The 72089-nt window shown below is 43.8% G+C and overlaps 1 protein-coding gene across 1 annotated transcript in view; it reads right to left on the minus strand.

The window, feature by feature from the left end:
• Positions 1-921, minus strand: part of LOC146863369 (uncharacterized) — a 179959-nt gene extending 179038 nt beyond the window's left edge. The window contains exon 1 of the mRNA XM_085642800.1: positions 786-921. Within this exon, the coding sequence (XP_085498926.1) occupies positions 786-798 (13 nt within the window). The 5' untranslated portion in view covers positions 799-921. The remainder of the gene's footprint in view (positions 1-785) is intronic.
• Between the last annotated feature and the right edge of the window lie 71168 nt (positions 922-72089).

Genomic DNA, 72089 nt, shown 5'->3' on the forward strand with positions numbered 1-72089 from the left:
GGGTGCAACAGTAGGGTAAGTGTTGGATAGTATAGGGGTAAAAATTACTATTCTAACTCCAGGGGGTGCAACAGTAGGGTAAGTGTTGGATAGTATAGGGGTAAAAATTACTATTCTAACTCCAGGGGGTGCAACAGTAGGGTAAGTTTTGGATAGTATAGGGGTAAAAATTACTATTCTAACTCCAGGGGGTGCAACAGTAGGGTAAGTGTTGGATAGTATAGGGGTAAAAATTACTATTCTAACTCCAGGGGGTGCAACAGAAGGGTAAGTGTTGGATAGTATAGGGGTAAAAATTACTATTCTAACTCCAGGGGGTGCAACAGAAGGGTAAGTGTTGGATAGTATAGGGGTAAAAATTACTATTCTAACTCCAGGGGGTGCAACAGTAGGGTAAGTGTTGGATAGTATAGGGGTAAAAATTACTATATTATGCATTGTAATGGTATGCGTTGTAATGGTAGTATGCGTTGTAATGGAATGCGTTGTAAAGGTAGTTTTTAAAAATGCGTTGTAGTGTCCTGCGTTGTAATGTCATGCGTTGTAAGTGTAGTGCGTTGTAAAAGTTGCGTTGTAAAGGTTGTTCCCCTTTACAAACTGTGTAGAGCAAAGGTACTTTTTGATTTTCATCGTTGTTGCAAGAAAATTTCTGACAAAATGTAATATGAATTAATAAATTCTAATGCATATCACAGCACATGATAGGATGCAAAATTGATCACACAAAGGCTTAAATGAGTAGAAACATGTAATGCAAGAAAAGAATTAGGGATATGTTGACATACCTGCTTTAGACATAGTGATGGTTCAGTCACAGCCCCTAGTCTCTTCACTGTAGGTAGAGCGGTAGGCTGCAGACAGAGGCAGGTAGGTGCAGGCAGGTAGATGCAACAGCACTGGTTGGCAGGAGCCACTACTGAGGAGCTCAGATGAGCCAATATTTATACTAAGGTTCAAGCAGAAAAAAAAAAAATCTGTCTTAGGAAAACAATTCTAATGAACATCATTGTTGACACAAAGCTTCATCTCAACAGCCTACGAGAACACCTATTTTCTGCCACGTCGAAGTTGGCTCTAATACTAACCCATTGGGGATTTTTGAACACCTTTACAGGCTGTGGACATTTAATATAGCACCAAGAATAGAACAGATGGCACTTTTATTCTCATCAAATTTCCAATCGATAAGTACGAAAGTCGTACATGAATGTTGGGAGGTGGTTTATTAGTAGGTGCAGGTAAGTACCTACAGCTAATACCAACACCACAATCACAAATAGGGTACAGTCAAGTTCTCAATAAATGTATCCTTGCTCAATCCTTGGTAGTTTTGTTGCGAGTAGACAGGCTTAATCCAGGATACAGGTGTGTTACGCATTTAAAACACCAATACAGCAAATAAGTAAGAAACAACACACAATAAAAATCCAACTCCAATTTATCAAAATAATGAATATTTGTAGGACTGAAATGACACCAAAACAACAAAAATATAATGTAGGAAACAGAAGAATTATTATTTGTTTTAAATTAAAAGTAACACTAGTGTCAAAAATAAGGTCACACTGGATCAGGACAAAGTCAATAGTTCCGGTCACCCATAATGTAACATTTTACACTTATTTACAAAAGTGTTTCTTGATGCAAGATAGTGGTCCACAGCACCAGCCAAGGGTTCAGAAGCTCTGGTTTGTCTCTTGGGGTATAGGACTACAACTCCTACAATGTTCCTGGTCAATCCAAGAAACATCCAGGTGAAGCTTGACAGCTGGAGTTGTCCTTGTTGTTCATGTTTCAGGTAGCCTTTCCAGGACTTTTCTACCTTTTGCTGATCAGAGGTCCACGTCCTATCCTTTAAGACAGGCAAAGTCCTTTTGTTGTGAAGCCTTGTGAGTGCAGCAGATGCAGACCTTATGAGTGCAGTACTCTCTTGTGCAGTACAAAGGTCCAGGTTTCCTGATGTTTCTTTTGGGTCTTTGTGGGTCCACCACACCAGCCAATGGTCCAGAAGCTCTGCCTTGCTCCTTAAACAGTTGGGACTATAATTCCCACATTGCACCCGGTCAAATCTTTAAAAGTGCACTGGACGCTGGTCAGCTGGCCTTTTCTTGGTTGAGACGATGCAGGTGACTGCTTAAAGCTCTTTTGTACCTGGAAGTCCACTCTTAAACTTTAAACTTTAGGGCAAAGTCCTCTTTTGTGAAGACCAGAGTGTGCGCAGGTGTAGTCCTTATGAGTGGCGTCCTTCTTATTGTACACCAGGGGTTTGATAGGGCAGTCCTTCCCTTGTTGTTTCCAAGCAGGGATCTGAGTTACTGGGCAGTTATATAATATTTATCCAGGCTTCTGAGTTGTAAATATGGGGGGCAGCCCTGACCAGTGAGGGGCAGGGTGCCACCCTCTGTGATCACCAGTTCCTCTGAAGAGTGGCATATTCTTGTCCCAGAAAGTACTGTTGACAAAAATTCAAAATGGAGAAAATCTCTCCAGGAGCTTTAGATTCTTTTAACGCAGCATACAGGTGTGGGTAACCTTCCGTAATACTCCCCTTACAGCCCCTCTCCTAATTCAATTACAGGGGCTCCCATCTGGCTGGGGGAGCAAGAAGTGGGGGTGGACCTGGTTTCTGTCCAAACTGTATTTCTCTATTTGAACACCAGTTTGACTACCCAGCCACCTTCTTGTCTTGTGCTAGTAAGCAGCAGATTTTCTCCCACCAGATGTCTCTTTGTTTCCATTCAGGCCACTTCACACCTCATCAGAGCAGCTTGGCTCAGCCTGTCAATGGCTGGCTAATAAAGAGAGGCTGCTCCAGAGCTGGATTCAGGCTTATCCTAAAAGCAAGTTCTAGAACTTCTTTTCTGATATAGTTACAATAAATCTTACCCTGGAATGTTGCTGGATTTATTTGAACTATTACTGTGCCACTTTGAATTATTATTTTAGCTCACTCCTGTCAATAGTTAGCTTTAGTAATGTGAAATAAAGCCTCCCTATGTTAGCCTGTGGAGCTAATGCACTACAATGGGAAAAGCGATATTGTCAGTTTTGCCCTCACCAGGGCATAAAAAGCATCTTTCATAATGCCCCACTTATTTCAACATGGCACCCAACACCGGGGTCCAAGGACAAACCTTTGGGGTAAGTTATTTGTAAAAATAAGGTAGTTCAAGTCTGTGGAAGTATCTTTAATTCGATTTTGAACATAGTTTTATTGCATAGCAGAGCTGCCTTTAACATGACAGTGGGCACCACAGCAGTGCGCACTTAAGTGCATTAAATCTACTGGGCCTCTAAACCTAAATGCCCTACCATATACTGGGGGCTTACACGTAGGCTGTCATACCAATAGTAAATACATCTAAGTACCATATATCTTTTAACAGAGCACTGGCCCTGGCCTGGTTAGCAGGGCCCAGGGCACAATCAGAGTCAGTAAACACTTGTATCTAGTAACAAATGGGGGCCAAAAGTGGGGGGACACGGAACATGGCCCAGTTTTCTCACAATTAACTTATCAATCAATTCTACTGTAATAGTTAACTTTATCTTATAATGCCATTACACTTGATTTGCACTTGTTATTGCCTATTCAGGCCCACACCAATGTATCTGCACGGATGTTGACATATCAGGGCCAAAAACCTGAAAATGAATTTGTGGTATGGATGGGATCATCATGCTGGAGAGCTTCATCTTCTGTGACTGGGCTAAATAATGAATTAGGAAGCCCCCTGATCACTGCGGTGAACTTTCATGGGTTATCATTAATACTCAATAGATCATGGCCCAACAAATGTCAGAGGGAGGGAACATGGGCTTCTTTCACCAGACAGTGATCAGGAAGATTTGTAGATATGGTGGCAAAATGAAAACAATAGGCTATGCCAGCAGGGATTACCAAGTAATGACAAATATTTATGAAAAGTCTGTAGAGTTTTACAAAGGATGAGATCAGGAGGATGGGCGTTCTCTTACATTCCTCCTATGGTTGGAACAGTTGTCAACTCCACAGCAGAGCCTCCTCATTCTTTCTTGAATCCCTCAAGGAGCTGAAGAACTGGCTATTTAACTGACCAGTCTACCCTAGGCAGAGCTAGGCACGCCCACCTGCTCAGCACCAGGATTCCCTTGTGGGGGATAGTGATGGAGCAGGTAAAACAACATTTTGTATACTTCTTCTATTTTGCATGAGAATATTAATCACTTAACCAACTAATATAATAACTTGAAAATAACCATGTGCTGTGTTATATTAATTGAACTATTTGCACCCTTTTTAAACACCAATTACACGTGGGACTTATCGTTATTTTGCATGGCAGAATAACTTTAATAACTAACTATGGTACGCATATTAACTGTAGTATGTGTGCTAATAGAATATCGCATGATTTATGTTGCTTTTGTGATGTTTGCATTCCCGTTTTGGACTGAAGGGTGAGTTTTATTGCCTTAAATGTCTCTAAAAGCTAGGAAATTACTAATACATAAAGGGATCAGTGAGGGTTTAACATTAGAATCTTCATTTCTGTCTATTAATTGTTCTTTTGTGTTTGTTTTGCTTAAATTGGCATTTGGACCTACCAAAATTTGGAGTCCAAAATGGAGTTTGGAAGTGGCCACCGTCTTGTGAGCGCGATGTCTACTGCTTAGACTCGGATGGCTCCATAGACCTCCAGGCAACCTCTGGTTAGAAGCACAGTGTTCCTGGTCAAGGATAGGAACATGGAGGACTGCCAAACTTCAGTCGGTAAAAACTGGTCTAATTGAACAATGGTCATATACAAGCAAGCAACTACAATGTTGCATGAAGATGTCATACACGGAGGAAGTGAACAAGCAAAATCCATGAGACCCCAAACTGGTGGGAAAATCGAACGATACTGCAAAACCTCATCAAACGAACCAATCACATTCTTCCTTGGTCTAAGAAATGTTTCTTGTTATCCCAAAATTACTAGAAAAAGGGTGGTAGAATAGGGAGGGGTACAGATGCTGCCTTCTTTCTCGATGACTGCAATCCCCTATCGACCCCACAGGCGATGACAGATGCTTGCACGATTTCTGGTCCTTTGGAGATCTTTGGGACTGTAACGTGCTGAGCAAAGGACTTTCCGGACTTTGAGCCTTGGCCTGCTTTATTTGGACAATTTAAACAGCTAAATTTGGTTATGCAGAGCCAATTGAATTAAAAAAGCCAGATAGCAAGATTAGGTAAATATAAAATGTCATGCAATTTGTGCTGATTTATTAAAATTCTAAACTTTGATTGACCAAAATGCTAATATTAATTGCAAAAATTTTTTAGATAAACAAATAATTGATTAACAGAATTTATGAGTTTGTGATTTTTCAATTAAGTGATTAAAGGATTCGAGGCTTAAATGTGTTTTAGCTGGTTCTAGATCACCATTAACCAGTCCAACTAATTGGTCCATCGACCAAGTGGTGGAGTGTCTTGATGTTAAGGTTAGGATCCTGTAGGCGGTGTTTGTAAATGAGTTTGTACTTGTATAGCGCACTGCCACCCCCAACGGGGGCATCCTGGCGCTTTTACTCATACCGCTGTGGAACCTTTCCTGGCCTTTCCCTGTGAAATGTCCACTCCTGGGCACCCCCATGGTGAAGACAGGCATCCCAGCGCTGCTGGGGCCGTTGTGGAGATTAAGCAAGCTATTGCCCAGAGTTGCAGAGTGGGACCCATGATTAGAATAGGCACCGAGGCGAGAATTATCAGGTCCGAGGAAATTGAATCCAAGACCCGCCGAGGCGAGAGATTGAACTCTGGTCCCGGGCCAGAACTCTGCATCAGGGTCTGCCGCTTTAACCATTGAGCCACACTTCTCACTTGTTGCAAATATATATTCTGTAAATAATTTTTCTTCCCTATAGGTAATAAGGTACTCCCCCACATGTCCAGCACTGTATTATCATCCCTCCTGTGTGCAGATTTGTGAAGTGTAACGTATGAGTGTTGGTGTTATGGGCCCCACCAATGAATGCGTGAGTGAATGAGTTAGTGTGCCGGTGGGTCTGCGACGCAAGGAGGATATTTGTAAAGAAAATTTGGGGTTTGTCTTCGGCTTAGCGCTGGATCAGTTTTTCTGGTAGCAGAATGATGGTTATTATTGGCTAGTTTTGTGAATATTGCTTGTTGATTTCCGATTTTTTGATTATTGATTATTGATTACAGATGTTTGGATGAGTATTGATTTATGTACTAACATTCTATGTTGAGTCACCATTGCGTTTTATGTTGTTTTTGAAGACTTCTGGGATGTAGGAAGTCGGATGGCCTGTGGCAAGTGAAGTCACATGGTGAATTGTTTGTTGCCCTGTAGGTACACGGGGAAAACGTGTGATGATTGGAGTTGCACGACGCATTGTCTGGGTTCGATTTGGTAACATCGCCGTGTGTTATCTTTAGGGACATTTATATGTGAAAGAGGTGTATGGGTAGCGAAGGCCACCTGTGAAATTTTGGTCTTAAGTAACAGGAGTCCACGTGAACTCTGATTACGCTTATCACTGGAAAGGTAATAGGTGTTCCCTAAGCTTGTAAGGAGGATAAAGTAGAGGGAAGTGCTAGTTTATTAACAAATGAAATAAGTCTGTAGTAGGGCAGAGGTAAGCACTGCTCTCGGGAAAGACAGGATTCTGTGTGAATGAACTACATTTTCCGTATGAATGTGTGAAAATGAAACAGAATTCGGCTTAATTGTGAAACTCTGATCTTAATTCTCAGGAGCAGTGTGTCTCCAACAGGTGTTTTAGTTCTACAGAAACGGTTAGGTAATGCTTGCTAGAAGGGTAAGGTAGAGGGAAGAGCTACTTTATCGACGAATGTAATAATTCCGTAGTAGAGCAGAGGTAAGCGCTGTTCTCGGGAAACACGGAATTCTTGTGTAAAAGGTCAAGACTATCTCTTTTGTTAGCGAAACAGATAATGGTGGCGTTTTTATGTTGTTACTAACAAAATTTTGAGTAAAGAAATGATAAGAGAAAGTTTGCCGATAAATTTTGTAAAGGAGGGGTCAGCAGAAGCAGGAGTAGCGAGAAAAGCTGACGTCAGAAAGACCGAGCTGGGATTGGCCAGCTGTAGGGTTTCATAGGCGCACAGGATTGCTATGATTACTTACCGGTAATCCCCATTACTCTTAGTCCTACTCGTCCTCTACCCAGTCATCACTAATGAGGTATTCCACAAGACAGGAAACAAAACAGGAAATGCTTTTTAGGCTCCACCCACCCTCCCGTCAGGGGCTATAAGAACCTAGCCATCCATAAGCACATCCTGACATACCAAGCAACAAAGGCCTGACCAGGGAGGGCGGGCGGGAAGCATGACTGGGTCGAGAACGAGTAGGACTAAGAGTAATGAGGATTACCGGTAAGTAATCATAGCATTACCTCTACGTCCCTCGTCCTCGACCCAGACATCACTAATGAGGCATACCAAAGCACCCCCAGCAACAGGCCTTTGGCAAACCACACAGAGAACAGAGACCGAACACAAAGAGGCGTGCAGCAAAATAAAATTTTATTGAAAAACACAGAATCAGGGAGGTGGAACAACCTCCACAGCACGCAACACACCACTACCAACATTGGTCCGGTCAGACAGAGCACAATTCAGGCGATAGTGCATCACAAAAGCAGACTCAGAGGCCCACGTCCCAGCCTGACAGATTTCATCAAGGGAAACCCCATGAAAAGCAGCCAAAGAAGCAGAAACACCCCAAGTGGAATGGGCCTGAACACCAGAAGGGCAAGGCAAACCAGAGCCCTGATACGCCAAAGAAATAACAGACTTGATCCAGCGACCCAGAGTAAGACAAGACGCAGCCTTACCCCGACCAGCCAAACCAAAAGTCACGAAGAGGGAGTCCGAAGAAAGGAGCTCCGCAGACCGGGCAACATAAAGGCACAAAGCACGCCGCACATCCAGAGAGTGAAGCAACAACTCCGAGCAAGGAACAACAAGTAAATCAGCAAGACCTACACGGCAGCAGAGAAGCAGAGAAATGACCAACCCCCTTCCTTATGAAGAAAAAGGACCAAGACAAACCCCGCCCCCCCACCCAGCAAAACCCGAAAGTGAGGCAACGCGCGGCCGCCGAAGGCAGAACAGTCCTGCAGCGCAACCGGAGCCTACACGGGCACCGCGACCACTGCCGACAGAAAGAAGGGGCACTCGGCCCCCAACCCGAGTGCCCCAAAGAATATAGAACACGGAGCGCCCGGACCCCATCCCGGGCGCTCCAACTGAAATCGGGCCAAGGAATTCAACGAGTGCCCGGACCCCATCCCGGGCGCCCTAACGGAATGCCGGCCCAGGAACCATCGAGCGCCCTGACCCCATCCCGGGCGCTCCAACGGAAGGCGCCAAGAACTTCACCGAGCGCCCAGACTCCATCCCGGGCACTCCAACTTAAGGACAAGCAAGTAAACGAGCGCCCGGATCCCAACCCGGGTGCTACAAAGGAAGTCGGGCAAATAAAACACTCGAGCGCCCAGACTGTCGGGCGTTCAGCGTGCAGCCGAAACGAGAACCGTGAAGAACAACCAAACCTGCCAAGGAGAGTCGTGAAGAAGCAGCAGGAGCAGGAACCACAGGAAGCCAGCACAGCCCAGCAGGACCAGGAACCAGGAACCTGAAGAGTCCAGGAAGCCCAGCAACCCGACTCAAAGAAGTCCCACGGAGGTCCAGCAGCGCCCCCAAAGCCCAGCAGAGGAGGACACCACAGGACAACAGCAACTTGAAGCAAGTAAGTGCCTGGCACCTACCCCAGCGTCCCCGTCAGGTTTTCCACCGACAGGAAACAAAACAGGTTGTGCTTTTGGTTGGCTAGGATCTTATAGCACCTGACGGGAGGGTGGGTGGAGCCTAAAAAGCGTTTCGTGTTTTGTTTCCTGTCTTGTGGAATACCTCATTAGTGATGACTGGGTCGAGGACGAGGGACGTAGAGGTAATGGTGCGTTAGTGTACGCCGCGCTAGGAGTGGAGAAGTAACAAGGTGACGCAGACGCTCCGGATTGGTGCGTTAGTGTGAGTCGCGCTGAGATTGGAGAGTTTCAAAAGTGACATAGACGCGCTAGATTGGTGCGTTAGTGTGAGTCGCGCTACGATTGGATAAGACAACAGAATAGTCTTAAGAGAAATCTAGCGATAACTAAGAAGAGAAAATTATGTATTACGATCCACCAGAAAAGGAGAAAACGTCCTGGTTTGGAAAAATTAAGAGCTTGTTCAAAAAGGACAAACCGATTGTGACTAGAGAGGGACAGTTGCTTCCTCCACCGAAATCGCCCGCATCCTTCATGGTTGCAAAATATGGGTATCATACATGTATTTGGCTAGACAATTGGGCAAAGTATACAAAAGGTGATGGAGTTTTAGCATTTCCAGAACATGGTTCATTTAATTTAGCGGTATTAAGGAATTTGAGAGAAAGAATGATGAGAATAGAACCGAGACCTAGACCTACTCAGTTTGAAGCATTGACAGAATGGGAGGATGAGATGTATGACAGAGAGCGACAGCGGAGTGGCAGAAGGTATAAATATATGTTTGGTAGACCGTGTGGACAAGAGAATCATTATGACAGGATGAGGAGATGGCGAAGTGCAAATATGGCTGATGGGATGTTCCCTATTAGAAATGTTGAAGATACTAGTAGTAGAAAATGTACAGAGAAGAAAAAAAATACAGGATCAGAAGGTTACAAGTATGGGGTGCATGACTCGGAGAATGATGTACTTGAGGACATGTTTTATAAAAATCCACGCCCGTATCAACCAAATTCCACGTTATTGACACCAAGTGCCCCAGTAAAAGAGTCACCACAAAATATAAAATTTGAGTCAATGCCACTTGATGTAGGGAGGAATAATCCTTTTAGAGAGACAGAAAAAATAGAACCTGTTAAAATGACAAATGAAAACTCAGCTGAATTAGCCAGAACGACTTTGGAGTTAACTGAAAAAATTTGAGAATTGACTAAAAATATGGAAGCTGTAACTGTTCCTGTAACAATAGGACCCGTAATGCCTATTTTTGATAAGCAGAAGGATAGTGAGCATTGTCTGACGATTCCTTTCAACAGTAATAAGCAAGCTGAATCAGAAAAAAAGAGACTCAGGAGAGAATCCATGGAGACCAGTGACAGGAACTTCTGGGTTAAGTACTCCTAAAAATTTGACAGTGAATCAGAGCCTAGCGAATAAAGCATTATTGACGAGAGAGTCAGTGCCAGGATCACCGAGGAGTGAATTAATTCCTGTAGGACCCACTTCTGATGAATTAAGCGAATGGTTAAGGAGCTTACAGCAAAAACATGCTGAACCTCGACCTTTAGATGTGGCAAAATTAAAAATAGTCTTAGAAGAATTAATAGTAGGAACTATTCCAAGAGAAAAATTAAAAGCATATCAGGACGAAGAGCTAATGTTTTTTTTATGTAAAAGTATAACCTGGAGAGCAAGGAATTTACATGAAAGGTTGGAAGAAGTGGCGAGTGAGATGGGTATCGAATTTGAAAAAATAAAATCATTGCAAACACCATACAGAGTAGATTTTGCTGAGAAAGACATTGAGAATTTGAATACAGCAGGAAGCATAACTAAAATTAAAGATTTAATTATTTTCCTGAGAAAATGGGGCGATGTAGATAAATGGGAAAGTAGGTGGTTTCGAAAACGAGATGAAGCAACAGATAAAACATTTGCAGCTTTCCCAGTAAGAGAAAAAGAAAAGGTGGTAACTGAGTATCCCATGAGGGAGATTCCAGGAGGAGGCTATGTGCATGTCCCCTGGACTAGACAGGACATTCTATCATTCACCAATGACTTTCCTCGTTTGCGCGAGAAGCCGGTTGAGAGGTATAGGCAGGTAGACAGGTTTGTAAAGTTATCAAAAGTATTATGGATTGATTTGAATACTTTATTTGACATAATTGTGCCAGCAGACCTATGGGCAGAATGTAAAATTACAATAGGTTGGCCTACTCAAGAATACCCTAGGGATCCAAAAACAGGTGCTCCTGATCCAGAAGTAATGGGAAAATATGAACAAGTAGTTACCTTTCTGAAAAATAAAGTGCCTCCTAAAGAAACTGATTGGGTAAAAATTGATAGAACACACCAAGAAGTAAAAGAGCCTGTACATGCCTACTACAAGAGATTATTGCTGGCTTTTAAACAATACAGTGGTGATGAAAATTTGAGTGAGAAGGACTTGAGTCATTTTGTATATTGATTTGTGTATGGGTTGCGTCCTGAAGTAAGTGAAATGATTAAGCAGCATACAGTGGATTGGCAAAATAAAAAGATAGATGAAGTACTGAGACATGCAAAATACTTTAGTGATGAGATTGAAGCCAAGCAGCATAAATTAAAGGAAAATGCCATGTGGGCTCAAGTAAAAGTGGCAGAAAGACAGGAAGCCCAACTGATTGAACAAGCAAACAGTACGAATATGAAACAAAGACCCAGTATTGGGAAAGGGAAAGGACAGATTAGTATAGAAGAAGCCAAAAAGAAGTGGCCATGTCATAATTGCGGAAGAATAGGGCATTGGAGAACCGAGTGTATATTTCCCCAAGTGCTAATGGTGATAATGCATCATTGAATCCACAGGTGCAGAATGAGGTGAGTTGTCAACCGCAGCGACAGCAGCAGGTTGTTGCCCAACAGTGTCAGGTGCCAAAACCACCTTTTCCGCAGAGCGTAAATCCTCAGAATTACAGGAATGGGAAAGGATTCTACAACGAAGAACAGGTAACTAAGCTGCCGCACGCTAGTGCTGTTTCGCAGTATTGGCTACAATGCGATGAGAGTGAGTCAGAAGAAAGCTATTGACGGTGCAGAGGGGAGGAAGAAGAGTGCGTACTTGGCGCAAATCTAGAAGTAGACCAGACAGGCCCTTTTGTGGATAGAAAGATAAATGACGAAAACATTACTTTCCTAGTAGATACGGGTGCTACTCGTTCAACTGTTAGGTCAGCTGATGTCAAAAATCTTCCTCTCTCGGATGAAACAATCCAAGTAGTTGGAGTATCCAACAGACAGATAAAAACATATATTACTAAACCAGTTATGGTTAAAATATGGAAATTTTCTGAAATGCACCGTTTTCTCGTGTGCGATTCAAGCCCTGTAAATTTGTTAGGGAGAGACTTACTGTGCAAGATGAACTGCACAATTTTCTGTACTCCTGATGGAAGAGCTTTTGAGACTCCTGATGAGGATGTATTGTACAAAATGACTATAGCTAATATGGAACCTGAAATTACTGAGGCATTTGCTGTATTTGATCCAGAGGGATTGCCTCACGAATTGAAGAAAACAGTGAAAATGGAAGTATGGGATTTCACAGGAGACGATGTCGGATTCATGAAAAATGTAGATCCCGTAAAAATTTCTGTAAAAGAAGTAGTAAGTTACCCAAATATTCCACAATATAAATTGTCACCCGAGATAATTGCAGGAGTTAATCCTATAATAGACAGGATGATTGAACAAGGTAATTTGAGGGAAATAATGAGCAGTCCATGTAATTCACCAATTATGGGTCTGAAAAAGCCTAACGGAACTTTCAGGATAGTACACGACCTGAGAAAAGTAAATACAATCGTTGTATCATGTTGTCCCATTGTACCAAATCCTTCTGTGATATTACATCAGATTCCTCATGATGCAGAATGGTACAGAGTGATTGATTTGTGTCATGCTTTCTTTTCCATTCCTTTGCACCCTGACAGCCAACAGATTTGTGCGTTCCGATTTGGCGAACGTACTTTGGCATGGTGCCGAATCCCACAGGGGTATACATAGAGTCCCTCGATATTTAATCAGATCCTGAAAAAGTCCCTAGAAGATTTAAAAATGCCCGAAAGTTCGGTACTAGTCCAATATATCGATGACCTGCTTGTGGCATCGAGAACTTGAGAAGCTTGTGTAGTGGATACTGTTGCATTGCTGAATCATTTGGCAGATGGAGGACTTAAGGTATCCCCATCAAAATTACAATTTTGTCATAAAGAAGTACAATATCTAGGCCATAAAATTGAAAAAGGGCTAAGAAAAGTGACTGCCGAAAGAATCAGAATAATATAAGGAATGAGATCCCCAATGACTCAGAGAGAAGTAAGAATGTTTCTTGGAATGGTTGGATATTGCCGCCAGTGGATTAGTAATTTCTCATTGATTGCAAAACCTTTAGTACGCTTAACAAAGAGTGATGTAAAAGACCCCATTGAGTTAAATAAAGAAGAGTCGACGGCTTTTAAACAATTGAGAGATGGTTTGTGTGAAGCACCAGCTCTTGGCATGCCTGACTATGAGAAAGAGTTTGAACTCTATTGCAGCGAAAGAAATGGATGCGCACTTTCTGTATTAATACAGAAACACGGAAAACTGAGAAGACCAATTGCATATTTTTCAGCTATGTTAGACCCTGTAGCTGTAGCATTGCCTGGTTGTTTGAAAGCAGTAGCAGCAACATGTAAGAGTCTGGAACAGAGCGAAGAAATTGTGATGGGATATCCTGCGAGAGTGTTTGTATCTCATGATGTGGCAATCCTTTTAACTAGGAGCCGCACCCAGTTTATGACACACAGTCATCTAAGTAAATATGAGAAAGTCATATTAGGTGCAACAAATGTGAGCCTTGTGAGATGTCTGAATGTGAACCCTTCAACACTGTTGCCTGATGCTGAGAATGTGGAAGTCAGAGATGATGTGGATCATGACTGTTTGGAAGTGCTTGACTTTTGTACCAAGCCACGTCCAGATATAAAAGATGTACCATTGACAGAAAGTGACTGTGTGATGTTTGTGGATGAATCATGCCTGAGAACAGACGAGGGAATTGTGAGTGCCGCATATCCAGTATGTACGGTCGTGGCTGTACTGGAAGCATCTTGTCTGAAAGGAGTGAAATCAGCCCAGTTTGCTGAACTTTTTGCATTAACTAGAGCATGCAAGTTGGTAAAGAATCTGAGAGTGACTGTGATGACAGATAGTCAGTATGGCTTTGGTGTTGTGCATGACTTTGGGCAAATTGTGGAACTCCCATAAGGAATGCAGATGTGATTGGAAAGTTGCTTGAGGCGATACAGCTGCCTAAGCAATTAGCAGTGATGAAATGTGCTGCACATTCAAAGTCTGCTGATTACATTTCAGCAGGAAATCGGTTCGCCAATGATATGGCTCAATATTGTGCACGCAATCAGAATTTGGTCAATCGTTCAAGGGAAAAAGAAATCAATTCATGTCCCTTGCTGTTTACTAACACTTTGAATACATGGGAAGAAGTGAGGCAGTTACAAGAAGAAGCAGATGAGGAAAGGACACAGATGGGTAAAAGCAGGATGTGCACCACGAGAGACAGATCATGTGTGGGTTTATTGAGATGGAAGACCAGTCATGCCTGATAGCATGGTTTCTACCATGGCACGAATGTATCATGGACAAGCACATGTAGGAAGAGATGCTATGATCAGACTTTTCAAACAGACATGGTATAATGCAAAATTCAGACTTGTAGCTGTAAGCCTTTGTCAAAGATGCCTTATATGTCAGCAATACAATCCCGGAAGGAAAACAGTGGTAAGTCTAGGAACGATAGGACGAGAAGGAGGGCCTTTCACAAGAATGCAGATTGACTTCATTGAAATGCCTCCCTGCAATAGGTTGAGGTACGTTCTAGTGATAGTCTGTTTGTTTTCTCGATGGGTGGAAGCATACCCAACAAGAAGAAGTGATGGAATTACGGTAGCTAAACTACTATTGAGAGAGTTAATTCCCAGGTTTGGTTTTCCAGTCACGATTGAGTCAGATAGAGGAAAACATTTCCATAATGAAATCATGAAATTAATTTGTGAAGCCATGAATGTACAGCAGAAGTTACATTGTGCCTATCGCCCAGAGGCTTCTGGTGTGGTGGAACAAGTAAATGGCAACATTAAAAACAGATTGGGAAAAATGTGTTTAGCCACAGGTTTGAAATGGCCAGATGTCTTGCCTCTAGTACTCATGACTATTAGGTCTATTCCAGATAGGAATACTGGCTTGAATCCTCACGAAATAGTGATGGGGAGAGCAATGAGACATGTTTTCATTCCTGTCAACAAACTATTGCCTATATCTGATGACTTGGTTTTGGATTATTGCAAGGGGTTGGCTGATTCCGTTCATTCTGTGTTTCATCAGGTTGGATCAGATGCAACAACTCTTGAAAAGAAGCCAGCTCATGATCTGAGCCCAGGTGACTTGGTAAGAATCAAAGTGCATAGAAGAAGAAATTGTCTGGTCCCAAGGTGGGGTAAACCACGTCAGGTGATTCTGACCACGACGACAGCTGTAAAATGTGCAGGAGTAAAGAATTGGATTCATTCTAGTCATACCTTGCGAATTCCAAATCCAGTGGATAACAGAGAAGATGAATACTTTGAAGAATCTGATACAAGTTCTGAATCAGATACGGAAGAAACAAGAGCAAGACCAACTCCTGAAAGGGGAGAGTCAGAAGCAAGTCCAGTTATAGCACAAGAGAATCTACCATTAAAAAGAAAATTGCTAATTTCTGACACTAGCTCAGAGTCAGACACTGAACCGGTACAAGTACATAAGAGAATAAACGAAAACAGTGAAGAGACTGTCAAAGAAATTCTTGCTAAAGAAGCTCCGCATGAAATTCCACCTGAATAACAGAAGTAGATGGTGAGGTGCAAGATACAGAGAGAGAGGGAGAGATTGTTGTGGAAGGTCCCCGAAGAGGAGTAGGGAAACCATACATTTAGGTAGAAGAAGGGGCAAGTAGTCAGCAGGCAGATTGTGTGGAAGAAACACGAGGAGGGACAGAAGTAGACAGGGAAAAGGAAGTGGTGGAAAGCAAGACTATTGAAAGTAAAAGTCAAGTTGGAACTGAATCTGAGAACAGTGACGAAGAAGTACCAGAAGGTTGAGTCTTGATAAAGAGAGCCTGGAGAACTGAAAGAAATGAAAAGGGAAATAAGTTAAAAAGGCCAGCAAAGGATGAAGCTTGGCCAAACAAGATAAAGAGATTGAGATACAGATTGACACAAGTAAAATCATCCAGAGCTGAACAAGTGAATGAGGTGTCTAGCCAAGAGAAATCAAAAGACGTTGAACAGACACCATTAGATTTAAGCAAACGAACAAGATAGCCTAACCAGAAGTATAAGTCACCAGAATGGTCGTATGTGGCACGTCCTGAAGTACAAGAGGGGGCAGACAGTCAAGGAGATCCAGAGGTGACTATACCGGAAGTGGTTGAGGACGACGAAGAATCGGAAATCCTGAGAGTTATCTTGTCCGACATCGGGGAAGAGACGGATGTTCAGGAAATTCTGAATCAAGGTTGCGAGAAAAGAATGAAAGAAGATCTGAAGAGACAAAAGTGCTCCAGTAGAGAAACTTGAAAATTACCGAATAATAGACGTAACCGAAAAGAACCAAGTAGGTGCTTAGAGCCTTGGGTTAGACAAAACTAGTTGTGAAGTAAGTCAAAGGACACTGATCACTTTCCGAAATGGCAAACACAGAAAATAGAAAATTTACATGTGTGTTTCTTCGAAGATGGTGCAAAATGTGTTGTTGTTGTACAGATTTACTAATGCTTTTGTGGAGTGCGTTAGCTTTAATGGTTTCATTTAAAGTAACACTTGGACTAATAGAAGGTCATAGTGAGAATAAGACTAATATAGAGAAAATTCATGAGATTCATCCGACTAAAGGAATAGATAGAAATTATTTACATAAAGACAACGTTTTCTCAAAATTATTGTATGAATATGTGAGAACAATGGATGTGAGAGATTGCTACGTATGCATCCAGTTGGCTGCATCAGTGTCTGAGGGAGTGACATACCATCACCTTCCAGTGACATATGGAATAACATGTAGTGTATTAGCAAGTTTGTTTTACAAAACAGGGAAACTAGAATATTATTTTTCAGATCTAGATAACATATTTTCACAAGTACCTGTAGTGCATAAATTAAATAAAGTAAAACCTGGAAAAGTGTTAGGTGAATTCTTCTTAGAAACTAGAGAATTAACATTAGAATCCGTATTCAAAAATAATCTCACTTGTAGTCTGAAAAGAGAAGAAAAGACTTTCCTAAATATGGTAGAAGAAAGGAGAATGAAAATGCAAAAGAAGGTACCTGAGGGAAAAGAAGAAAAGACTGTTTGGGATGTTGAAAGAGAAAAACATTTGAAAGGAGAAACAAGTCCAGCAATGGCTTTAGATTGGCCTCAGAAAGGGAAATTGTGTATTAGAAGAAATCAAACTGTGTATGATAACTATTTTGTAGGTGCAAGTGATTGCCATGATACTTATAGAATCATGGGTGGATGGGGATTTAAAGGAGGAAATGATCCGGTATTCCATGGATTATATTTTATCTGCGGGAACAAGGCTTATAATCGATTACCCGACCATTGGTATGGCACATGGTACCTAGGCCTGGCCTTTACAAGGATATTTCATGTGAGAAGAGGAAAAGATGGTGCACATGAGATAGACAACTAACACGTAGGAGAAGAGAATCTTGGGCAGAAATTGTAGGAGACATTTTTGGAGCATTGATACCAGCAGTTGGAATATCTCTGAATGCACATAAAATTAGAAAATTATCAACAGTAGTGGATCGCTTGTCAACAAGCACTGCTGGAGGATTTTTATTGGTAAACACAGAAATGCTTGCAATGTGAGCAATGGTGATGCAAAATCGACTTGCCCTTGATATAATTTTGGCAAAAGAGGGTGGAGTCTGTGGAATGCTGAAGGTCCAACATTGTTGTACGTACATTCCTGACGAAAGTCAAGATTTAAAGACATACATAAAGAATATAACTGATTTGCATGAGGAGATTGTTCCACTGGAGGTTGAAGGTATTTGGGAGAAGATTGGAAAAAAGTTTGCTACTATTAAGGACTTTCTACTAAATTTAGATAGTACCTTTATTGGTAAGATTTTAATTCCAGTAACGTGTGTCATATTTTTAGTATTAATTCTGAGACTAGGATGTTTAGGATGTTTATGTAGTAAGAGAAGAAAATTACACAAACACATAAAAAGAGATAAAAAGAGAAACTGCAAAGAGAAAAGAGAAAGAAAGAAAAGAAAAGAAAGAGAAATGGGAGAGTTAGAATTAGAAGAATGGAAAGAGAATGTGTATAAGAAGACAAGAGAAGAAGAGACAGGGGAAACAATTATGTGACTCAACAAAACTTAAGAGAAATGAATTCATTTCTATTATACATTTTATCAAAATTTAAGGGATTTTGTGGTGATATTAAAAATCACCAAAGGGGGAATTGATGGAGCAGGTAAAACAACATTTTATATACCTCCTCGATTTTGCATGAGAATATTAATCACTTAACCAACTAATATGATAGCTTGAATTAACTGTGTGCTGTGTTATATTAATTCAACTATTTTCACCCTTTTTAAACACCAATTACACGTGGGACTTATCGCTAATTTGCATGGCAGAATAACTTTAATAACTAACTATGGTACGCATATTAACTGTAGTACGTGTGGTAATAGAATATCGCATGATTTATGTTGCTTTTCTGATGTTTGCGTTCCCATTTTGGACCGAAGGGTGAGTTCTATTGTTTTAAATGTCGCTAAAAGCTAGGAAAATACTAATACATAAAAGGATTAGGGAGGGTTTTCTTCATTTCTGTCTATTAATTGTTCTTTTGTGTTTGTTTTGCTTAAGTTGGCACTTGGGCCCACCAAAATATGGCGTCCAAAATGGAGTTCAGAAGTGGTCACCGTCTCGTGAGCGCGGTGTCTACTGCGCAGACTCGGATGGCTCCATAGACCTCCAGGCAACCTCTGGTTAGAAGCACAGTGTTCCTGGTCAAGGATAGGAACACGGAGGACTGGCAAACTTCAGTCGGTAAAAACTGGTCTAATCGAACAATGGTCATATACAAGCAAGCAACTACAATGTTGCATGAAGGTGCCATACACGGAGGAAGTGAACCAGCAAAATCCGTGAGACCCCAAACGAGTGGGAAAATTGGACGATATTGCAGAACCTCATCAAACAAACCAATCACACTCTTCCTTGGTCAAAGAAATGTTTCTTGTTATCCCAAATTTACTATTAAAAGGGTAGCAGAATAGGGAGGGGTACAGATGCTGCCTTCTTTCTCGATGACCGCAAACCCCTATCAACCCCACAGGCGATGACAAATGCTTGCACGATTTCCGGTCCTTTGGAGATCTTTGGGACTGTAACGTGCTGAGCAAAGGACTTTCCGGACTTTGAGCCTTGGCCTGCCTTATTTGGACAAGTTAAACAGCTAAATTCGGTAATGCAGAGCCAATTGAATTAGAAAAAGCCAGATAGCAAAATTAGGTAACTATAAAATGTCATGCAATTTGTGCTGATTTATTAAAATTCTAAACTTTCATTGACCAAAATGCTAATATTAATTGCAAACAAATTTTAGATAAACAAATAATTGATTAACAGAATTTATGAGTTTGTGGTTTTTCAATTAAGTGATTAAAGGATTCTGAGGCTTAAATGTGTTTTAGCTGGTTCTAGATCACCATCAACCAGTCCAACTAATTTGTCCATCGACCAAGTGGTGGAGTGTCTTGATGTTAAGGTTAGGATCCTATAGGTGGTGTTGCAAACGTATATTCTGTAAATAATTTTTCTTCCCTATAGGTAATAAGGTACTCCCCCACGTATCCAGCGCTGTATTATCATCCCTCCTGCGTGCAGATTTGTGAAGTGTAACGTATGAGTGTTGGTGTAATGGGCCCCACCAATGAATGCGTGAGTGAATGAGTTAGTGTGCCGGTGGGTCTGCGACGCAAGGAGGATATTTGTAAAGAAAATTTGGGGTTTGTCTTCGGTTTAGCGCTGAATCAATAGTGTGTTTTGTGAATTCACATAACATAACATAACAAAAGGGAAAGGCCGAAATTTGGGCGGTGAAGACTGCTAGGTGAGGTGGTTGTCCCCGATTGAACGTCTTCCCTGTTATATTTTGCCTCCAATTTATGTATCTGTTTTCTTCTCCTTATTTGTGTTTGTTATATCAATACTGGACCTCTTTAGTGAGAGCATGCATGTTTGAGGCCAATGGATACTTCAGTTCTCAAAATGTAGGCAGGGGGTGATTGGAGGGTGTGTGTTATTGTTTTTTATGTGTTTAGCTATTTACAAAAACAGCACTGCATATGTCAAAACATTATCTCCCTTATCTAATCCCGTTCTGTTGGATGACTCATGCACATATATAAATAAGCAGTATCACTCTCTCTCCAGGTGAGTGAGCAGGCTCAATGATGAATTCAAAGGAGCAGCCGTCCTCATTTATGTTAAGTCAAATGACTCTGATGTCCTCTTACTTCAGGTAATAATTGCAATCTCCTCAACAAATATGGTTACTTCTGGAATCACCATGCTGGGTATTTATGGGGGGCAAGAACAATAGCAACCCTTATTTAATGTTCCTTTCTTACGATCATTTCCAGCTCATATGCTGCCTTCTTGGGACACCTCGTTACAACAACGGGCATTAGGAGGGCTATCCATGTTTGTAGTCAGAATATAAACACCACTCATGTTAAAAGTACATTACAAAGCTAAAGCATTGTAAAGCCAACCATAAGGAAAGCTTGTGATAGTCAGGTACCACATAAGACCACAGCTGTGCAACAGTACAGGGGAGCTAAAGTGCAAAGACGTGCAAATGAGCAACAAACTGCAACCGTGATGAATTTAAAAGTAATATTAAGAGATCTGTCTGCTTGTACCACGCACCCTGCAAGTACTTCACTATGGCACATACAGCGAGTGGGTCTTGTCCTTTCTTAAAAGATAACAGCACAAATGTCTGATTGAATAGACCCAATGTGCGGCATGCCAAGATTATCCATTTGGAAAGAATGGCTGAATACACTGGACAAAAGAAAAGAAAATGTTCCTCGGTCCCATTGTAATAGGAACAGACGCTGCATGCTATGGAACTCCCGGCATTAGATAGCCAAGTACTTGAAAATGCTGTGAGGGGAAGAATGCTTTCTAAAGGATTTCAGAAGAAGGGAGCTCTTTAAAAGTTAAGCAAAATTGATTCAACGCACCTGCAGCTCCAGAGGTCATAAGTTTAGCATAGTGCTTTTCCCACAATTTCACTTTCACCAATTCCAAGGATTCCTAGCCAATCTATTCAGGAGATCTCCCAAAAACTTCCAGGTCAAGCTCCCTTAAAATCCCCTTAATTGATCTTTGCCAAGGGATCTTCCTCAAAGCTCTGAGAGTCCTTTCCTGTACAGCTAGAGCACAATTGATTTCCAGATATGCACACAAAAACCTAATGGGTGCAATTTGGCCACCAGGCCCAAAGTCGTTAATCAAAGATCAAATCATACAGGAAGCAAGTGGCAACTCTGGGGGATTGCTAATAATAATCACAGGAATTTGTTTTCATTGCAACCCAGATTGGTCAAGTCTGAATGGGCCCATGATTCACTTCCTTACAACACTGCAGTTAGAACCTGTGCCCTATATATTTTAAGGAGGGATTCATTGGGTGTGACTTGGCTGTTTCCACAGATCTAAGTGAGGCTCTGCCCTGTGTTTTATGTAGCAACGCTCTTTTTTAACAGGGGCTCAGATGAATTAGAGTCTGATATTCTAATGTCAAGATAATGAAAATCCCTCACTCTGTGAAGGGAGACACCTTGCAACGACAATCTCCCCATGTGGTTTTTACATGGGTTAAAGACCATATACTTGGTCTCAGCTGTATTTAGCTCAAGGTCACGCTGGTCACAAAAGAAAAAAAATCACTGTAGCAAAGTTGGCAGCACCCTAGCGGTGTTGACGGCAAGTGGGTGTCATCAGTGTACAACAAGAGAGGGACCTTGATTCCCTCTAATATAGGGGACTCATTCTGACAATCAGTTAGGAACTCCACACACCCATTAATAAATGATAAAAACAGGGTGGGGCCAGGATGCAGCCCTGACAGACCCTGCTTTCTATAGGAATATGTATAGTCAATTTCTCATTAGGGCCTCATCTAACTTGAGCGTATATGCCCTCATGCAGTCTAATTAAAATTTCAAAATGCTCACAGGGCAACCCCTGCTACCTCAGTTCGCCCCACAATTCCTCCCTTTGAACCAGGTTGAAAGTAGAACGGAGGTCAACAAAGGAGACAAACATGTTGCCGTCGCTGATCTCCACCGTCTTCTACTTGGTTACCAGAAACCTAAAAATGTTACCAACAGCACCCACGTTATCTTGGAGGCCAGCTTGAAAGTGAGTTATCACTTGCCCATTGGCAATTCACCCATTGAGATTATCGAGGATTTGTCTGCAAACATTTTTTGAAGGGAGTCTATCAGAATATTTGGGTGACAGTTCTGCGGCATATCCCTGGAACCCCTTTTCATATATGGGAACAATCTTTAAGCCTTTCCAGATTTGGGGTATTGGAGTAGCTGGAAGAATGTCATTCGAGATAGTATTTATATACAGGACCCAGATATCCAGATGTGATCAAAAAGATATACAGGGTTCATCTCTAGGCCAGCAGCCTTACCCTTCTTTTATGCGGTCACAGCCCTCTTAGTATCTATAAAAGAAAAATGTAGAAAGTGTTCAGGGTGGCGATTGCCACACTCTAACAAGAGGCTGGGGGTAGCTTCATCTAGGCATGGCTCGCAGGTCAAAGGGGCACTATTCGTGTACAGAATTTTAAAATGATTCTTTCAAGCTTCACCCTGAATATGATTTTCTGCCCACATTGCCTCATTGAAAGAGCCATGTATGATTATCTGGAAACATGTGTTAAAATCTTTATTAGTAGCTGCACTTAAAAGTTCGACCCATAAGTCATCATTCCAGTTTGCCTGGGTTGTCCTGAGTACAGTTTATATTGCACTCTGGCTAATGGAACCATACTTCTGTTCTCTTCTTTGACTGCATTCAGCATGGCTTCCATGCATGGAGAATTAAACCAAGATTTGGTTTTAGCTGATATCCAGGCAGGCTTAAAATCCTTCTCAAAAACCTCCTTGAACTTTGTAAAGCAGTCATTATGACTGGCGAAAAGAAGTTCATTATTATCTCGCTTTTCAACTCTTGGGTTTAGTGTAGAAGATAGGATTTCATAGATTTTGACTAGGGCATCTTCTGAATGAGCAACACTCTTCCAATGTAGGGCCCTCCTAGAGTTAGCGAGTCCAGTGCAGCACAACCTGGTCTACTTCTTTCAATATCTCTGTATATACAAATGACTGGATTTTCACAGTGAAAAAGAATTGCTTCTGAAGAGCTGGTATTTATTTTACACGTTTAAGTCTCGTTTAGGGCTCAACTGACTGAGTTACTGAATAGTAAAATCTCCTTGGGTTTTCAAAATGATCAAGAGAGATCAATTACTTTGAGTTAATACTCATCATATGCAAAATTGACTTTTACAAACTCATTGTGGATAGTCCTGCCGGCTCAATAAGCCAGCCCGAGCCGGGGCTGCAGCTAACACTCAGTGCTCGCTGTGCAACAAGGCCTTGCGAGAGACCGTTCCTTACGCAGCTTTATGTGGAAAAGGTGCTTTATGGAAAGCACAGAGGGCTCACCATTTCTACAAATGATCAGCTTTGCCACACACTTTTAACATAACAACATCACAAACATGGATACCTATACCCACACCCCACCCCTAAACATGTCCCACCCCTACTGTATTTAAAGCCCCCTGCCTCACCCTTCTTATCGTTTCATCTCTTAATGTATTAATAGAAAAAACTGCTATTCCTGCAATTTGAAGTTGACTTTCCCCACCTTCCTTTGGTTCCTCATTACAACATCTCTAGGGCGCCCCCTTCTTCATCTTCAATCATGTCTTTCCATTGTGTGATCCTTCATACTCCTCTTCCCCTACGCACTCTTGATCATTTTTAACAATTCCAGACCTATAAGGGGTACCAGGTAATTTCCCCTAAGTGAATTAATGACATGTCCAGCCATAGTCTGCTACCACTCAGTTCCCATAACTTGGATAGGCATTGTCTCCATCTCATCTCTCCCAGTCCATGCCACCTTATGGACACCTTGCCATCCTCCAGCCTCACTTGCTGGCCATAACTCTGCATTCTTGAGCACTCCGTGACTCAATTTACTACAGAGTAGCTGCATTCACACCTCCTTCTTTTTCATGATGCCTGCCTTCTACCTGAGGCCTTGGATGTACTCAACAATTACTTTTCACGACCCATCCCAAGCAATATGCCGCCTTCACAACCCCGATTTAGAAGTGATAGGTCCCAAACGCCTTCTCATGTCACCCTTTACTCCTCAAACAAATCTGAAACACTGATGGCACTAGAACACTGGGGGTCCCCCACGTCCTGCCTCAAACAAATCTGAAACACCAATAGCACTAGAACACTGGGGGACCCCCACTCCCGCATCAAACAAATCTGAAACCCCGATAGCACTAGAACACTGGGGGTCCCCCACGTCCCGCCTCAAACAAATCTGAAACACCGATAGCACTAGAACACTGGGAGACCCCCACTCCCACCTCAAACAAATCTGAAACACCGATATGCACTAGAACATTGGGGGTCCCTCACGTCACGCCTCAAACAAATCTGAAACACCGATAGCACTAGAACACTGGGGGTCCCCCACGTCCCGCCTCAAACAAACCTGAAACACTGATAGCACTAGAACACTGGGGGTCCCCCAGGTCCCGCCTCAAACAAATCTGAAACACCGATAGCACTAGAACACTGGGGGTCCCCCACGTCCCGCCTCAAACAAATCAGAAACACCAATAGCACTAGAACACTGGGGGTCCCCCCAGGGCCAGACTGGGAACCAATACCGCCCTGACAAAATGCTCGGCCGCCCCACAACCCCCCACGGGGTTGGGGGTGCAGCCGAGCTCTTTTCCAGGGCCGGTTTTCGTCCGTTTTTGTTACAGGGCCGATTTTGCAGCTATGCTGCAAAAACGGCCCTGTTACAAAAACGGCCCCCAGGGGCCCAAAACCGGCCCCCACCTGTGCGGCGCACCGGGGGATTTCCCGGTGCCCACTACGGCCAGTCCGGCCCTGGGTCCCCCACATCCTGCCTTCCTGGAGGGATATCATGAAAGTGAAGTGTCTGTGGGCACCCCTAAAGATGCTGCTTTCTTGGACCTTGTCTTATGGTTCTTATACCCTTGGTGCCGTAGCGGCTGCCCACATTGGCCCCATCACAAGGCCAACCTCCTTTTCATTGATTTGCTGAAAGGGTTTGAATAATACCTTTTGTGTGTGCACACTAAGGAAGTGACGCTGCAGCTAAGTGACCACCAACTTCACCTGTTTCTCTGCCCTACTGTGTATTCCCTCTTCATGACCATGGGCGGAGAGGGCAGTTTCCCAGCCCTCAACATGGGAGCTGCTTTGTGGAGGCAAAACTCGACTGTAATACATTATTTGAATATGGTGCTTAAGACGTTTTCTTAATACAGGTTATGTCAAGATGGCATGATCAAAACATAATTAGGGACGGTTGTAACAGGGCTATCAGGCCTTAAAGCAAGGTATATGAGTGTAATATTTACCATTTTGCCACTGTATCCACTCCTATTTGTTTAACAAATTCGCAACAAATAACTGCTAATGAGGCAAGTTGGGAGTATGGGCCGGTGGCATCATGTGTTGTACTGCATTTCTAGAAAAAACATTTCTCAATAATTAATTAATCAGTTGGCTAAGCTACAGCATTGTTCTATATGTGTTTTCTTACCTTAGCTCCATGTGACTCACGAAAAGATGCTTAGGACAAGCCAAGGCGTACACAAACACTGCTTCTGATGCAAATTCATAAAACAATAAAATAGATCCTTAAATAACCTGAAATAAAACAATATTTAAATTTCATTTTTTTAATAAAACGAAATCTAACTATGCAATGCTACCACAGAGCTCTGGGTTAAGTATATGTAAGAATTTAATATTTTAAAGTTCACACATATAAGATAAAACATTGTAACTATAATACATTAGCAGCATTTGCAGGAAACCACTAGTAGCCACAGAAAATACTGACAAAGAGTTTATGAATTCATCCCAATGTGATAGTGATGTTGCTATATCTTCAAAAGGCTACTACACGTGCCTCAATTGGAAGGCCTTCACTCATAGTGATAGAGATAAAACGAAGTTTGTATGGAGCCTTATAAAGTTTCAACTAAACTGTCACAAATGAGGTGTATGGGAGCTTGAGACATGAAAGAAGCAACTGGCATCCCAAAAGCAAGACAGCAGGGAGAGGAAATAATGTGTTACCGTGGGGGTGTCTAGTGAATTTAGCAACCAGAGGTTTGTGATGCTAGCTAGACTCCGTTGCTGCATCTGAGGTCTTAGCCATAATATATCACTGAAGCTCATAACAGAGAAGAGTAATTATTTTCACAAATTTATTTGAAGAGAAAATGAAGACTGAGAGAGGCTGCAGGAGGCCCACGCCACCAATGCTCTACATAATCTGATCATGCACTTACAGATTTCTCTAATATTGGAAGTCCCAGAATCGATTATCGTTTGGTCCAGAAAAAAAGCAACATTAGTGCTGGCACCCATCTAGAATCAGACCCAGTCTTTCAACTTCAAATTAGGGGGTCATTACGATGACAGACGAGCCTCAGTCTATCCGCCATCGTATCGTATTTGGGACCACCCACCTTCAAGGCGGAGGTCCCACAGGGCAAATTACGTTGAGACCACCACTGTGGCTGTCGCATTGCCCATGTTTTGTTTTGCAGCGGGTGCTGTGCTCCGCAGCACCCGATACAAGACAAAACAGGCTCCCCAAACATTTCCCAGCACTATGTGGCAGACACCATGAGGTGACTACCACTCGGTGTAGGGATATGAAGGGGGCACCTTAGGTGCCCTCAGTGCTCCTGTCCCTGGCCCATGGGGTTAGGGGGGCCTGCTACGGGCCCCCAATTCTGTTTCAGCCTGCCACTTTGCAGCTGGTTGACCACCACAGAACGACCGGCAGAAAGTGATATTGTAATCCCTACGACGGTGCCTGATAGACACCGCTGCCATTCTTGAACTACAGAGAGGTCTGACAAGTGGTTGGGTACAGATTGCCTGTTGGGACCGCAGCAGTCAGAGTTCCCGACCGTCTCCCGTCCAGAAGCCATTCTAATATTGCGAACAGAGATCCCTGTTCCGATGGCGGGGAGACCGCCACCGACAGCCTGTATGTGGCGGTCTCCTCACCTTCGTAATCAGGACCTAACTGTCCCTCTCTGAAATGCTAGCCTTAGGTGGGTCTTCCATTGACAGAGCCTTCAACTAAGACTTAGCCGTCATTGGCCAGACCAATGACTGAACTGAAAAGCAAACAGTGTTCTCCATATCCCTACCTACTCATGTGCTGGGAAGGCACACTGAAAACATTTTGCATAAAATAAAGAGAGCCACTTTGCATTATGATTGATAATAACGTGCTTCAACAAACAAGAATCAAGCACCCACAAGTGCGATGAGCCAGCTTTTCTCTGGCTTCCATGAAGATGATGCACTGTCTGCATCCAACCCAGCCTAATGCTGCATTTCTAAGCCACAATCATACTCTCATGGCCATCTTTGCTTTGCAGCATCAATTTGATCCAGCTGATTTGTGTAAATGACTTGCTGTTTACGATACATGTTTTGCTGTTGGTGGTTAGCCTTTTTTTATATATGCCCATTAGTTATTCTGGGCTGTACATTACAATGTATGAAAATGCGTTAACTCTTTTTACCCCCTCTTGGCATATTTTGCAAACACTAATATCTCAAACTTTAGGGGTGGCCGAAGAATTCTGCTCTGCCGACGAAGTTTGCGGAGTTTTGCCCACTCCCCGCTCTGTGTGGAGTTCACAAAAACTCCACAAAGTTGCGTGGTGCAGAGTTTGTCCTCTTGAGCAGCGCATCAATGTTAAGTTGGCGAGCGTTCGTGAGAAAAAATTGCACGGTAGACCTCCTCCTGGTGAGATTTCACAACGCGGGTGGTCTCAGCAGGTCATGATCACTCGTGTTGAGAAATCTGTCGCTCGCATTGAGGAAGCTGCCGCTTGAGTAGAATGTCTACTTTAGCGGCAGAAAGCAGCAGCGCACTCTAGCGTGGCACATAGTGCCATTCACGCTGATTTTACAGTGCAGAACAAACTCCCGGTGCTAAAAATCAGTGGAAGCAGCACGATTTAACAGACTCCGCCACTGGCGGAACTCCACAGAGCATGGTGGGGGTTTTCCAGCACATCGCGGAGTTCCTCAGAGTAATACTCCGCAAATATCACCCAGGTCTAAGAAACATCTGAAATGCAAGGTGGTGTGTGCTACTTAGTGTGCAGTGCTAAAGCAGGTTTTGTGCCAGAAAAGTGCACTTTTCTCAATGCAAAATCAGCTTTGTGCTGCTTTGCATCATAGGAAGCTCTTATGGGACAGATCGAAGCAAATACCCGTAGCTATAAAGCATAATGTGATTACAAAGTCCAAGCCCAAAGTGGGAGCTTTGCATCAAAAATTACCAACTACTGGAAGAAGGTGTACATAAGGGAAAATGTGTTGATTTCTCTGGACAAATGAGAACTTGCATATGTGCTAAATTACACAGCCCACATCCAAAGCACAGGCTCCTTTTGAGTATGTCTCGGCAGAGGAATTTGTCCTGAAAAGGCATTTTTGTAGTACAAATGATATGGAATACAATGCATTTACAACTCTGTGACATGTTGCAAGGCTATACATTGAACATGGTAACCTGTTTGAATAAATGTGCATGGTATGACATGGCAACTGCTGGCAAACCGAGGTGGGTGCAGGGGAAAAATAAATGTATATATATAAACTTATCGTTCCTGCCGGCTCCACGATCTTCTGCTCCCGCTCCACACCCTGCTGCTCCTCTGCCCCTGTCCTGCACTGCAATGCCCAAGAGCACATACTTCCAGACCCCACACAATGCCAGAACTTCTCTCGTTCTATTACTCCCAGCATGAGAGAAGCGCTGGGATTGGGCAGAGGGGGCCGGTTTTGCTCTCTAGCAGGGACTCTGAATCTGTGCCCTGAGCACTTTGATATCTCCACGGAACAGCTTGGAGATATCCAGGTGCGCATTTCAGTTTGGCCGGTCGCCGGCCAAACCAACATGCACACTTACAGTGCCTACCACTCCTCCTCCCCTTGCTGTGTAAAGCTATGGCATGGCCCCGCCCTTGACTCGGCGGACTGGAAGTAAAAATAAAATGACAATAAACCAGTTTTATTGTCTTTTCATTTTTCTTCTGTCTGCTGTATTTCAGCAGCGGGGCGCCTCTCTTCCACCATAGTGGAAGAGCCACCCCTGGTATGACAGCAGCAGGAAATCAAACTTAATCGAAATTGCTCTGTGCTATCTTTTTCCCTTGCATCAGTGATGTCATCAAGGATGTCATTTGAAATGCCATGAGTAATGTCACCGAAGGCGTCATTTATGTGGTCATGAGTGATATTATCTTTGATGTCACAAGCAGTGCATAGCAGAGGAGATAGCTAGAGTTAGCTAACTTAACCACAGCTGGGGAATTTCAGGGTTTATTAGAGTTTAAAACGTTACTTATTAACAGACATTTTTGTCTAACTATAACATCACTTCAATCTTTATTTTTTTAAGTGAATTTCTGAGGTTTTTTTTAATGCAAACTAAAATATTAATACTATACCTAAGAATAACTACCATTATAAACTTTGGTTTTTTTCGGTGAATTTGTAAGTTTTTTTTAACATACAGTAACAATAAAAAGAGGTGTCATTTTAAGTAAGGATGTTAAAGGATCAGCACCAAAAAATAAAAGGCACATCCATTTGCTTTATTACTGATTAGTCCGCACATCACATACATAAAGCAAACCCTATTGGATTTGTCCAAAAGTTGCTACAATAATTTATCAATAAACATAATCCAATGTAAATGTTATTAATACACACATGGCAAAGCCTGATAACAGTATTTGTCACAGAATTCTTTACAATGAAGCATTTTAATTCAAAACGGCCATAAACGTGTTTGAAACTTTCTTTAATAGTCTCTAGGCCACAAATGCAACCACATTACTAACCACAAGGGGTCCCGGCACTCCAGCTGAGGAGCATGCAACTCCAGCTCGGAGTGGTTCATAAATGATGGTTAACGTCCCTGGGGTCATGCATTCTAAGGGCCAGTAGACATGCAGTTTTGTTAAACAATCCTGGGGGCATGCTGTGCTCCTTTCAGCCCCCCCAGAACAAGAGTGAGACACTTCCAGTTCTGATAAGTCATCTTTCCTCTGGCTTCTTTGAAGACAACGCCCTTGTCCGCATCCACCCCAGCAAATTGGTAACTACCGCATAATGCATTTCCAAGCCACAATCATTACTGTTCTGGACATCTTTGCAGGCATCAATTTGGCACTGCCAGACTACCTCAGAAAAAGGCACTTTCATGACTGCTTTTTGTTAATTACCTGCTGTTTGCAAAACGTAGGTTTGTAGAATTATTAGTAATGTAAAATCCAGAACTGACTTCACTGAAATCTGCTAGGACATGGTCTCCAAATGATGTCAGTTTGCCTTCAGTCCGATTATCAGTAACTCATACCTGCTGCCAAGTGTTGCTGTTGATCGCTTGCCTTTTTTTTAATAAGTGAGCCTTTTTCAGAAGCACTGAGCCTAGAGGTAGGCATGACTTATTCTGTTTTGTACATTGCATAACATAACAGGAGAATTTGAAATACTTATTTTATTTTCAGTGTGCTGACCCATAACTTACGTTTAACTGCTTTTTTAATTGAATTTCTCCTGATTTATTATAATGTATTGTATTCACCTTCCATCTACTCATTTCACACAGCACACCAGCTTCAGCAACGCTCAGCAAGTGCTAGTTGCAAAATGTGGTTGTACCCATCCTTGTACCTTAACATGACCTTCAATGATAGCCTTTATTTAAATAGTATTTACTTTTACACATTTCCATTAAAAATTGTCAATTTCGGTATTTGTGATTTTTCTCATAATCTCAGTTCCTTCAAATGATAATCACATATAGAAATTGTAAATTAACCATGGAAAATGTCAAATTTTTCTTTTTTTAATTCTTTTTTCCACATTTGTGTGCCACTAGCACTAACTTGCTGTGACTCAAAAAAATAAAGGGCGAATCCCTTTAATGCACATTCTATCGCCTGTCTTTGGGCTTCCCAGGCCTATAATGGCACGGGGAGGGGGCAGTGAGTCCCCCTCCCCTTAAGCAATAAATGGGATGGTGTCCCTGGGGCTGAAAATGGTTTGGGTAGGGGAGGCCACATGCCTCCTCTCTCTATTAAGTATATTCCTCCCAAGGTCAAAAACGGCTTGTGGAGCGGGGCTGTGCACACCCGGGGCCCTAAATATATATGATAAAATGGCAGGAGCCATTTTCTTTTAAAGAATGGAGCAATGGGGTTGGTGTTCCCAGGGCTTATAAAGGCTCGGGGGACACTCTTATTTATATATTGGCCTTGGGGAATGGGGACTCCAGGACCTATTTACGCACTGTGATGGATGCTGCATGCCCCCTTAGATTTTGACCTCGGGGATGGCAGCCCCCAACCCTTCTCGGGCCCCAGGGACCCCATCCCCCGTTGACAAATTCTATGTTGAGGGGACATTGAAGTACCCTCCCTGAGTAAAGTTAGGACTCCTAACTTTAGGACTCCTAAACTGAGAAAAATCCTAACTTTAAGACTTTCGGTATTCACAGAAGGCATTTAGGAGTCCTAAAGTTAGGAGTCCTAACTTTACTACTCCTAAACTGAGAAAAATCCTAACTTTAAGACTTTCGGTACTCACAGAAGGCATTTAGGAGTCCCAAAGTTAGGACTCCTAACTTCTGTGAATACCGAAATGAGTAAGTGCCTTCTGTGAATACCAAAATGAATAAGTGACTTCTGTGAATACCAAAATGTTAGTAAGTTTAGGATTTTGTCTTAAGTTAGTTCTGTGAATCGGGCCCACCCTGCCCCCACCATCCCCACCACCCCAGCAGGCTCCCCACATGGTGCGGAAGCCAGGATTGCTCCCACCCGGAGGAAGCAGCTGTTTTCTGCCTGCCCCCGATGAGCAGGAGAAAGTGGGCTGGTAAAACAGAACTGAAGATTGCTCCCAGCAAGCAGGAACATGTTAAAAGTTCCCACCAGCTGGGAGCAGGCTTCCAAGTTTGCTCCCATCTGGCTGTACATTTAAAAAAGGCCTGGAGAAAACACATGTATCCCTACCCACAGTAAGTGAGCCAGCCCTGGGGGATGGGTCACCAGAGCCTTTAAAGGCTCAGTGAGGAGCCGTGCAGTACAAAACCAATTACAGACTCACACAGACACCTTCACACTATGGTGCAAAGGTATGTGCATAGTGGTCGGAAGCATAATTCTGCACGGATAGAGAAAAATAGGGACTTTCCTGCTCTCTCCCTGTCACGCAATGCAGCGCAGCAACTTTGGGTGCCAAGCTGCATTGTGTGACTGGTTTGTAAATCTGGACCTAAGTTTGAAATTAGGAACCGTGACTATGCAAAGGCAGGAAAAGTTTTGACCTTATGTGAGGAATTTGGCAGTCATGAAAGATGGTTTTCTTCCACTCTGAGCTTAATATTAAAACTGCCTCTTCCCCAGCTGCCCCACCTTCACCACCCACAACTGTCACACTCCCTTCCTAATAAAGGTACCCCACAATTTTGTATGTTTTGTAAAAAGAATTTTTATGAGTTGCCTTGGAGGAAGACCTCTGTGAATTGGGTAGAGGGTGGGCTGCTTTTGCAGTAGATGTTTTTCTGGGCACAAGGCTCACCGCCATTGGCAACGGGGGTGGTGGTGCTGTGTTCTCTTGGCTGGCTGGACATTGGAGGCAGTGGCTTGCACTGCCTCCCCCTTGAGAATGACTTGCTGGCAGATGGTCCTTGCTATGGTCTTCATTTTCAAAAGGTACAACGGATCCACTATATCCAGCTGATAATAGTCCTTAGCCTTACCCTGGCAGGACTCAAGGGCTGGGCTTCCGGTGGGACAGCTGAATGCTTTGAGGAAAGAAGAAAAGACCATGCATTGTAGCATCCACTTCAAACAGATGCTTGATTAGTCAGACAGCCATGCGGTCTTGCTTGTTGTCTAGGGCCACTGGAATTTTTTTTATATGATTCTTTCCTTTTTTTTACATAAATTTCACTATTTCATTATGTGGAATTAATTAATGAACATGCATAATTAAAAAAAATAATGACCTAAAAAATGCATAACTTAAACAAAGCCATGGGGTAATACTTTAACCAGATACTTAACAAGCGTTTATTAATAGTGTATAAACTGCGAAGTTATATTGCCATGGAAAAAATGGTAAACTGAATTTTGCTGTACAATTTGATTAAATAGTATATATTATGCTAACTGAGCTAACCTAGTGGGGTGTCATGATTTTGGACACTTATTGGTACATATATCGCTTAACTACAATAATAATTCCAGTGATCCTGCTCTTTCCTATTCCCCACCTCAGAATCCTGCCTGGGTCTCATTTCCAAGATCCATCTCACACCACACACTCCTCCCAAACTCCTCCCAAACTAATTACAGTACACCATAATATTCCTTTGTTAGAAAGCAAGTGAGCGTTACATAACATCTAAAATGTCAGGGTTTGGGCTAGGTTTAGGTGTAGCTATGAACATGTTGTGTTACTTGACTCATACATCACAGGGTTAATATATTGCTAGAAATTGGGTTTTTATTTGGTAGAGGTATGCACCATGTCCAAGCAGGAACCACAATCCTAGACAAGGTAAGTCACAATACACTTAAAATTAACCTGCGCTCACCCTCTGGTAGCTTGACAGAAAGCAGCCGGGGCTTAACTAAAGAGGCAATGTGTACAGTATTTGTGCAAACTTGAAACACTAAAACAGTAAAAACACCACACAGAAAGAATGCATACCGGTTTAGAAATATAGAATTTAATGTGATAAATAAAACAAGAACAAAATAACAAAAATCCAACAAGTTGAAGATGAGATATGAATTTTTAAAGAATAAATCCCAAAATAGTGCTTAGAATCAGTAAGCGCTTAATGGAACATCTGGTCACACTCGACTGAGACTAACTCAAGAGTTCAGGCCAACCATAATAGAGCACAGGTCAGATACAGGGAACCGGTGAGGCCTGCTGAAAAAAACTACATTAATCCTTGGTTTGCATCGACGAAGATGCAGGGTTCAGCCGAGTGTTGCATCAAATTTCCCCACGAACGGCGGTGAAGCAACGGATCTGAGAGTGATGCATTGTTTCCAAGATACGGTGCTTCTGACGGTGATGCGCCGGGTTTCTCCACACTGTAGAGGTAAATGTGTCTATCTACTCCACGCAGTAGTGGCAAACTTTGGTTCCGAAGAGGTGGTCCCCGAAGCGATGCATGAGTTCCAAATGTGATACACCAATCATGTTTCAGCAACAATGGCGATGTTTCGGTTCTGCTCTTGCAGCAGGGGGTGAGCCAGTTCTACTGGAGCAAACACCTAGGCCCACTCCCATGGCTCAGGACTCTGGAGACACCACTTGGCAGAGCAGATGCACAGGCAGCAGTGTCCAAGTGTTTTAAGCAGGTTAATTGGAAGTCTTTTGTGTCCCTGAGACTTCAATCTGGAGGCAAGCCAGCAAGCCATTGGAGTAACTCTGGGTTCAAGTGTTGCAGGTCCAGTCCTTCTCACCCTGGAAAAAGAGAGCAGCAAGCAGCGGGACAACACAGCAAGGCAGGAGTCCAGCAAACATCAGTCCAGCAGAGTGGCAGTCCTTTAGCGGCACAGTGAATCTTCTTCTTCCTAGGAGACTAGTCATAGGTCCAGAAGTGTACTGAAGTCATGGTGTCCAACATCCACTACATATACCCAAATGTGCCTTCGAAGTTGGGGAGACTTCAAAAAAGGGCCTTTGAAGTGCACAGAGGTATACCCTTCCTGCCCTGGCTCCGAATTCACTACAGGGAGGTATTTAGCCCTTTTTGTGTTGACAGGGCACAGCCTATTCAGGTATGTTTCAGGCTGTACCCAGTTCCTCCCTCCCACCCTTCCAGGAAGATCTATAAAATCTGAGCTAAGCTCGCTTTGTAAGTAACTGTCTAGAGGGAATACACAAAGTACAGCTGCTATCACGCCCATGCTGAACAGAGACAGGCAGCTGGCACTAAATTACAAAATTAGGAAAATGCCAACTTTCTAAAAATGGAGTTTTTAGTATTGCATTTTAAAATCTGACTGCACCATAATATTTTGGATTGTGACTCCAGTGACGGCAGACTTGGGGTCTTTTTTCTTCCCAGTTAGATATTACACGTATAAAATGTAATAAGGTAATCCTAATTTTATCCTGTGGGAGTGATGGGCCTTACAATATTGAAAAACAACTTTGGGTGTTTTTCAGTTTGTAGACATGTAAAACTTAAAAGTACATGCCCTGCCTTTTAAATACACTGCAACCCCCCTGTAGGTAATGTAGGGCCAATCTTCGGGGTGACTATATTTATTAAAAAAGGAAGGTCTGTCAAGAGTGTTATCTAGACAGGTGGACATGGCAGTGTAAACTGCACACACAGGCTCTGCCGCGGCAGGCCTCAGACATGGTTAAGAGGCTACTTGAGAGGGTGGCAGAATCAGACCTACCAGTAGAATTTAAATTAAACGCCCTGAGTACAAGTTGTACCACTTTACTAGGGGCTAATATAGTAAATTAAATATGGAAAAAAGGGGGAAAACCCAATTTTACCATGTTTAGGGGAGAGAGCACAAGCACTTTAGTACTGGTTAGCAGTGGGAAAGTGCACTGAGTCCTAATACCAGTAAAATTGAGATACATAATGGAGGGAGGCAGGCAATACCTTGCGGTAAAGACCATCCTGAGGTTGTGAGGTCTAACGTATCTATCTTTATATCTATCTACATATATTTTTATGTTTGCTTTCATTTTAATTGTTTAAATCTCATTTGTACCTGGGCTGGTTGAGTCACTGAATCGTAAAATATCCTTTGATTTTCTGAATGTAGAGACATCAAGTTACTTTGACTTAAAATACATTTTAAGCAAAATGGCCTTTTACAAACTCATTGTGAATACTCTAAAAATCTTTCTGGGCTTTTATTAATTGATGGCTTATAAGGCCAGGCCCAGCCTATGCCTAGAGCTGCAGGTAACATTCTGTGCTGTCTTTGTAAGGATGTCATGGTAGACAGAGCACTCCTGAAGCAGCTTTATGTGGGAAATGCTATTTTATTGAAATCAAGTAGAGATCTCAATTTCTACACACCTTTGGCTTAGTCACTCACTCTTGATGTAACAAAATTACTAACATTGATATCTAAATCCATCCCCCACGTTAAATATTTCCTACCCCCACCCGATCTACTGCCCTCTCAATCAATCAATCAATCAAGGAATTTATATCGCGCACTACTCACCCGGAAGGGTCTCAAGGCGCTTGGGGGGGGGGGTCTGCTACTGCTCGAACAGCCAGGTCTTGAGCTGTTTCCTGAAGGCGAGGTGGTCCTGGGTCAGCCGCAGGTGGACGGGCAGGGAGTTCCATGTCTTAGCCGCCAGGTAGGAGAAGGATCTTCCTCCGGCGGTGGCTCTCTGGATGCGAGGGACGACGGCGAGGGCGAGGTACGCGGATCGTAGCTGTCGGGTGGGCGTGTAGAAGGTCAGGCGGTCGTTGAGGTACCTTGGGCCAAGGTCGTGGAGGGATTTGTGTGCGTGGGTGAGGAGCCTGAACGTGATCCTCTTGTTGACAGGGAGCCAGTGCAGGTCTCTTAGGTGGCTCGAGATGTGGCTGCGTCGGGGGGCGTCCAGGATGAGACGGGCGGAGGCGTTCTGGATACGCTGAAGTCTTTTCTGAAGCTTGGCTGTTGTACCGGCGTAGAGGGTGTTTCCGTAGTCTAGTCTGCTGGTGATGAGGGCCTGGGTGACAGTCTTCCTGGTCTCAGTCGGGATCCATCTGAAGATCTTGCGGAGCATGCGGAGGTTGTGGAAGCAAGATGAGGAGACGGCGTTGACTTGTCTGGTCATCGATAGGGAGGAGTCCAGGATGACGCCCAAGTTGCGTGCGTGGTCCGTTGGCTTGGGTGCGGTGCCCAGGGCCGGGGGCCACCAGGAGTCGTCCCATGCAGAGGGCGATGGTCCCAGGATGAGGACTTCTGTCTTGTCCGTGTTCAACTTCAGGCGGCTGATGTTCATCCATTCGGCGACATCTTTCATCCCTTCGTGTAGGTCGGCTTTGGCGGTGTCGGGGTCTCTGGTCAGGGAGAGAATCAGCTGGGTGTCATCGGCGTAGGAGATGATGTTGAGGTTGTGTTGGCGTGCGATGGCAGCGAGGGGTTTCATGTAGATGTTGAAGAGAGTGGGGCTGAGCGATGATCCTTGCGGGACGCCGCAGATGACTTCGGTGGCCTCAGAGCGGAACGGAGGGAGGCGTACTCTCTGTGTTCTGCCGGAGAGGTATGAGATGATCCATTCCAGAGCAATCCCCTGGATGCCGGTGTCGTTGAGGCGTTGGACTAGGGTGCGGTGGCAGACAGTGTCAAATGCTGCGGAGAGGTCAAGGAGGATGAGTGCCGCTGTTTCACCTTTGTCGAGCAGGGCTCGGATGTCGTCGGTGGCTGCGATGAGGGCGGTCTCTGTGCTGTGGTTGGCTCTGAATCCGGATTGCGATGGGTCGAGGGATCCGTTCGTCTCGAGGAAGGCGGCCAGCTGCTTGTTGACGACCTTCTCGATGACTTTGGCAGGGAAAGGAAGGAGCGAGATAGGGCGGAAGTTCTTGAGGTCAGTCGGGTCCGCAGTTGGTTTCTTCAGTAGTGCGCTGAGCTCGGCGTGCTTCCAGCTCTCTGGGAAGGTGGCTGTGTCGAAGGAGGCGTTGATGATGTCTCGGAGGTGGGGTGCGATGGTAGAGGCGGCCTTGTTGAAGACATGGTGGGGGCATGGGTCGGTCGGAGATCCGGAGTGGATGGTGTTCATCATGCGTGTCGTGTCTTCGAGGGTCACTTTGGTCCATGTCTGGAGGATAGCGGCGGGGTGCGTAGGTTCGGTCGATGGGTGCGGGGGTGGAGCGCCGAAACTGTTGTGGATGTCGGCGATCTTGCGGTGGAAGTACGAGGCGAGGGAGTCGCAGAGGTCCTGCGAGGGAGTGATGTCGTTGTTGCTGGTGCTGGGGTTGGAGAACTCCTTGACGATGTTGAAGAGCTCCTTAATGTCATGGGCGTTCTTGTCCAGTCGTTCCTTCAAAGATTTCTTCTTGGTGGTGCGGATGAGCTGGTGATGTCTGCGGGTGGCGAGTTTGAGGGCGGTCATGTTGTCGGTGGTCTTGTCGAGGAGCCAGGCCTTCTCGAGGGTGCGGCAGGCCTTCTTGGAGTCCTTGAGCTCGTCGGTGAACCAGGGGGCCTTCTTGCTTCTGGGCCTGGTGAGTGGGTTCTTCAGTGGGGCGAGGTCGTTGGCACAGGAGGTCAGCCATTGCGTGAGGTCGAGGGCTGCTGTGTTAGGGTCCGTTGTCCTGACCGGTGGGTTCTGGCTGAGGGAGGTGGTTAGCTGGTCGACGGTGATCTTGCTCCAGTTTCTGTGGGGAACCTGCTTCGGGTGGTGGTGGGCCGTGTTCTTCTTGAAGCTGAAGTGGACGCAGCTGTGGTCAGTCCAGTGGAGTCCGGTGCAGTGGCTGAAGGTGATGTGCTTGCTGGATGAGAAGAGGGGGTCGAGCGTGTGGCCGGCGTAGTGGGTGGGGGTGTTGACCAGTTGCTGGAGTCCGAGGTTGGCGAGGTTGTCCAGCAGGGTGGTCGTGTTGCGGTCGTTGTTGTTCTCCAGGTGGAAGTTGAGGTCTCCGAGGAGGATGTAGTCGGTGGAGGGGAGGGCGTGAGGGCTGATGAAGTCCGTGATTTCTTCGCAGAACTGTGCGCGTGGTCCCGGGGGTCTGTAGATGAGGGTGCCTCTGAGGGTAGTCTTGGGGTCGGTGTGGATCTGGAAGTGCAGGTATTCGGCGGTGTTGAATGCGTCGGTGGAGTCAGTCGAGATGCGAATGGTGCTTTTGTGAACGATGGCGATGCCCCCTCCGGTCTGGTTGTTGCGATCCCTCCTGATGATCTTGTAGCCGTCCGGGATGGCTATGGCGATGTCGGGGGCTGAGGAGTCGTTCATCCAGGTTTCCGTGAGGAAGGCGACGTCTGGAGATGCGGTGTCGAGGAGGTTCCAGAGTTCCACGGCGTGTCTGTGGATGGAGCGGGTGTTGATCAGGATGCACTTGAGGTGGTTGCTGTTGTCCGTCTTGGTGGGCGTGGTGCTTGTTCGGAGGCAGGAGAAGTTGCAGGATCGGCAGTCGAAGGGTCCATGGGTGCGTCGCGGGGACGCTCGGTGGCATCCGGGGGCTCGGGCGGGTTTGAGTGCGATGAGCGTAGCGAAGTCGTAGGTCCTGCGGGGGGGCTGGCGGGCGCGGGGGCCAGGGGGTCTGGCGCTGGGCGCGGTCCAGGCGCGGACGGGCGCAGACGGGCTTACCTTTGGCGCACCTTCGGCGCTCAGTCGGTGCTCCCGCTGCGCGCGTCCGCTGCGCGGTCGCTGGCGGGGCGTCATAAGTAAGGAGCCGGGAGGGAGGGTCCGCTGGGAGGCGGGAGGCTGGGTGGCCAATGGGCAGGGAGGAGAGGCGGGACTGCGGGGTCAGCGGCGGGAAACCAGGAAGGCGAGTGACCGGGGCAGCGGCGGCGGCGAGGAGGCGAGGAGAGTGGCCAGCAGCAGCAGGAGGAGAGCGGCGTGAAGCGGAGGTCAGCGCAGGTGAGGAGGGAGCGGCGTGAGCGGGGTCGGTACCAGCAGGTAGGCGACAGGCGACAAGCAGCAGCAGGCGACAGGCAGCAGCAGGCGACAGGCAGCAGCAGTGAGAGGTGAGCGACCGTCTGTGTGGGGCACAGGGGTCACACTGACCAGCCCGCCGCGGTCACCTTAAGTAAGGAGCCGGGAGGGAGGGTCCGCTGGGAGGCGGGAGGCTGGGTGGCCAATGGGCATGGAGGAGCGGCGGGACTGCGGGGTCAGCGGCGGGAAACCAGGAAGGCGAGTGACCGGGGCAGCGGCGGCGGCGAGGAGGCGAGGAGAGTGGCCAGCAGCAGCAGGAGGAGAGCGGCGTGAAGCGGAGGTCAGCGCAGGTGAGGAGGGAGCGGCGTGAGCGGGGTCGGTACCAGCAGGTAGGCGACAGGCGACAGGCAGCAGCAGGCGACAGGCAGCAGCAGTGAGAGGTGAGCGACCGTCTGTGTGGGGCACAGGGGTCACACTGACCAGCCCGCCGCGGTCACCTTAAGTAAGGAGCCGGGAGGGATGGTCCGCTGGGAGGCGGGAGGCTGGGTGGCCAATGGGCAGGGAGGAGAGGCGGGACTGCGGGGTCAGCGGCGGGAAACCAGGAAGGCGAGTGACCGGGGCAGCGGCGGCGGCGAGGAGGCGAGGAGAGTGGCCAGCAGCAGCAGGAGGAGAGCGGCGTGAAGCGGAGGTCAGCGCAGGTGAGGAGGGAGCGGCGTGAGCGGGGTCGGTACCAGCAGGTAGGCGACAGGCGACAGGCAGCAGCAGGCGACAGGCAGCAGCAGTGAGAGGTGAGCGACCTCTCCCTCCCCCCTTTTAACAATTCTTAATATATTTATTAAACTCAATTCCTGAAAATCGATATTGGCATTCCCCACCTTCCTTTTTGTTCTACCTGACCACACCATGCCCAGGCTGCTTCCTACTTCATCTTCAGTCATGTCCTTCCATTGTTTAATTCTTCATACTACTCTTTCTCCCTGTCCCTGCCTGAGCTCTCATTTCTTGCACCAGAAAAACCCTCCACTGGGGTGTCCTTTCTAAAGCCCCAAATCAGCTCCTTCCCTTCCTCTCTTTTGCTCCAGAATTTTTATCACTTTCATCAAGTAAATCCTGTTTCTTAACAATAACAGCTGTACTCCATCCCATCGAACAAATCTAGGCTGCCACTTAAACGTGATCTCGGTTTACTGCCATAATGATGTGTGCTTACAAAACCCACTATGGGGCTTATTACAATGTCGGTCAGAGTTGGCTCTGGGTTGCTGGCTCGGGACTGACTGACCTCTGGTGGGTGGTTCCGCCTGCCTGATTACGATATGACTGAACTCACAGAGAAAAATGGGTGTGTGTGGAAAACCCTGCACACTGTGGCCGGTACCCCATGGTGCCTGCCACACAGTGCAGGGATTTACAGGTGGTACCCTAGATACCCCCTCGACCACCAACCGTAGGATGCAGAGGCAAGAGTGGGCCTGCTAGGGACCCCAAAAGTCACTTTTTGGCAGCCTTTCAGTGTCAGAAAGACAGGCACAGAAAGGCTGTTGGAAACAGACATCGTAATTCCGAAGCGAGAAACGCCGTCCATATGGGATTATGGTGTGGTTCCGACTGACCGGGAGACTCTGAGAACCGGTCGGAACCGAAACAGAAAGACCGATCTGTTTACGCTCCGACTACCGACATTGTAATTCGCGGTCCGAAAGCAAAGTGACAGACTGACATAGTAATCGGCCCCTTAATCTCTATTTAACTCTTTGTGCAGCTTGTTACTAGTCGAAGCCTTTCATGGTGACCTCCTCACACGCCTGGGTAGCAGCCATATCCATAGGACATCTGTTCCATTCCACCTCTCTTCTACTTTTTGAAGTCTTTATTGATCATTTTCAACAGTTCCAGACCAATAAGCTCTACCAGGCCATCATTTTCCCCTAAGTGAATTAAGGTCATACCTGTCCATGGTCATATCCTTCTCATTTCCCTTAACATTGATAACAATTGGCTCTATCTCATCTTTCCCAGTCTATTTAACATTACTGATGTAGTATATTGAGACTATGTGCGCTAGGGCCCTCACGGTTCTGGGCGGACCCAACAGATGAATTTCGTAACTTGTGGGAGGTATTAAGGTGTGGTAGTTATGGGTTATGACGTAACGAGAACGTAGTGTGTTTTTACGCTGAAGAATAAGGACGTTTGTTACAGAGCTCTGTGTCTGGCATATGCATTTGCATGCTCCCAGGCTGGGAGGACACTACAACGCTACAATGGTCAACGAGTAGGGGATGCGTGCCCTGAAGAAACAAGACTGCTCTCTCTGAGGGTTTGCAATGATACAGAAAACTGCTCGTGTCTGCCCCATGCACCCCAAATCAATTCAAAGCAGCCTGCAGTTGGCATATGCTGAGTCAAAGCTCCACTCCAGCCTTTACATGGCCATTGAAGAAGTTGAAGACCTTGCGGAGCTGCACGGTCGCAAAACCCACCAAAGCCCACTAAAAGAAGAGATACTGAGTTGAGCCGTACCACAAAGTTATCATCCATGCAAGGCAAACGCTACAGGCAGCGATAACCAGACATGAAAGCACAAATGTACTTACCAGCAGAAGCGAGGGAAGTGCCAAAAAAACTCCAATTGAGCGTGAGGACCTGGACCTGGATGAGAGGCCAATGTGTGCAAAGTGGCAAGTGACATCCAGTGCGTTTGTCCTCCAATTGGGCATGAAGACTTGTAAGTAATTCTTTATTTTTTGATTAACAAAAATCATTAAAACATTGATATCATGTAAAAACAGTTCCTCAATCATTTAAAAAAAAATGTATATGTTAATTAACTGGTTCCATTTTGTTCCCCAAATTCGATAATTAATATACAACTGTACACAAATAATGCTTCAAGGGTTACATACCATACTGGGACATTGATACCACATATACACATCTTTATCACAGTCATAGTAAATGTAACATATAATTATAAAGTAGTTCCCAAAACAATACAGTAAAACCGTACACATTATGTACCACTTTTTAAATGGTCAATAAAGTGCCTAGGTGCTTACACGTGGTCTATAAAGTCTAAGCACACAAGTAGCAAAAAAACTGACCATCATAGTACCATAATATAGAAGGCCATGAAAACAATTCAATAAAGCTGTAAACATTATATACCGTTGTGCAAATGAACAATAAAGTCCCTCTGTGCTTTCTCATAGTCTTTAGAGCCTAATTCCAAATGTTGCCAGAAACAGAATCATTGAGTCAAACTGCATAAAAAATCTAATTGCGAGGTGCCTAAAAACAATGAACTTCTATTGTCCAATCCTATAAAATGTCCCTTTAGAAAAGACATAAACAAGTGAATTTAAACAACAGAGGCCAGCATCTTTTCGGCAATTGCTACAAATGTTAGCATTTGAGAAATTAATGGAATCGACTCAACCCATAAACATAAATAAGGGCCTTGAGAGCAGCTCTTACCCCGGCTTTAAGAAAGAAACATTTTAGTAATTCACAGGGTGTTTAGAGCAATCTTGTCCATACACATACAATGTGTAGTAAAGTTTCAGAAGTCCACCCACACAATCTGCATTCACTAGTTGGCCATTTGTGTATACAGGTCGGAGTGTCCTCCTTAATGGGGTATCTGCAATGTCTTACTTTTAAAAATCCCAAACCAAAAGCTAAACAGAGTGATGGACTAGTTGTAGAGCACCTCCCTTTTTGCTGCAAATAAGTCTTTGAGAATGGTGCACAGCTCATCCAGCACCTGTCACCCTTTAGTGCCACTAAGTACAGATTATGCTTTTTGTTGTACCGAGGTGCACCAAAAAAGTAAATTTAGTGCATAGTGATTTCGTCAAAAAAGTTCTTTATTCAATAGTCCATGGTCAATCACAGAAAACCAGCCAACGTGTTTCATGCCCAAAATGAAACTGTGGAACTTCATCAGGGATGTAACAGATAACATAAGGACATAAAATGACTGACAGACATGGCTGATACCATGAAAAATTACAACATTGACATTGACATCACTTACTGACGTATGAGTTTTGATCACTTCCATATTTACTTGTTCACCTTTGGTTCCACATCAAATAATATTGCCAGCTAACAGTGGATTCGGACATCTTTAAGTGGCACCAATAATAACATCAATCAAGAGGACCAGACTTTTTGTTAAACATTGGTCGAATGTGGCACGGTCAGAAATGCCAATATGAACCTTACGAGGAGCTTCATATACTACAAACTACCACATGTTAATATCAATACTCATCCATAGCTCATGAATTATGTAGCAGTTTAACATGGCATGGTTATGCTATAAAACTCATCTTACTAGCCAACCCGTCTAGGGGCTTAAGCCAACTCATGACATATTAGTTCTACAGCCTCACTCCGGTCGCCTCAAATTACCATAGTTTACCATGAATTTTTGAATAAAGAACCTTCCTGAAGAAATCACTATGGACTAAATTTACATTTTTGGTGCACCTCCTTTCATTTTAAAAATGTATCCCTCATAGGGGTCGAAACATAGGCAGTCAAATATGGCTGAATTCACAAAGACTGAAGAAAATTGATCACTGACCAAACGAGTTTTGCCACTAATGCCTCCATATCCACAATGAGTGAATTAATTTCCATTTTTTTATTTAAGAACTGTTTAATGCTGAGCTTTGTAATTTCTGGAAAACCTGACTGTAGATCGAAACTCTGGAAACATGTTGAAGTATGGGACCTCCAGGCGTCCGTTTAAATGTAACAAATTATTTCACACCCGCAATTGTTTGCTAGAGAGTCAGGATCATATAAAAACAAAGAATACATACATTTCAAACTGACCCTTGCACCTCCATGGACTGCCTTTGGAGACCAAACTCCAAACAAATTTTGGCTTGTTCAATTGACCTGGGTATTTCAGACACTGATATACTGGCCCTAATTACTAGAAAATCCATTAGTTTACTATATTTTCCCCTTGCGAGCCATATGCAACTGCTGGATGTAGCTCGGCTCCCAAAACCTTAAGAAGATGTTCGTACGATTGACACCCCAATGATTTATGTAGAGCAGGGGTCTCCAACGAGTAGCTCGGGAGCTACTGGTAGCTCGCCAGTACCTTCAAAGTAGCTCTCAGAGGAGAAGTCAAGCCCAGAATCAAAATTCATAGAGTAGATGCCTATAAAAGAAGGCTGCACTGCTCATCTCAAGACCCTTAGCGTGATAGCCAGCCAAACCTAGGGCAGTAACTCATACTAACACTCAAAAACACACTGTATTGGCCTATAGGGCCTGCCACTTGACAGTCTGTATCCAACCTCAATATAACTAAGCCACAAGGAGATTGACCAGGTTGTAGACCCTGCTTTATCAGTCACAACATGTGTGTGAGCGGTGAACCATAAAAGAGGTATGGCAGTACTAGCCTGAGCAGTAATCAGTGCTGACCCATCAAAGTGTAGGACTGCAGGAGTCAGAGTGAAAATGTGTCAGTTGAATACATGATCGGCTTAAGACCTGAGGAGAACATGGTATGAAGCAGACCATAGAATATTAGGAGACTCGTCAGCATTTAATGTGTGTCCATAATAAACACTATTGCTTCCTGAAAGCTACGCCTGGTGACAAGGACCACCAAATGTGTACGGTAGCCCCCATCATAAGGGTGTTATCTCTGACATAATTGGGCCGGTTCCTGGCATAATAGTGCCAATGACGCGCTCTTTGAGACCTGTTGGTCTAACACTTGAATCACTCACCTGCCGTCCACGTACTACGCCGCCGTGAGGGGAACGGCCAACGCGAACCACAAGAACTACAACTCCCAGCATCCCCAGCTCACGGCGCTTGTCGGTGACGGCGCTTGGTGCGCCGGAACACTCTTAAGGCCGCCAGGTGGCCCCGCAGCGCGGGACGCGTTCTTTGAGACCTGTTGGTCTAACACTTGAATCACTCACCTGCCGTGAGGGGAACGGCCATCGCAGGGGGATCGCACTGTTGTGACACTTGACGAGTGCTATATCTGCTTGAGCCCCCTTGCCTGTGGATTGCTGTTTCCTGGAGTCGTTTTGTTCGTTGTGTAGTGCTAACATCCTCAAGTTGTTTGAGATTTTATGCCCCAGGCCTATTTGTGATATTTCTTTACTTGTGCCAATTGCCTATCTTAGGTACTCGCTGTATACGTAGAACACGTATGATAAAAAGCGAGTTCGTCTGAGGGCCGTCAGAGGGTGAAAGGAGGTGGGGCTGACCCACTCCTTTGGATCTTTAACTTTAATTATTATCTTGGTCACCTAAGTAATACTACACTATCATTTTACATTGGAGGTGTCAATAGAAAGGTTTCAACTATACTGTAAATAATGAATACTAGGCCCAGTATGAGCAGGAAATCGTCGGTGGGGGGATCTGTTAGAGGGACTCTATGATAAAAAGCGAGTTCGTCTGAGGGCCGTCAGAGGGTGAAAGGAGGTGGGGCTGACCCACTCCTTTGGATCTTTAACTTTAATTATTATCTTGGTCACCTAAGTAATACTACACTATCATTTTACATTGGAGGTGTCAATTGAAAGGTTTCAACTATACTGTAAATAATGAATACTAGGCCCAGTATGAGCAGGAAATCGTCGGTGGGGGGATCTGTTAGAGGGACTCTAGATCAGTTCATCACAAGGGCTGCCTCAATGTTAGAACGCGAAATTGTACACACTGAGCGGCGTTTATCCTCTGAATTACAGAGGAAACGCTCCTCTCTGCGGGCTATCCAGTTAGCAACAACCCCATCCCATTATAATAAATATACAGAACAAACAAATGACATAGGTATCCCCCCACAATTGCAAGATCTATCAGATTCGCAATTAAGAACTAAGGAATCTATCACTATAGACGATAGCACAGGATCGCAAACTGAACCCACATTGAGGAGCAGTTACCGACGCCAGTGAGTAAGCCTATCACAAAGAAGAATAGTATAGGAAAAATACAAGGTTCAGGATCCGGCCTTCCAATAAAAAGAAAGCGTGGTGCAAACAAGCAAAAAGGAGGTCGTACTAAAACCCCAAACATTACCACGAGCCCCACGAGAACTAAAGACTCAGTAGAACGTAAGTCTGATTTAGATAGTCTGTCAGCACACTTTCATCAAGACCTAATGAGGAATATAGAACAATTAGTTAAGTCTTAATTATTACCACTTGTTGAAAGGGTAAAGAGAATGGCTGAGCAATTGGGGTCTATTCAAAATACTGGTACGGCTAATACAAATTTATTGAGGGAAATATCAGCTAAAAGGTGTATCTCGAATCCTCCTGGCCCGGCATCGGTGCCAGTGTCGAAATCGATTAATTCTGAAAATGGCGCGAAGCCGTCATCCCCTTCTAATGGAAACAGCTTGGCTACACAGACTAAGAATATGGTCCCTAGGGAGGCAAGAGATAGTGGGGCTCCAAATAGGCAAAATTACAAGCATAGTAAAACTGGTGGGAGAGCCTATATAGATAAAAACCTAAAAGGATCCCCTCAGCATATAGATCTTCCACCAGAGGCAGAACCTTATGTTATTGTACTCACTGGGGTACCAGAGCTATCATTGGAGAATTATGAAGGTCACCAGACTCTCAAGAACAAGGTTATGCACTGGCCAAGAGTGAAAAGGCCATTACCCCCCAATTTAGATGGAGAAATTCTACATGTTAGAAGGCTAGGCTGGGTGGGACGAAGACCAAAGAATGTACAGGGGATATCATTATTATTAATTTTAGGGATTACAGGGGATAAATCACATCAGAGATTGGTACCCAGAGGGCTATGAGGGAGGTATATCCACTCATGATTTAAGTTATTTCTACCCAAAGACCTTAGTAGGAAATCCTGTGAGTTCAACACATTCAAACATCCGGACAATGGTAGGCCCCACGTTTAATATTGCCACCTCCGATCGCTTCGCCTCTCTTTCTGGACTGGAGGGGGTAGATTGACTCTCTACCCTATCTCCCAGCAATCACATTCCTACGGAGAAACAACTGATAGAAGGAATTGGATTAGTGTCCTGAAATATAGCTGGCCTGTCCTCCAAATTTGACAATCATGAATGGAGGGAATACATAACTAGGTTTCATGTTAGTTGCCTACCGGAAACGTGGGCGGTAGACCATGACCCTTTTCAGTTAGAAGGGTACGGGTGTTTTACCGTCCCCGCACAGAAATTAGCATCAGGTAGAGCAAAAGGAGGACCTATTATTTATATGGACCTGCAAATGGAAGGAGTATGTACTAATTTGAATTGGAACTCTAACTACTTTCAAGCTTTAAGACTTCAAATAAATAGATTAAGCATTATTCTTATCAACTTCTATAATGCCATAGCTTCGAGCAGGGAAGGTTCCATATCACGCGATTTATATAGTCACTTGACTGCTGAGATGGAGTAAATCAACAGTGGCCCCCTGTATAGTTCTAGTGGGCGATTTAAATTGCCATTTGTGTCCAAACCTAAAACCTAGTATGGGTGATTGGTCTGGGTGCACTGTGACAAAGGGATTGCACCTTGAACACACCGAGGAGGGGAGGGAACTAGAGAAAATTATGAAAATCCACTCACTAAAACACACACTTGATTTGGTGGGTGTAGAAGAAGGTATTGGGGTTACCCCAACATTCAAGGGGAGAGGGTGTAGCTCCATTATAGACTTCATACTAGTTTCCAACCTATTCCGGGATTGGATAAAAGGGGCTACTATTGATTGGAACATATTTAGTGACCATAATCCAGTCACATTATGGATAAAAAATTGGTCCACCCATAAAGTAACAAGAAGTGTGCAGAAACGTAGTTTAGAAAAGGTAACGGATCAGGGGAGGCGTCTAAGGTGGTCCAGAATTGACGGAGATGCTTTTTATAAGCTCTTAATCGAGAAAGGTGAAAAAGAGATACAGATCTGTACCGATCCCCTGATAGATGGCTTGGCCGTGACTAAAGCATTTGAAATAATGGCCAGCTTAATAGACAGGCTGTTAAAATCTACCCAGCCCTGGAAACAAAATACTGTGCTGAGATGGTTTAACAAAGACTGCTCACGGGCGCAGAAAGATCTTAAAGAAAGTCTGAAATTGAGACCAAGAGACAAGCTACGAATAGCACAGTGTAGGATTGCCTATAAAAAGGCTATCAAATTTGCCCTACAGCTCCAAACTTGGGAAGATTTAAGGGTAGCAGCGGAAAGGAGGGACTTAAGTACCTTCTGGAAAATTATAAATAATCCCTGTTTCCAGGATATTGCAGCCCCGGTAATCGGCACATCTATGCCCCCCCGAGCGCTGGTTTAATCATTTTAAAAGTTTATATAACTATTCAACTGAGAACTCTCAGGCCGAAGAGGAGATGTGTCCTTGGAGGGCAGCGACCGAATTTACTCTTGGAGAAGTTACAGCGGGCATCCAGGGGTTAACACACAATAAGGCACCAGGTCCAGATGGGATTCCCCCAGACCTTTTTTTATATAAAATAGAATTTTGGGCTTCTATACTGACACGTGTAATTAATGTAGCTATTGCCGTAGGCATGCCACGTTCATGGTCATCAGCCACTATAGTGCCAATTTTTAAAAAAGGCAAAAAGGACGACCCGCAGTGTTACCGTCCCAAATCTTTAATTGATGTGACAGCAAAAGTTTTAGGTAGAGTAATATTAAACCGTCTGTTAGACTGGGCTGAAGAACACCATATAATTTCAGATTTTCAATATGGATTTAGGACTGGCAGATCAACTACAGACCAGTGCCTGAATCTTTATTTAGTAGTGGCCAAATATACTATAGCTTGTGATCAAGCAGTATATCTGGGGTTTATCGATCTCTCGGCCGCATTTGATCACGTGAATAGAGAAAAATTATGGGGCCTCATGATTAGATTAGGAGTAGATCCAGGCCTAGTAAACATTATGAGAGCACTCCATTGGAATACCTCCGCCAAAGTACACTTTAATTTGGCTGGAGATACAACTGCATCTTTCTGTTGTACCAGTGGAGTAAGACAGGGCTGTATATTGGCCCCGTTCTTGTTCTCTCTGTATATTAATGAATTGGAACAGACACTGTGCAAGTTGAATGCAGACACTCCAAGGGTGGGTGTTCGTTCAATCCCAGTGCTGTTGTACGCAGACGATGCGGTCCTATTGGCACGTACACCGAAAGGTCTGCAGTGTCTAATAGACGGTTTTGTTGATTTTATGGACACATTAGACCTGTCAGCTAATTTAACCAAGTCCTATGTCTTGCTAGCAGGAACAAAACCCTGTAAAAAATGTACTTACCGAATAGGCACACACATATTAGAACAAGTGAAAACTTTCTCCTACCTGGGTCTTTTATTTGATGGGCTTTCAAATTTAAAATTTTTAATTGAAGAACGGAGCACCAAATTGGTTTTGTCATCAGGGGCTATAATGAATTATGGACTAAGGTTGAGCTGGTGGTCACCAGAGCAGGTCATGCACCTGTATGGCTCCATTTGCTGCTCCAAAGTAATGTACGGAGCAGAAGTTTGGGGCTTCGCCGGGACTCGGCAAATACAGGTTGAGGAAAATACATTTTTGCGTAAAATACTTAAAACCCCTCAGAGTTCCCCGGCCCATATCATTCATGCCGAACTAGGGAGGTCATACATTGAGGACCTGATCAAGGCCAGACCTATTATGGCTTGGCTTAGGATCTGGTCTAACACTGATGCAGATCTGAGCAGGCAAATCATCAGAGACTGCATCAGCAGGGACAAAGGGATGTGTATCCCGTGGCTTAGATATGTAAAAACCACCTTGGAGTGAATAGAATGTATAGACCTTTTCACCAACCCTACTATAATCGTTCCCCAAGATAAGAATAGAATTAAGAGTTTGCTCCTGGCAAAAGCTGCTGAGTGCAGAGCCTATATTGAAGGTAGGAAGCCTATAGTCCGCGCTTATAGCTTGGTAAAAACAATAGAGGGCATGGAACCATACCTTACTCTCATTCATAATGCACAAAACAGGTTTCTGTTCACTCGTTTTAGGTTCAACCTTATACACCATCTACTAGCGGACCCTTCTGGTTACACCACTACAGTTGAGCAGAAAGGTACCTGCGGCTGTGGTAACAAATCTCCGCAGGACACCCTTCATTTTGTATTGTTATGCCCTTTTTACTCTTTCCCCAGGCGTCGCTATCTACTAAAGAATATGAAAAAATGGCAAGTTTAGACAAGTTAAGGTTGCCTTATTACATTTACAAAGGGCTGAGGATCCACTGACCCTTGCATGTATAACAAACTTTTTAAAGGTTGCATTTAGACTAAGAAATACTAGAGGGCAGTTTGGATTAAAAAATGGCTGAAGGTATTTAACTAAAATGTCTTATCCTGCAAATGAACTGAACTGAATGTGGATAATATTGCCTCATTTGCATTTGTGTGGTATTTTTATGTATTTTGTTAAAGATATGGCACCTGCACTTTAGGAATTGTTACGTACCCTTATGTACCAACATTTTTTTTTTTTAGTGTTGGATGCAATATCTCCTGATTATCCTATAATGCCTTGTTGTTTTTAGCCCTCCAATCATGCTAAATGACTACTTTATGGATTTTGAATATTCTATAAATGTATTCTAATTTTTTTTAACTTTTTGTATTTGTATGAACCAGAAATGATAATGTAGTTGTAAGATTGTTTTTAAAAAGTATGTTTTCATGGTGAGATTTATTGCACCGAATAAAGCTGATTAAAATTGAAAATTGAATTAGTGCCAATGACATAATAATGATCATCCTTTACTATTTTGGGTAATTTTGATCTTGTTCTGGTATACTGGCAGCCATCATTTACATACTAGGAACATGACTGGCCTACATTTACCTATTCCTGGCATAATAATGGTCATGACTGATATATGGTCTCTGGGTGTCTTCTGGAAAATTGAGTTTGTTTGCCCACAGTGAAAAGTGGTATTTGATACTAAAATGTGCATTTTAAGAAAATGATGAATTATATATTTCCTGGCTCACCTCCATACTGACCTCAAAGCACAAGTTAGGATTGGGCTGGGTGGTGAGGTATCTGGAGCAGTAAATATCGGTAGGGGGGTTAGGCAGGGGTGCGTTTTAGCACCCCTGCTGTTTATTATCTATATCATTGGCATAGCAAAGGCCCTAAAACAAGTAACTAAAGATGTGCCTAACATTCAGGGGTACCCCTTTGCTGTCCTTTTATATGCAGATGATGCGGTCCTTATGGGCCGCACCCCAAACGCCCTCCGTCTGCTTGTGGAGACTTTTGTAGACCATATGGAGGGCTTGGATCTGCGCGTTAATTTTATAAAATCTTTTATTATGTCCTGTGGGCCAGGGAAACGGAAGCTCAATACCATACATATAGGGTCAGATAAATTAGACTCTGTAAATGTTTTTCCATATTTAGGGTTAGTTTTCGCTGCGAACGGCTCATGGAGTGGGCATTTAGCCCACGCCATGAACAAGTTCTCGAAAGCTACCAATTCAATATTGAGCCTCCCCCGTCCAAAGAAATTAGGCCCTACCAAAGCCATTTTAAAAAATGTTAGATCACAGTGCATACCTGTAGCTACTTATGGGGCCGAGGTCTGGGGCTCAGGAAAAAGTCCCGGCATCAAGCGGGAAGAGAGCCGTTTCTCCAGGAATTACTGGGCGCCCCAATCTCATCCTCTGATTTTATTTGCCATAGAGAGTTAAACCTCCCCCATGTCTGTGACTTTATTAGATCCAGACCAGCTCTATTCTAGTTGAGGATTTGGAGGAATGATTCAGCCTCCTTAACTCAAGACATAATTAAAGATTGTCTCAAATGCGACCACGGCCTATCAATTCCCTGGGTCGTCGGAGTCCAAAAAACACTGAGATCTGTGAATAGGGGCGATCTTTTCTCCGACCCAGCCAGAATCGAACCCAAAGATAAAGTAGAGGTCAAACAAGCACTTTATGCACTTTTTGATACAGAGAGAATGGCAAGGGAAATACTCAAACCCACTATTGTTAGATACATGGAGAATGATTTGTGCAAGCAATCACTCCCACTCTATCCAATTGGTAAAGGTCCTTGCTATTTCGACTAAGGGCAGGTTCCTTAAAACCTTTGCTGGGTTTTCCACTGGGCTACCATCATTCAACAGAATATAATCCATGCCCGTGTGATGGAATCAGCACACGGAACGAATTGCACTTTCTATTTTTTTGTAAATTTTACTTAAAATATATTAATTGGTTTTTAACACCCTATTTTAGGAAACGAAGACCCCTCTCATTAGGGGAGTCCTGTCAAATGTTACTTTCCCTGGATACGGACGAACTAATTTTCCGCACTAGCACTTTTCTGAGACTTATAATACGTGTACGTAAAATGATGGAAAATCCTTGAACAACAGCTGTGTTGCCTTTTTACTAATCTTAAATTGTATTTTGGAATACTGTGTAAATTTGCTTTTTTGTGTGTACTTTTATGGATTTTATGAAATTCGAATAAAGGTCTTTTGAATTGAATTGAATTGAATGATAATTCAAGCTGAGCTGGGGAGACCTACTGCTGTACTTCTGTCCCTTGTCCAGTAGGGCATGTCAAGATTTGATTGTTCGTTCATAAGTCAGATGGAGGCATTTTATATTGATGAACGTTTCCCCGGCATTTCTGCTGGTAACTGCACCAATACTCGGGTTGTAACTACTGATAATCCTACTTAGGATGGTCATAGTGTACTGTAGACACTATTTTATGGTTATAAAATGTGCTATTAGCTAAGGAAGACTTTCCTTGAGCAGAAGTAGCTCTCACTACAGAAAAGGTTGGAGACCCCTGATGTAGAGATTTAAAAGCATAAATTAAAGATGATGTTTTTGCCTCCAGAACATTAAAATTGGCATTTTAACGAGACTTTATTATCAAATGAAATGCCCATGTATTTATAAGTCTTCACTTCAAATGGCCACCTTCAGCTCTCCATGATCTAGTCTTAAACTTCACAGGGCCAATTTCCATGATTTTAGTTTTAACATTCAAATCCAGTCCATTAACTAAAATAAAATCATCAAATGCACTAATTAATCTTTGTAAACCTACCGGAGTTTGCCTCAGCAAAATCGTATTGTCAGCATATTGTAAATAACTATGATCCACATCAGCAAGTTTCGGAAGATAGGCATTAACAGACTCAAAGTGCTGTGGTAGGTCTGACATAAAAAGATAAAAAAGACATGGGGCAAGTAGACATCCATATTTAATACCATTACAAGTTTTGATTTTTCGAGACAAAGTAAACCCATCATCTAACTTAACCTGAACCCAATTATTTGCATACAGAATCATTAAAGCATCCAGCAACTTTTGGGGTATACCCCCATCCTGAAAGTTTTTACCATAATAATACTCGTGGCACTGAATAGAAAGCAGCTTTTAAAACTATAAAACAAATGTACAGATTATGTTTTTTCAAAACAGCCTGCTCGGCTAATAAAGTAAGTGTTAGCAAATAGATTGGCCCTTACGAAATCCAGTCTGGCTAATTTTGTTTTATTTCCTGCAATGCAGCCCAATTTTCAGATCAATCAATAATCGGAAAGTAAAGAGCTTTCTTCTTCATCAGTTAAGGCAATTAACCAATAGTTTGAAGGATTATCCACTGGGCCTCTTTTAAGAATTGGCTGTGCTATGCTTCCTTGCCAGGACTCGGGGGCAATAGTCAATGCTAATACCCCATTAAACACTGGAGTCAACACTTCGGCCCATATATCAGCATTGGCATGGAATAAAGAATTAGGGAGCCCATTTGAGCCAGGAGCCCTGTTCGATCTAAGCCGATGTATAAGAGTAGCTGTTTCAATATTGCTTATAAATTCCAAATCTGGCTGGTTACAGATTGGGACTACTCACTCTCTGTAAAAGACTTGCTAGTTTTCACAGAATAGTGACTCAAATCTGGCCTATTTATAGCAGAAGCACTAGGGCAGGGGTCTCCAACCTTTTCTGTAGTGAGAGCTACTTCTGCTCAAGGAAAGTCTTCCTTAGCTAATAGCACATTTTATAACCATAAAATAGTGTCTACAGTACACTATGACCATCCTAAGTAGGATTATCAGTAGTTACAACCCGAGTATTGGTGCAGTTACCAGCAGAAATGCCGGGGAAACGTTCATCAATATAAAATGCCTCCATCTGACTTATGAACGAACAATCAAATCTTGACATGCCCTACTGGACAAGGAACAGAAGTACAGCAGTAGGTCTCCCCAGCTCAGCTTGAATTATCATTCAATTCAATTCAATTCAAAAGACCTTTATTCGAATTTCATAAAATCCATAAAAGTACACACAAAAAAGCAAATTTACACAGTATTCCAAAATACAATTTAAGATTAGTAAAAAGGCAACACAGCTGTTGTTCAAGGATTTTCCATCATTTTACGTACACGTATTATAAGTCTCAGAAAAGTGCTAGTGCGGAAAATTAGTTCGTCCGTATCCAGGGAAAGTAACATTTGACAGGACTCCCCTAATGAGAGGGGTCTTCGTTTCCTAAAATAGGGTGTTAAAAACCAATTAATATATTTTAAGTAAAATTTACAAAAAAATAGAAAGTGCAATTCGTTCCGTGTGCTGATTCCATCACACGGGCATGGATTATATTCTGTTGAATGATGGTAGCCCAGTGGAAAACCCAGCAAAGGTTTTAAGGAACCTGCCCTTAGTCGAAATAGCAAGGACCTTTCCCAATTGGATAGAGTGGGAGTGATTGCTTGCACAAATCATTCTCCATGTATCTAACAATAGTGGGTTTGAGTATTTCCCTTGCCATTCTCTCTGTATCAAAAAGTGCATAAAGTGCTTGTTTGACCTCTACTTTATCTTTGGGTTCGATTCTGGCTGGGTTGGAGAAAAGATCGCCCCTATTCACAGATCTCAGTGTTTTTTGGACTCCGACGACCCAGGGAATTGATAGGCCGTGGTCGCATTTGAGACAATCTTTAATTATGTCTTGAGTTAAGGAGGCTGAATCATTCCTCCAAATCCTCAACTAGAATAGAGCTGGTCTGGATCTAATAAAGTCACAGACATGGGGGAGGTTTAACTCTCTATGGCAAATAAAATCAGAGGATGAGATTGGGGCGCCCAGTAATTTCCTGGAGAAACGGCTCTCTTCCCGCTTGATGCCGGGACTTTTTCCTGAGCCCCAGACCTCGGCCCCATAAGTAGCTACAGGTATGCACTGTGATCTAACATTTTTTAAAATGGCTTTGGTAGGGCCTAATTTCTTTGGACGGGGGAGGCTCAATATTGAATTGGTAGCTTTCGAGAACTTGTTCATGGCGTGGGCTAAATGCCCACTCCATGAGCCGTTCGCAGCGAAAACTAACCCTAAATATGGAAAAACATTTACAGAGTCTAATTTATCTGACCCTATATGTATGGTATTGAGCTTCCGTTTCCCTGGCCCACAGGACATAATAAAAGATTTTATAAAATTAACGCGCAGATCCAAGCCCTCCATATGGTCTACAAAAGTCTCCACAAGCAGACGAAGGGCGTTTGGGGTGCGGCCCATAAGGACCGCATCATCTGCATATAAAAGGACTGGCAAGGGGTGCCCCTGAATGTTAGGCACATCTTTAGTTACTTGTTTTAGGGCCTTTGCTATGCCAATGATATAGATAATAAACAGCAGGGGTGCTAAAACGCACCCCTGCCTAACCCCCCTACCGATCTTTACTGCTCCAGATACCTCACCACCCAGCCCAATCCTAACTTGTGCTTTGAGGTCAGTATGGAGGTGAGCCAGGAAATATATAATTCAGAATTTTCTTAAAATGCACATTTTAGTATCAAATACCACTTTTCACTGTGGGCAAACAAACTCAATTTTCCAGAAGACACCCAGAGACCATATATCAGTCATGACCATTATTATGCCAGGAATAGGTAAATGTAGGCCAGTCATGTTCCTAGTATGTAAATGATGGCTGCCAGTATACCAGAACAAGATCAAAATTACCCAAAATAGTAAAGGATGATCATTATTATGTCATTGGCACTAATTCAATTTTCAATTTTAATCAGCTTTATTCGGTGCAATAAATCTCACCATAAAAACATACTTTTTAAAAACAATCTTACAACTACATTATCATTTCTGGTTCATACAAATACAAAAAGTTAAAAAAAATTAGAATACATTTATAGAATATTCAAAATCCATAAAGTAGTCATTTAGCATGATTGGAGGGCTAAAAACAACAAGGCATTATATGATAATCAGGAGATATTGCATCCAATACTAAAAAAAAAAAATGTTGGTACATAAGGGTACGTAACAATTCCTAAAGTGCAGGTGCCATATCTTTAACAAAATACATAAAAATACCACACAAATGCAAATGAGGCAATATTATCCACATTCAGTTCAGTTCATTTGCAGGATAAGACATTTTAGTTAAATACCTTCAGCCATTTTTTAATCCAAACTGCCCTCTAGTATTTCTTAGTCTAAATGCAACCTTTAAAAAGTTTGTTATACATGCAAGGGTCAGTGGATCCTCAGCCCTTTGTAAATGTAATAAGGCAACCTTAACTTGTCTAAACTTGCCATTTTTTCATATTCTTTAGTAGATAGCGACGCCTGGGGAAAGAGTAAAAAGGGCATAACAATACAAAATGAAGGGTGTCCTGCGGAGATTTGTTACCACAGCCGCAGGTACCTTTCTGCTCAACTGTAGTGGTGTAACCAGAAGGGTCCGCTAGTAGATGGTGTATAAGGTTGAGCCTAAAACGAGTGAACAGAAACCTGTTTTGTGCATTATGAATGAGAGTAAGGTATGGTTCCATGCCCTCTATTGTTTTTACCAAGCTATAAGCGCGGACTATAGGCTTCCTACCTTCAATATTGGCTCTGCACTCAGCAGCTTTTGCCAGGAGCAAACTCTTAATTCTATTCTTATCTTGGGGAACGATTATAGTAGGGTTGGTGAAAAGGTCTATACATTCTATTCCCTCCAAGGTGGTTTTTACATATCTAAGCCACGGGATACACATCCCTTTGTCCCTGCTGATGCAGTCTCTGATGATTTGCCTGCTCAGATCTGCATCAGTGTTAGACCAGATCCTAAGCCAAGCCATAATCGGTCTGGCCTTGATCAGGTCCTCAATGTATGACCTCCCTAGTTCGGCATGAATGATATGGGCCGGGGAACTCTAAGGGGTTTTAAGTATTTTACGCAAAAATGTATTTTCCTCAACCTGTATTTGCCGAGTCCCGGCGAAGCCCCAAACTTCTGCTCCGTACATTACTTTGGAGCAGCAAATGGAGCCATACAGGTGCATGACCTGCTCTGGTGACCACCAGCTCAACCTTCGTCCATAATTCATTATAGCCCCTGATGACAAACCAATTTGGTGCTCCGTTCTTCAATTAAAAATTTAAAATTTAAAAGCCCATCAAATAAAAGACCCAGGTAGGAGAAAGTTTTCACTTGTTCTAATATGTGTGTGCCTATTCGGTAAGTACATTTTTTACAGGGTTTTGTTCCTGCTAGCAAGACATAGGACTTGGTTAAATTAGCTGACAGGTCTAATGTGTCCATAAAATCAACAAAACCGTCTATTAGACACTGCAGACCTTTCGGTGTACGTGCCAATAGGACCGCATCGTCTGCGTACAACAGCACTGGGATTGAACGAACACCCACCCTTGGAGTGTCTGCATTCAACTTGCACAGTGTCTGTTCCAATTCATTAATATACAGAGAGAACAAGAACGGGGCCAATATACAGCCCTGTCTTACTCCACTGGTACAACAGAAAGATGCAGTTGTATCTCCAGCCAAATTAAAGCGTACTTTGGCGGAGGTATTCCAATGGAGTGCTCTCATAATGTTTACTAGGCCTGGATCTACTCCTAATCTAATCATGAGGCCCCATAATTTTTCTCTATTCACGTGATCAAATGCGGCCGAGAGATCGATAAACCCCAGATATACTGCTTGATCACAAGCTATAGTATATTTGGCCACTAATAAATAAAGATTCAGGCACTGGTCTGTAGTTGATCTGCCAGTCCTAAATCCATATTGAAAATCTGAAATTATATGGTGTTCTTCAGCCCAGTCTAACAGACGGTTTAATATTACTCTACCTAAAACTTTTGCTGTCACATCAATTAAAGATTTGGGACGGTAACACTGCGGGTCGTCCTTTTTGCCTTTTTAAAAAATTGGCACTATAGTGGCTGATGACCATGAACGTGGCATGCCTACGGCAATAGCTACATTAATTACACGTGTCAGTATAGGAGCCCAAAATTCTATTTTATATAAACAAAGGTCTGGGGGAATCCCATCTGGACCTGGTGCCTTATTGTGTGTTAACCCTTGGATGCCCGCTGTAACTTCTCCAAGAGTAAATTCGGTCGCTGCCCTCCAAGGACACATCTCCTCTTCGGCCTGAGAGTTCTCAGTTGAATAGTTATATAAACTTTTAAAATGATTAAACCAGCGTTCGGGGGGGAATAGATGTGCCGATTACCGGGGCTGCAATATCCTGGAAACAGGGATTATTTATAATTTTCCAGAAGGTACTTAAGTCCCTCCTTTCCGCTGCTACCCTTAAATCTTCCCAAGTTTGGAGCTGTAGGGCAAATTTGATAGCCTTTTTATAGGCAATCCTACACTGTGCTATTCGTAGCTTGTCTCTTGGTCTCAATTTCAGACTTTCTTTAAGATCTTTCTGCGCCCGTGAGCAGTCTTTGTTAAACCATCTCAGCACAGTATTTTGTTTCCAGGGCTGGGTAGATTTTAACAGCCTGTCTATTAAGCTGGCCATTATTTCAAATGCTTTAGTCACGGCCAAGCCATCTATCAGGGGATCGGTACAGATCTGTATCTCTTTTTCACCTTTCTCGATTAAGAGCTTATAAAAAGCATCTCCGTCAATTCTGGACCACCTTAGACGCCTCCCCTGATCCGTTACCTTTTCTAAACTACGTTTCTGCACACTTCTTGTTACTTTATGGGTGGACCAATTTTTTATCCATAATGTGAGTGCATTATGGTCACTAAATATGCTCCAATCAATAGTAGCCCCTTTTATCCAATCCCGGAATAGGTTGGAAACTAGTATGAAGTCTATAATGGAGCTACACCCTCTCCCCTTGAATGTTGGGGTAACCCCAATACCTTCTTCTACACCCACCAAATCAAGTGTGTGTTTTAGTGAGTGGATTTTCATAATTTTCTCTAGTTCCCTCCCCTCCTCGGTGTGTTCAAGGTGCAATCCCTTTGTCACAGTGCACCCAGACCAATCACCCATACTAGGTTTTAGGTTTGGACACAAATGGCAATTTAAATCGCCCACTAGAACTATACAGGGGGCCACTGTTGATTTACTCCATCTCAGCAGTCAAGTGACTATATAAATCGCGTGATAAGGAACCTTCCCTGCTCGAAGCTATGGCATTATAGAAGTTGATAAGAATAATGCTTAATCTATTTATTTGAAGTCTTAAAGCTTGAAAGTAGTTAGAGTTCCAAATCAAATTAGTACATACTCCTTCCAATTGCAGGTCCATATAAATAAATAGTCCTCCTTTTGCTCTACCTGATGCTAATTTCTGTGCGGGGACGGTAAAACACCCGTACCCTTCTAACTGAAAAGGGTCATGGTCTACCGCCCACGTTTCCGGTAGGCAACTATCATGAAACCTAGTTATGTATTCCCTCCATTCATGATTGTCAAATTTGGAGGACAGGCCAGCTATATTCCAGGACACTAATCCAATTCCTTCTATCAGTTGTTTCTCCGTAGGAATGTGATTGCTGGGAGATAGGGTAGAGAGTCAATCTACCCCCTCCAGTCCAGAAAGAGAGGCAAAGCGATCGGAGGTGGCAATATTAAAAGTGGGGCCTACCATTGTCCGGATGTTTGAATGTGTTGAACTCACAGGATTTCCTACTAAGGTCTTTGGGTAGAAATAACTTAAATCATGAGTGGATATACCTTCCTCATAGCCCTCTGGGTACCAATCTCTGATGTGATTTATCCCCTGTAATCCCTACAATTAATAATAATGATATCCCCCTGTACATTCTTTGGTCTTCGTCCCACCCAGCCTAGCCTTCTAACATGTAGAATTTCTCCATCTAAATTGGGGGGTAATGGCCTTTTCACTCTTGGCCAGTGCATAACCTTGTTCTTGAGAGTCTGGTGACCTTCATAATTCTCCAATGATAGCTCTGGTACCCCAGTGAGTACAATAACATAAGGTTCTGCCTCTGGTGGAAGATCTATATGCTGAGGGGATCCTTTTAGGTTTTTATCTATATAGGCTCTCCCACCAGTTTTACTATGCTTGTAATTTTGCCTATTTGGAGCCCCACTATCTCTTGCCTCCCTAGGGACCATATTCTTAGTCTGTGTAGCCAAGCTGTTTCCATTAGAAGGGGATGACGGCTTCGCGCCATTTTCAGAATTAATCGATTTCGACACTGGCACCGATGCCGGGCCAGGAGGATTCGAGATACACCTTTTAGCTGATATTTCCCTCAATAAATTTGTATTAGCCGTACCAGTATTTTGAATAGACCCCAATTGCTCAGCCATTCTCTTTACCCTTTCAACAAGTGGTAATAATTAAGACTTAACTAATTGTTCTATATTCCTCATTAGGTCTTGATGAAAGTGTGCTGACAGACTATCTAAATCAGACTTACGTTCTACTGAGTCTTTAGTTCTCGTGGGGCTCGTGGTAATGTTTGGGGTTTTAGTACGACCTCCTTTTTGCTTGTTTGCGCCACGCTTTCTTTTTATTGGAAGGCCGGATCCTGAACCTTGTATTTTTGCTATACTATTCTTCTTTGTGATAGGCTTACTCACTGGCGTCGGTAACTGCTCCTCAATGTGGGTTCAGTTTGCGATCCTGTGCTATCGTCTATAGTGATAGATTCCTTAGTTCTTAATTGCGAATCTGATAGATCTTGTAATTGTGGGGGGATACCTATGTCATTTGTTTGTTCTGTATATTTACTATAATGGGATGGGGTTGTTGCTAACTGGATAGCCCCCAGAGAGGAGCGTTTCCTCTGTAATTCAGAGGATAAACGCCGCTCAGTGTGTACAATTTCGCGTTCTAACATTGAGGCAGCCCTTGTGATGAACTGATCTAGAGTCCCTCTAACAGATCCCCCCACCGACGATTTCCTGCTCATACTGGGCCTAGTATTCATTATTTACAGTATAGTTGAAACCTTTCAATTGACACCTCCAATGTAAAATGATAGTGTAGTATTACTTAGGTGACCAAGATAATAATTAAAGTTAAAGATCCAAAGGAGTGGGTCAGCCCCACCTCCTTTCACCCTCTGACGGCCCTCAGACGAATTCGCTTTTTATCATAGAGTCCCTCTAACAGATCCCCCCACCGACGATTTCCTGCTCATACTGGGCCTAGTATTCATTATTTACAGTATAGTTGAAACCTTTCTATTGACACCTCCAATGTAAAATGATAGTGTAGTATTACTTAGGTGACCAAGATAATAATTAAAGTTAAAGATCCAAAGGAGTGGGTCAGCCCCACCTCCTTTCACCCTCTGACGGCCCTCAGACGAACTCGCTTTTTATCATACGTGTTCTACGTATACAGCGAGTACCTAAGATAGGCAATTGGAACAAGTAAAGAAATATCAGAAATAGGCCTGGGGCATAAAATCTCAAACAACTTGAGGATGTTAGCACTACACAACGAACAAAACGACTCCAGGAAACAGCAATCCACAGGCAAGGGGGCTCAAGCAGATATAGCACTCGTCAAGTGTCACAACAGTGCGATCCCCCTGCGATGGCCGTTCCCCTCACGGCAGGTGAGTGATTCAAGTGTTAGACCAACAGGTCTCAAAGAGCGCGTCATTGGCACAATTATGCCAGGAACCGGCCCAATTATGTCAGAGATAACACCCTTATGATGGGGGCTACCGTACACATTTGGTGGTCCTTGTCACCAGGCGTAGCTTTCAGGAAGCAATAGTGTTTATTATGGACACACATTAAATGCTGACGAGTCTCCTAATATTCTATGGTCTGCTTCATACCATGTTCTCCTCAGGTCTTAAGCCGATCATGTATTCAACTGACACATTTTCACTCTGACTCCTGCAGTCCTACACTTTGATGGGTCAGCACTGATTACTGCTCAGGCTAGTACTGCCATACCTCTTTTATGGTTCACTGCTCACACACATGTTGTGACTGATAAAGCAGGGTCTACAACCTGGTCAATCTCCTTGTGGCTTAGTTATATTGAGGTTGGATTCAGACTGTCAAGTGGCAGGCCCTATAGGCCAATACAGTGTGTTTTTGAGTGTTAGTATGAGTTACTGCCCTAGGTTTGGCTGGCTATCACGCTAAGGGTCTTGAGATGAGCAGTGCAGCCTTCTTTTATAGGCATCTACTCTATGAATTTTGATTCTGGGCTTGACTTCTCCTCTGAGAGCTACTTTGAAGGTACTGGCGAGCTACCAGTAGCTCCCGAGCTACTCGTTGGAGACCCCTGCACTAGGGTCATACAGGTTGGTAATAAACCTCACCCTAATTCTCCTCCATAATATTAACAATATAGGCCCTATTACTTCCTCTTTCCATCCACTAATGACATCCCAAAAACAATTTGCATTATTTAGCTTAGTGGCATTTAACAGTCGGTGCCATAGCCCTGTTTGATAACGTGATTTCGCCAGCCACACTTCTTGTCTATCTGACCTTCTTAAGGACCTCAATTTATCCTTAAAAACATGATGATTGCTGATATCGATGGATAGAAACTTCCCTTAAAGCCCTATTAAGTGACAGTTTTAATTTAAGTAATTTAGATGAATATCATTTGTTAGTGGTGGATAGTACTGGATTCACGTTTGCTGTGTTTTGTGCTGCAAATTGTTCACCCAATGATGAAGTGATATAGTTTCACTTATCCGTCATTGATCCTGCTCTCACCAAAGCATGGTCTCTATCTTTGATTAGAACTTCAGCAAACTTCATTATTTCAACTTGTTTTTCTGAGTGCCCTGCCAGCCTTTCAAACTATATAAAGAATGGACAGTATGTTGAAGCACATTGGCCATGGGATTGCAGTTTATTGCTGGATGTATAGTTAATAACTGAGGATTATGATCACTTTTGACTCTAGGAGTCAGCTTATAATAAACAATTTTTGAACCCAGTTTATCTGAAACAAAAGAGTAATCAATAATTGGACTGTTTGAAAGATGGATCTACCCTTGATTTGCACAAAGATAATCCATTTAAAATAGTTAGCCAAAGCTGCTGCGAATTGTCACGGCACATCGTAGCAATACCATTACATCTAAAGAATGAAGTGGACCAGATGTATATTAAAATCTCCAGAGATAAACAAGCCAGCCGTTGAATACCAGAATGCTAATGTTCTTATAATGTCCCACAAGGTAAACAGCTGAGTCATCTTTGTGAGAAGTTGGCCTGGTATATGCTGTCCACTAGTTATAGTGGGCACCTTGCACGAGTCCAAACAACCCCTTATTGATGATAGGTTAAAGACAACCTTTATTGAAACCTATCCTAGTGGTAGCTATGGAGAGCAGCCTTCAGGCTAAGTCTTGTAGGAATGTAAAGCAGCTTGTTTTACCAGTCTATAATCTCTTGAGTGGCTAAATGAAAGGAGACCACACCAGTTATATATATATAACATATATGCATGTATTACTAAACACACCCCTCTAGTCTCTTTATGAGGCTAGAGGCAAAAGCACATACATTACACTTCAAATATTACAGTAAATTAGCACAATACACGTTAGGCCCTAGGGGCGGACCAAACCCTATACTAAGAAAGTGGTATAAGAACCACGACTTGACTAGACACAAGGCCTAGAGCCTGCAGAATCACTGGGACCCCAAGGAACCACCCAACGTAGTGACACAGGAAACCCATGGGGTCCATGTGCAGTGTGAGAACAAAGCTGTGAGCTCCTGTTGGCTTCTATGGGGAAAGTCGTGGTTAGATTTTTAAAGTTTAAGGTCACTTAGGAGTGGACAAGGAACAAACCCTTTTAGACTTAGATGGTCCTAGGGCCAACACCCACGGGAACACCGGAGTACTCATGTTACCTCACCCAGGGAAGCCGGGTGCAAAGGTGTCAAATGGAATCTGGTCACGTCGTCGTTCGCAATGGCAGCTTGCAGAAAAGTGCTCATGCCGGGAAGAGGAGAAGTGTCTGAAGAGATCCAAGCTTGGATCAAAGATGGAAAGAACCTGAAAGCAGAGAGGACAGAGTCTGGGTCACTTGTCAGTGACCAGGGATACGGTAGACGAATGCCCACCGATGTCGGGTGCTTCAGGTGAGAAGAGGGGAAGCTGGACTCTTCAGCCACTAGGACCAAGAGGTGTCGAAGATAACCAGGAGCTGGATTTGAGCTGTCCCACAAAGGATGTCGAGTGCTGCAGCGTCGGTGCCCGGATTGGACACAATAAAGCCTTGGCAACAGCAACTCACGCAGGAAGAGAAGAAAGGCTTCAGTGCGGACCAGCAAAGTCCTGGGGACTCCTCAAGCAGTGGAGAGTTGGGGCCCGTCTGGAGCAACCAGGAAAGCCCAATCAAAGGAAGAATTTCCTTCACAGGGACCCACCAGTCTACGGACCAGGGATCGCAAAGGAACCTCAAGAGGAATCACAAAATGGCGGCCCACGGGTTACTCGGAGTGGTTAGGCTGACAATCTTCGGTGGATTCTCTGCTCGGGGTCTGGGCTACAAGTATCCCAATGCAAAGCCTCAAGGTATGTCGAGAAGCTGATGCACTTGCAAATGTGTGCGGTGTCCAGGGGTTCCAGTTCCACGGTAACCACAAGGGGAAGTCTGGAAATCTACCTCCTGTGCTGCAAAGTTGTTGACATCCTGCGGGAGCTTCGGGGATGCAGACTGGACAGATGTGTCTTTGGTGCCTGCCAAGCAGGTGAGTAACTCCTTTACTCCAAGGGAGATTCTTCAGTTATCTGGCGTTGAACAGATTGTCGAAGTTCCAGGATTCAGTTTCAGAGTTTCGTCCAGGGATATCTAAAGTCCTAAGGACAAGGGTTCCTTCGTTATACCCAAGGAAGGGGTTGGACTTACTCTGGGGACCCACCTATGGGAGGGTTTGGAAAGAGGGGTGGCTACACCCATTGTCTTTGTCCAGTTTTGCACCAGAGCAGGGGCTGGTAGCCCCTGCAACTGGTTTGAGCTGGGCTATGCACAGGGACACAAAATGTGCCCCCAGTGCAGACTTCAAAGCTCTCCTGGAGTGCTCCCACCCAGCCCCAATCCACTAAGGCCTGTCTGGGAGGTGGTAACACCTCCCTGTGACAGGAAACCTATTGTCCAGGCCTCACCTGCCGGAGTTTTGGTCAGCAGCAGGAGGCCAGACCTGTGTCTGTGGCTGGCAGCATCCATTTTGTGATTCAAGGACTCTGTTAGCTGGTACCGGGTATACCGGTGCTATCATGTCTTTCCCTCTAGAAGACCAGTTACTGGTGTGGGGGTATGATTCCAAGGTGTTTGACACCAAACACGACATTCCAAAGTTAGCATTTACAGTTGGTTTATAATGTACTTAAGAGTATATGGTCAGGCTGCATCACAGACAACCCAGGAGAAGAGATTCCGGAGGCTGCAGAGGGGCTCTGCTCATGCATGGGCACACTCTCACACAAAACCAAGCACCCTGCCTTCAGGATTGATAAGGCCTGCCATAGGGGTGACTGATAGGTTTATATGTGCAGTGATAGGTGAGGTATAGTGAATCTATATCTCAGTAAGGGGTGCATGCACCACCTTACCCAGGCTGCAGTAGCAGCCCTGTGGTGTCATTTTGGGGAGCTTCCCAGGGGTGGCATAATACATGCTGCAGTCCCTGGTAGGCCTCTGGGGTACCTATGCCCTGGGTACATAGTATACCATATACATGGCACTTATAAGGACAGCCCAGAATCCAATCTGTGGTGTACCTAATGTACTAGGAATCAATTTAGAGAGGAAGCAGCTAGGCTGGGGTCCTGAATAGCAGAGCCCCAGCTAGACTAAAGTCCCTGTAGGGAAATGGACATCCTTAAAAGTTTGGGGTTTTCACCCTTCATCTGTTTTAGCCATAAGAGGGGCTTATGGTCTGTTTGAACACTGAAGTGAGTACCAAACAAGTATGGCCTCAACTTCTTCAGAGCCCAAACCACAGCAAAGTCCTCCCTCTCAATGGCTGACCAATTGAGACACACTTAAGCCATAAGCCTCACAATAACAGCTGCCTGCCACTTACAGAAGCCTACAAGGTCTGCCAGCAGGTACCGTCCCCCACTCTATAGTTCATCAACTTAATCAGGACTAACACAGCAGCTCCCTGGCGGAACATTACCTGGCTTGTTCCCCAGTAATGCTATTCCTTGCGTGTTGACTTGATGTTCCTTAATATAAGCAGCCCTCATTATTGCTTGATCTTGCTCTGTTGCTATGAAAAGGAAGCCCCCACAATTCCTCCAATATTCCGAGAATCAATGTGACGCAATGCCTGACCTCAAAATGGTGCCTGCATACTTAGCAGTGCAGCGCTGCTCTACTCTATGTGGCATATTGTGAAGGACATACAACATCGGATGAACTTCTGAGACCCTCTATGATCTGTGGTCTGTATCCGTGACCCTTAACATCTGCAGGCCCTTCAGCACCAGCACCCCAGGCATTACACGATGCTATAGCACCAACGCTAGCAAAAGCACCAGCCCTGTGCTATTCTGTACTGCTCTGGCTTCAGTGCCCCAATGCGTAACACTCTATACTAATCTGGCAGAAGTGACCCAAAAGCCCAGATGCTATCCAAAATAACTATCAAGTCAATGCTACTGCTTGCACATTTGCCGTGGCTATCACACTAAAGGGACCCATCGCACATCTGCCCGCCTAGGGCACCCTAGAAGCACTTTTAGCCACCAGGGCCCTACATCGCAAACCTCAGGAGTACAGAAGACTTACAAGCCCAAGAACCCCACTGTCAGAAATAGGGGTCCCTAGTTGGCAGATGTCGGTACCTTTGGCCAAGTAGGGGCCCTTGCTTCTAGTCAGGGTAAGGGGGCTACACTCCTAAAAAAGCCCCTGCTCACCCCCTTGGTAGCTTGGCACGAGCAGGCAGGCTTATCTCAGAGGCAGTGTGTAAAGCATTTGTGAACATATACAGTAATACAGTGAAAACACTACAAATGGACACCAAACCAGTTTAGAAAAATAAGTCATCTTTATCTAGATTTAGTACAAGACCAAACAACAAAAATCCACAATACATTATTCAAAAATATGACTTTCAAACGGTAGAAATAGCTTAGTTCAATGGAGATGGTAAATGCGTCACTTTACTCTCAAAGTACCTTGGATGCGTAACGCAATATAAACAAAAGGGCGTCAGGGAAGGTGAAGCGTCAGTTCCTTACTGCGTTCCGGTTACGATGCGACAAGATGGTGCCGCGATGCGACGATCCGGTGCGAAGCGACAAAATGGCGTCTTTAATGCAATGCAACAAAGTTGAAACGATGCATGCATGCCTGACAGCCGTGCAGGGGAATCGGTGGTTTCTTGAGCTGCGACAGGCCCTGCGACACGCTTTTCCAGTGATGCGACAGCAACCTCTGCGACGGTGGCACACTTCTCCGGTGATGCGACACGCTTCTTTGGTGATGTGACAGCAAACAGCTGCGGCACGCTTCTTTGGTGATGCGACGGCAACAGCTGCGGCGGCGACATGCTTCTTGCTCTTTGCATCACGCTTCCAACTCCCAGCAACATGCAGTCTATAGAGGTTCTAAAACCACAGCAGGCACCCCTCTGCAGGTAGAATTCCCAGCGAGGAAATTCAGGGGAAGCTGGTGGTGAAGTCTTTGTGTCCCTGAGACTTCAGAACAGGAGGCAAGCTCAGCTTCAAGCCCTTGGAGATTTTCCTTAAGATGATAAAGTCCACACAAAGTTCCTTTTCTCCTTGCCTTGGCAATAAGTAACCACTGCAGGCCAACCCCAAACAGTAACCAGTGCAGGGGCAGTTTCCTCCTTCAGGTTCCTTGGTTTCTCTCCTTGGCAAAGGTTTGTCTTGATTCCCAGAAGTGATCTCAATTTGTGGGGTCTGGGCCCCCCTTTTTATACACACAATTTATTTGTTCTCTGAAGGCAGAGAGTGTCTGTACCCAGCCCAAACCAGTTCTGTCCTCCCTGGTGCAGCTTCCTGGCAGGAGGTGGAGACAGTATTGTTGAAAGCGAACCTGGCCCAAGTAGCTGAAAAGAAATCTCCTCCACCTACTCTCTACTGAATGTAGGTTCAGGCAAGTGAAAGGCAATCTCCTCCCCCTACTCTTTTTTCAACCCAGGTCCTTTTTAGCCCAGCCCTGTCTCTTCAGACTGCTGGAGCCAAAGCCCTCTCCAGCCCCCTGTCACTCACAAACCAGACATGTAATTCACAAACCTAGCAGAGGCATACTGGATGGTTAGGCAAGAAATTACCTACTTTCTAAAAGTGGTATTTTCAAACACAGAATGTAAAAATCACCCACACTAAAAGATGTATTTTAAAATTATGAGTTCACGCATACTAAACTTTATTTCTCTATCTTGTTCCTAGGGCCAGTGATGTTAATAACTGATATAAACTAACTCCCCATTCTCGACCATAGGAACAGATAGCCTTGCAATAGTGAAAAACAAAATTGGCTGTAATTCACTATCAGGACATGCCACACACACACCAGGGCATGTCCTACCTTTCACATACAATGCACACTACCCATAGGTGTACCTTGGGCCTACCTTAGGGGTGACTAACAGGTAAAAAAGGGAAGGTTTAGGGACTGGCAAGTGAGTGCACTTGCCAAGTCATATGGCAGTCCCAGACTGCACACAGGCTATGCAATGGCAGGCCTGAGCCATATTTTACAAGCTGCCTCTGTGGGTGGCACAATCAGTGCTGCAAGCCAACCAGTAGCATTTGATTTACAGACCATGGTCACTCATGGTGCACTGTACTTGGGTCTGACAAGTAAATCAAAGAAGCCAGTCACTAATCCATTACAACAATTTACAATCAGGAGCCCTTGCACTTTGGCACTGAACAGCAGTGGCAAAGTGCCCAAACCATCTAGACCATCAAAAACATAGGAGGTAACAGTGAAAAAATGGAAGGGACACCCACGCCAATGGTGCCAGGTCTAACACCCACTAAAGACAGAGGCACCACATACACGTGCCCTGGTGTGGTCACTACGCTCGTGCCCACCATACTTACGTGCGACACCAAAGACATTCTGTAGAAAATTCTCCATCATTTTGGCTATCCAACGTGTTCTACCACCTTCTACCGAAAATCGGTGCTTGTTACCCACAATAAACAACTCTGCGAGATCGATAGCACTGCACCTGAATCAGTCATTGTCACTCACCTAACGACCTACTTGCAGTAACCACCTAAATTAACCTTTCACCCACTTTAAATCAACATGGCAGAGAAAGGACCCAAACCACACTATAAGTGATCGAAAGCTGAACCTCCTCCACAAGACTCCCCTATTAAATCCAAGGCACACATAAATAGTACAATGGAAATAATACTGAAGAAATCTACGGATGTACACCATCTGGCAAAATCAACCTAACAAAATACGGACGCTATGCAGCTAGAAATGACTGCCATTCATGCTGACATCAATACAATCAATACAAAAGTCGCAGAGGGCGAACAAAGAATAAGCGAAGTGGAATACTTCACTGCTCGATCCAACAAAGACTTAAAAACATTGATAAACGTCACCAAACATATGCAAAGAGATATTGCAGAGTTTGAAAATAGCAACAGACGAGGGAATATAAGAATATTTGGTGTTCCCGAAGGCTCAGAAGATCCTAACAACTTCTGCAGATCCTTACTAGAGACCTGGATTCCTCACATTACAGGCATAAAATTCAGACCTGGAACTAGAATGAGGCCATACAGTACCGACATTCCAATCTCCCTCAAACCTACATGACAAGACCGATCGTCTCCAAGCCTTTGAGATTTCAACATACCGAAGCTATCCTCACCTATTCTCGGAAAAATCGCCAGATCACATGGAATGGCCATAAAATAATATCTACGCTAGATTGCTCAAAACATACAGTCGAAACCAGTAGGGGCTTCCTTTCACTCAGAGATAAACTCAGCAAAATTAACATTCAATTCTCCTTCACAGGTCCTGCCAAGTTTAGAGTTACTGTGAAAGGAAAACAACACATCTTCACAGACCCGTCTGACCTTTCAAGATTTCTAGATGAACTTTGCAGGAGATGGAACACTGTAACTCGTTCTCCAACAACAGGAAGTCATAAGGCCTATCTGCAGGACAACAGTTATATCAAGCGCTCCTGTAGCTACTTCCCGGGACTCAATTAATTCATCGTTCAGATAAGCTAATCCTAACTGTTAATAGTTGTAGTAAACTAACAAGCTTCTTTATTGACTGTGCATTATTCCCACAATTTCTCTTAAAGAAGTGCGCTTCTCTTTATTTCCGTATTGTTACTTATCCTATTTCTCTTACCTCATTATTATGAGGTTTCAAGTATCGCCAAGGACACACTGATGGTGGACAGAGTGCTGGGCAAGTCAAACATGGGGCTAGACATGTACTGAACTGGAATGAAAACCATGGTTTTAGACCCAGATCTCTATGCTGCATGTTTGACATTGTGCAGCATTCTGTCCATCAATTGTTCTTTTTGCACTCCAAGTATCGGCAACAGTCTCTTTAGCTACTTTTCTTCATTTCATTTTCCTGATTTTATCTCTCTATGCACATCTAAAATGCTCTCACCTACTATAACATAATGTTTCTCGGCATCCGGTTAGGACCTGTTATGTCCTACAATCACAAATATTTCTTTCCAACACAACCTGCTCATATTAACTTCTCATTACTTCCCCCTCAATATTATTTGTTAACTATCAGCATTCAATATGGTATGTTCAACATGTCATAATTATATATTATTAGCCAGCCATACTCACTCCACGCTGGAGGATGGACACTCCTGTAGTCACACTCTCCTGTTTT

This window comes from Triturus cristatus, chromosome 2_2 (genome assembly GCF_964204655.1).
Source record: "Triturus cristatus chromosome 2_2, aTriCri1.1, whole genome shotgun sequence".
Taxonomy (NCBI): domain Eukaryota; kingdom Metazoa; phylum Chordata; class Amphibia; order Caudata; family Salamandridae; genus Triturus; species Triturus cristatus.